This window comes from Triticum aestivum, chromosome 1B, assembly GCF_018294505.1.
Source record: "Triticum aestivum cultivar Chinese Spring chromosome 1B, IWGSC CS RefSeq v2.1, whole genome shotgun sequence".
Taxonomy (NCBI): domain Eukaryota; kingdom Viridiplantae; phylum Streptophyta; class Magnoliopsida; order Poales; family Poaceae; genus Triticum; species Triticum aestivum.
The window spans coordinates 64,829,078-64,901,166 of record NC_057795.1 but is presented as its reverse complement, the minus strand read 5'-3'; the positions used below and the strand labels follow the sequence as shown (position 1 = coordinate 64,901,166).

The 72,089-nt window shown below is 44.4% G+C and overlaps 1 long non-coding RNA gene and 1 pseudogene across 1 annotated transcript; one reads left to right on the top strand and one right to left on the bottom strand.

Moving 5' to 3' along the window:
• The first annotated feature begins 44,380 nt into the window (after window positions 1-44,380).
• Window positions 44,381-60,507, top strand: LOC123077211 (putative wall-associated receptor kinase-like 16; annotated as a pseudogene).
• A 4,426-nt stretch (window positions 60,508-64,933) lies between these two features.
• Window positions 64,934-67,162, bottom strand: LOC123086822 (uncharacterized). Its single transcript, XR_006441142.1, has 3 exons — window positions 66,945-67,162; window positions 66,604-66,670; window positions 64,934-66,514 (listed from the first exon to the last, which is right to left on the bottom strand). It is a non-coding gene; the product is annotated as an uncharacterized lncRNA (long non-coding RNA).
• Between the last annotated feature and the right edge of the window lie 4,927 nt (window positions 67,163-72,089).

Genomic DNA, 72,089 nt, shown 5'->3' with positions numbered 1-72,089 from the left:
CTATTTTACTAGCCATAGATTCATCAAAATAAGCAAACAACACACGCAAAACAGAATCTGTCAAAAACAGAACAGTATGTAGCAATCTGTAACTAACGCAAACTTCTGGAACTCTAAAACTTCTACCAAAATAGGAAGTCCTGGAAATTTTTTCTATTGAATAGCATCAAAAAGAATCAATGCAAAAGAACGTTCCCGTGATTTAACAAAATTATATTTGTGCATGCAAAGTTTCTGTTTTTCAGCAGAATCAAATCAACTATCATCGTAGGTTATCCTATAGGTTCTACTTGGCACAAACACTAATTAAAACATAAAACCACATCCAAACAGATGCTAGATGGATTATTTATTCCTAAACATAAACAAAAACAAAAAACAAAAATAAAATTGGGTTGCCTCCCAACAAGCGCTATCGTTTAACGCCCCTAGCTAGGCGTAGATATGTCAATGATGCTCACAAGAAAGACAAGAATTGAAGCACAAAGAGAGCATCATAAAACACGTGATAAACACATCTAAGTCTAACATACTTCCTATGCATAGGCATCTTATAGGCAAACAAATTATCAAGGCAAGCAAAAACTAGCATATGCAAGGAGGCGGAAAGAAACAATAGCAATCTCAACATAACGAGAGGTAATTTATTATCATGAAAATTTCTACGACCATATTTTCCTCTCTCATAATAATTACATGTGGGATCATAAGCAAATTCAACAAAATAGCTATCACATAAAATATTTTCAACACGATCCACATGCATGCAAAGTTGACACTCTTCCGAAATAGTGGGATTAACATTAACTAAAGTCATGACCTCTCCAAACCCACTTTTATCAAAAATTTCATAAGATTGAATATTCTCCAAATATGTGGGATCTAGAGTTGACACTCTTCCAAACCCACTTTCAATATTATTGCAAACAATATTATCAATCTCATATTCATCATGGGGATTAAATAAATTTTCAAGATCATAAGAAGAATCACCCCAATCATGATCATTGCAACAAGTAGTAGACATAGCAAAACTAGCATCCCCAAGCTTAGGGTTTTGCATATTATTAGCACAATTGACATCAAGAGAATTTATAGTAAAATCATTTAAATCATGCTTTTCGTTGAGGGAGCTATCAAGCATGGGTGCAATAGCAACGATCTCATTTTTAACATAAGGAACTATAGCAAATTCGTCTTCATAAATATTGGCTTCATGGCCACAAGAATAGCAAGCATCATGTTCATCAAGGGATATTTCAATCAAATCATCGGAATCATCATTTTGTATAGATTCATGCATATCACAGTTTCTTCCAAAGCAATGGTCATTCTTTCAATAAATTCTTGGACATAGACATTATGAGCAAGGTTTTCATTGCAATATTTAAGTATGACGGAATTTTCAGATTTGTTGAGAGTAAAATCATACTTTTCAATCAAAGAAGCAACTTCATGAGCACCCTTAAAAGTGACAAATTCTTTAATTTGTTCGATATCATAGTAACTATAAACACCCTTTGCACAAGAAGATAAGATTTCATTATCATTGAACTCACATAGGTAGGGAAGGTGTTTTTTAGGGTTCTTAGAGCAACAAGTAAAATCACACATTTCACAAAGATTCCAAGCATATCATAGCAAACTATTTATATGATACCGTAAGAGTCTCCCTTTTTCAGACAAACGATGACACACAAAATGAGCATGCTCAACTAAAGATTTCCCATCAACTAGGCTAGTTGGGGTTTCAGCACGAGCGCGTAAGGATAGAAGATGATCCAAGTAGAACACTTTAAGTGGATCCATATCAATAGATTTTTAGCAAGCAAAGATGCAAGCATATAGAAGGCACAAGGAAACACAAACAAAGATACATATGGGAAGAAGGCGAACGAAAAAGAGAGGGCGAATAAAACGGCAAGGGTGAAGTGCGGGAGAGGAAAACGAGAGGCAAATAATGTAATGAGAGAGATAGGGATTGTGATGGGTACTTGGTATGGTTGACTTGCTTGCGTGAGCCTCCCCGGAACGGCGCCAGAAATTCTTCTTGCTACCTCTTGAGCACTGCGTTAGTTTTCCCCAAAGAGGAGAGGATGATGCAGTAAAGTAGCGTAAGTATTTCCCTTAGTTTTTGAGAACCAAGGTATCAATCCAGTAGGAGACCACGCACAAGTCCCTCGTACCTACACAAAACGATAGCTACTCGCAACCAACGCTATTAGGGGTTGTCAATCCCTTAATGGTCACTTACGAGAGTGAGATCTGATAGAGATGATAAATAATATTTTTGGTATTTTTGATAGATAGATGCTAAGTGAAAAGTAAAAGGCAAAGTAAAAACAAAGCAAGTAAATAAAGCGATAGAGATTGATATGATGAGAATAGACCCGGGGGCCATAGGTTTCACTAGTGGCTTCTCTCAAGAGCATAAGTATTCTACGGTGGGTGAACAAATTACTGTTGAGCAATTGACAGAACTGAGCATAGTTATGAGCATATCTAGGTAATGATCATGTATATAGGCATCACGTCCGAGACAAGTAGATCGAAACGATTCTGCATCTACTACTATTACTCCACTCATCGACCGCCATCCAGCATGCATCTAGAGTATTAAGTTATAAACAGAGTAACGCCTTAAGCAAGATGACATGATGTAGAGGGATAAATTCATGCAATATGATAAAAACCCCATCTTGTTATCCTCGATGGAAACAATACAATACGTGCCTTGCAACCCTTTCTATCACTGGGTAAGGACACCGCAAGATTGAACCCAAAGCTAAGCACTTCTCCCATTGCAAGAACTACCAATCTAGTTGGCCAAACCAAACGGATAATTCGAAGAGACTTGCAAAGATAACTCAATCATACATAAAAGAATTCAGAGAAGATTCAACTATTTTCCATAGATAATACTGGATCATAAACCCACAATTCATCGGTCTCAACAAACACACCGCAAAAAGAAGATTACATCGAATAGATCTCCACAAGAGAGGGGGAGAACATTGTATTGAGATCCAAAAAGAGAGAAGAAGCCATCTAGCTACTAGCTAGACCCGAAGGTCTGAAGTAAACTACTCACACTTCATCGGAGAGGCTATGGTGTTGATGTAGAAGCCCTCCGTGGTAGATGCCCCCTCCGGCGGAGCTCCGGAACAGGCCCCAAGATGGGATCTCGTGGATACAAAAAGTTGTGGTGATGGAATTAGGTTTTTGGCTACGTTTATGATCTGTCGGGGGTACATAGGTATATATAAGAAGAAGGAGTACGTCGGTGGAGCAACAAGATGGGGTCCAAGTCTCCTGGATCACGTTCGGTGATAAAATCACATTCCCGAAGGTTTCATTCCGTTTGGACTCCGTTTGATATTCCGTTTCTTCGAAACACTAAAATAGGCAAAAAACAGCAATTCTAGGCTGGGCCTCCGGTTAATAGGTTAGTCCCAAAAATAATATAAAAGTGTAAAATAAAGTCCAATATAGTCCAAAACAGTAGATAAAGTAGCATGGAGCAATCAGAAATTATAGATACGTTGGAGACGTATCATAGCCCCTGAGACTCTGTCCGGTTCTGGCAAAGCCGGACAGAGGATCACATAGTGTTCAGATGAGGTGACATTTTACTCTATTGTGCAACAGGCTTCCCTGCTGGTGGCGAGCGCCCAGGCGGCCGAAGTTTCTAATCTCACTCGGAATCTGTGGCTGGCTGATGAAGAAGTAATCTGCATCAACAAGCAGTTTGAGGAGACGCAAGGTATGCGTGCATTGAGTATATATCTCCAATTGTATATGTGTTAGTTGTTTGAAACAGACTAAAACATGTTTTAACTATGCTCGCAGTTGGCACCGATGAGGTCGAGTCCCTCAAAAGCGCCCTCGCCGAAGCCAAGAGGGAGGTAGAGGCGAGCAAGGTGGCCGCAGACAAGGCGGCCAAAAGCTTAGAGGAGGAGCAGACAACCCGCCAACAACATGAGGCGCGGGTGAGTGAGGTTAAGAAAGAGCTCAAGGACGCCATTGCTAGATGCGAGTCCTTGGAACATACGAGTTTGGAGCAAGCCTTCGAGCTCAACAAAGCCTATGAGAGCCTGAAGGAAGCTTGGGCTAATGCCCAAGACGCTCAACAAGATATCCAAGAGGCGAGGCGGATTGCGGCTGGTAAGGCCTTTATTATGCAGAGTAGGTATGCCAGTAGAAGATATATTTTACTAACCCTAGTTCGGAGTTCTTTAGGCGCCTTGGCCGACCTGCCAAGGATCATTGCGGAGTCCACCGCATTGTTCCAAGCCGAAGAGGGCAGCTCAACAGAGAAGCTGTTCTGGTCACAGTACCTTACACGAGAGCTTCTAGTGCCCCTGACCGACCAGATGAAGCAGCTTTTCGAACTACATAGGGTAGCCGGCCTGGCCATGAAGGACGTAATAGTCCGTCTGTGGCCAGCGGAAGCCGTACCCAGCAGCCATTTTGGGCTCGTGAAGAGGTTGGTGGAGGCACTTCCTCGGATTGATGCCCTTACGCGGTCATCCTGTATTGAGGGTGCTCGGATGGCCTTTGCCCGTGTGAAGGTTCAGTGGGCGAAGATGAAAGCCACCGAGATTGCCACCGCAGGACCACCTGAGGGCAAGGAGCACCGACGGCTAGAGAGGTACTTCGACGAGGTCCTCGAGGGAGCTTGTATTGTAGAAGGCCAGTGCTCCAAGGACATAATCTTTGAGTAGTTGTGTCTGGTTGTAAGAGTTATGTAATAAACTCGCAATGTATGGTAGTTATGATTATGCTTTATTATCAGTTTATCCTCCTATTTTGTTGTTTATATATAAATATATATATATATACATATATATATATATGAAAGTTTACCAGTCGTCGGCTTCAGCCTCCACGTAGATACTACAGGGGTGTTCGGGACCGCGTGACCACACTTTATCCAATGTCTTGGTCCGATGTAGGAGGCGTATTGCAAAGGGAACCAGGCAATCAGACTATGTGGTTTTAGTACTTTCACTTTAGCCATAAGAGTCCATTGGTGGCACTAGGTACTAGCCCCTTGTTGCATGATCGGCAATCCGGAGTGCGGCACCTTTGCAACCTGGCTGGTCAAAAGAACCCATCCCCTCGTATAACACGGCATAAATTGCGAACGATTCATAGTATAACACTGAGTCACCGGATCGCTGCCCGCTCTCGCTTATCATGACAGTCAGTTTTCAACTTTCTCTACTGAGGTACTTGACCGGACGAACCGGAAATACAATCGCAGTAGTTCTCCCTTTACTACCTTAGCCAAACTTGCAGAACGTAAGGTGGCTAACACAGGAGCCAGGCAACCCAACTATAGACCAAAGACATGATTCAGAGCGGATGCATATAATGCAATATCCGAGACGCCGAAGAGTTCCCTATAAGTGTTTGGACTTAAGAATTTAGCGGGGCCGAATACAGCCCCTAGTATGAAGACCGTGTCGAACCACATGTGTTAGTAGAACGTAAGGAATAGCGCAGATGACAAGGAAAAAATCTATCACCCAACCAAGAAGGTGGTAATCATCTATGCCCTTTATATCTTTATTGATATTTCGATGACAGACATTGTTGTTCAATACTAAGGTCATATTACATGCCCGAAAGAGAAAATTTTACATAAGGGAAAATCTAGCACATGGTCTAAAAACCCAAAGTTCGGAAAAGAAACTCCAATGATGCCCTGCCGCACGTCTGTGCCTTTCCTTCTTAGTAGTGAGTCCTTTGAGAGGAGCATTTGATGATTGGGATGTGCTAGCCTTAAAAGGATCTCCTGCGACAATCATCTTGTAAGTAGGGCTCTCGATGAACCTGCGTTAAAAGGAAAAGGGTGTATGTGGTCCATTTATGGTCAAGCCATGTAATGGACCTATTCTGCAGCGTGCCCCCGGCGTCGCCCAGGGTATTTTTAGTGCATAATTATGTATGCGTGGTACATGAGCCGCAACCTGGTGGGGTGATCGGCGGAGGCCGAACTGCTAACCAGTGTCTGGACCCGCTGATTTATGCGCGGACCGGTCTCGTTTGGATACGTCATTGGCTTTAGCGGCCTATGAACTGCTCGGCTTGATAAGGCCGTTATACACTTCGGCTGCAAGGGCCACTGTGTGTTCTTCAGTACAGAGTGAGCGCGCCATATTACCATTGACTATAATAACGCCCCGAGGTCCGGGCATTTTGAGCTTCAAGTAAGCATAATGCGAGACTGCGTTAAAGCGGGCGGAGGTAGTTTGTCCGAGCAGCGCATGCTAACCACTGCGGAAAGGGACAATGTCGAAGATTAACTCTTCGCTGCGAAAGTTATCTAGGGAGGCAAATACTACCTCCAGTGTAATTGCGCACGTACAACGGTCCTCCACTCCTAGTATCACACCTTTAAAGGTAGTGTTACTAGGCTTGATTCGTGATGGGTCAATTACCATCTTACGGATAGTATCTTGATAGATCAAGTTGAGACTGCTTCCTCCATCCATAAGGATTCTAGTGAGGTGGTATCTTTCGATGATTGGATCAAGAACCAAGGTGGCGGAACCCCCATGATGGATACTAGTTGGGTGGTCCCTGCGATCAAAAGTGATCGGACATGCTGACCATGGGTTAAACTTGGGGGCGATAGGCTCTACGGCATAGATGTCCCGTAATGCGCCTTTGTGCTCCCTTTTGGGGATGTGAGTGACATATATCATGTTCACTGTCTTCACGTCAGGGGGGGGGGATTGTTTCTAACCCCCGGTGTTTGACTGACGGATGATGCGGAGCATCCCATGCTCATCCCCATGTACACTCTGACTACTCTCCGAGCCCCAAGAGGACATATGACGAGACCTCTAACATACGCCATTGGACACAAGGTGAACCCGTTCCTAAATGCTTCCCCTTTACAGTTGTACGAGACATGGTTGCTACCTAATGCAAATACACTATGTATGCTCAGGAACCGAGGAGTCAACCATGGAGATGCTCGAAGCATAGGACAAGTCCACATGGAAGCGGATCAAGAAGTGCCTCAAGTGGAGTCGTCACGGAGCTATAGCGGCCGGACATCCGCAGGAGCCCAAACATCCGGCGCCACCAACCAGAAGAAGACCAGAGAGAGATGGACGCCACGCAACTCTACATCGGCTGGACATCCGGCCGATCCCCGTACATCCGGCGCCCCGCGGGGCCGAACATTAGGCACCTGCCCGGAATTCTGGCGCAGGCTATCCAGAGAGCACTGAAACCGACTCCACCAGCCCGGACATCCGGCGCCTCAAGAAGGCCCGGACATCCGGCACCCCTGCGTGCGTGCAGTGCATCTGGGCCAAGGCCCATGTACCCCTTTGCCCCTTAGACTATATATACCCCCCACCTCATCCTAGTTAGGGTTAGCATTGGTTTAGCTCATTTGAGATAGAGCTTTGCTCATCCATACGGATCTCCTCCTCGTGAGAGACCGCGGCCTCTTCGGAGAAGATCCACCTGGATTGAAGACCTCCGTCCGGAGAAGACCATCATCAAGACCTCCTCACAGAGAAGAACTGGTTACACTTTGTATCGTCCCTTGTTGGATTTGGATCTTGTATCCTTTTGTGTTTCGATGATCTAGCGCATGTGTGACTTTGTTCTTGTTGGTTGAGTGTTCTCATGTGTTTTTCTCTCGTTCCCCTCCTCGTGTTCTTCGTGATCCTCGTAGGGATCCTCTCCAAACGTGAAAGATTGGCCCCTAGGGTTCCGCCCTACAACATCTTGGTATCATGAGCCACGTTGATCATGTTTTTGGAGCCCCTACCTTTTGTTTTCTAGCTTGATTTTGTTGATTTCGTCCTAAATCCGAAAATCCCCACCAAAAATAGCCCCCAATTTTTTTGTGATTTGTTGGTTTGATGATGTTTTGTTGATTTAAGATCGATGGATTTGCTTGGGTTCAAGTGGATCTAGCATCTCCCCAAGTTTCCCCGCTTCCCATCCACGAAATCTCTCCAATTTTGCCCCCGAAATCATCAATTTCCGCCCCAAAATCGAGTTCCTCGAGTTCATCCTCGGATTTGGAGCCCGGAGATCTGGCCCGACCCCCGGACATCCAGCCATTAGCCCGGACATCCGGCTCCTGGAGCACATTTTTGCACGCGGTTCTGGACATCAGGTCCCGGAAATCCGGCCCGAGCCCCGGATGTCCGGACCCTGGCATTTCAGCCTTTCCCGTTTCACCGTTTTTCCCATAACTTTCACATCCAGAGTTCGATTTTCGTGTTATTTAGCTCATTGAGTAGCTATTGACACCCCCTTCCATCTACATAGGTTGCAACACCATTTGACTCCATAAATTGTTTGAAAATTTGGCAAGTTTGCCTAGGCCCTCCACCATATCATCCACATTACCACCACCGACTTCCGCAACCTAACCCATTTCGTTCCCCATAGCATTAGTGGTTGCTTGAGTAGTGATTCGAGTCTCGTAAGGTGTTTTGGCTACTTAGGGACAGTTGCTTCTTCTTCAACCACCACCATCATAATTTCCACATAGGCTTGCCCAGCATACACTTCCGCCACCCCAACTTAACCCAATTTTGTTTGAGCTTGTTTGAGTTGTGGCTTGTGTCTCCTAAGGTGTTTCGGCTATTTAAGGACGACAACTTCAACTCTGACACGTGTATAGCCCATCATTTCACTTCCGCATTGCCAAGTGCAAACCACCACCGCTTTCCGCTACCACCATTTTGACATTTGACGTTTGAGGTTTTGAGCTCGCGGTTTTTCCGTTTCCTAAGGTGTTTCAGCTACTTAGGGACGAGTCTCCATTATCTTGGTTTCTACATCAAGAACACCGCCACTCATCATCGCCACGAACGGTAACCTCCACATCATCTCGGTATTGTGGTATCCCTCCATTGTATATTCCCCTTGCCATTGCATTGTTAACCCCTAGCCCATTTTGCGTTACTTGCCTATCGAGACTAGCCATTTGTGTATTGCCGGCAACATTACTTGTGCACATTAGTGATCATATTTCCCATAGCATACATACCATATCATCGTGGTGCATATAGTGGTATCATATCTTGTGTCACAAGTTTGTTCCCGCATATACACTATTGCTATCTTGGTTTGTGCATTGTGCAAAAGTGGCCATAAAAAAGAAAGAAATAAAGCTTTTAAGCAAAAAGAAAGAGAGCAAAGAAACTTGTAAGCAAGTGCCATAGCATCATACCACATTGCATATAAGATTGTCATATCCGATCATCTTGGATCATCTTGTTAAACACCAGGAACAATACATACATAGCATACTTGGGATAACAGTCCATATATTTTGCATCTTATAGGTTGTGCACAACTGTCGTATCCGCCTATAGAGCAATCGTGCTAGCGTCTCTCTTGAGTTGTGCAACACGAGCGATTTCCGTGGATTCCACATTTTGTGCTCATTCCTTGGTTGCACGACCCCATTTATCTATCTGTGTGTGTGTTTCCCTGTACCTTTCGTTGCTATTGGTCTACTTGTTTCGCTTGCAAATTTGTGAATCTTTTTCAACATTATTGACTCTTGCTAACATTTTGCATCAAATGTTTGTGCCACTATCCTCACCGAGCTCCACCATAAGCTTTACTTGTGTAGGTGTGAGAATCGACAAGAATTGGTACCAATTGTGCAATTTCCTTGTTACACATTTGAGTGATCATTGATCCATCTTCAACATCGGTCAAGGTACATTTGGTCTAGTTCTTCTCTTTCTCCCACTCATACTTGCTCGAGTCTTGTGATGGATAGGCAAGGCATTTCATCTCCGGTCTACGACAACAACGACGGCGTGAACAACTACATCACCAAAGCGTCCATCTTCAATCTACAACGACAAATGCAAGGCGCACAATCAAGATTGCGAGAGCGCATCGAGAACATCTCCATCGACATTCGTCACTCCGAAGCAAGGAAAAGGGACTACATCGAGAAGAAGCTTTCCACACATAAAGAGGAGAAAGATGCAAGGATGGAGGAGATTCGGGCCTTGATCAAGTCTACTTCCCCTTCATCATCCTCAAAGCGGCGACGTTCAAGCCACAAGTCTTCGGAGCGCGAAAACGATACAAGCTCAATTCGTCCACGTCCACATCTCCATGGCGACCACCATCACGTTCGTGATCAACATTGTCATGAAGGGCAAGTCACCTCCAAGCATCATGTGCACGACGACGATGAACGCCTACGAGCTCAAGCACGACAACGACATCATCATCATGAAGATGCTCCACAAGCACAAATGCACAAGTCACAACAAGGCCTACTTCACGCCAAGTCCAAGCTTCATGAGCACAAGAGAAGACCGCGAGACGAGCACCACCAAGACGGAGCGATGGCTACACCAACCACTTCGGGCATCTTCTCCAAGTGTTCTCAAGGCATCTTCGCCTTTGGACGTACGACATCTTCGCCTACTTCCCACGAGTACGCCTATAACGACTTCCTCAATTCCAAGGCGACCACCTATGAGCGAGGGCGTCACTTCCATCTTCGGAAGCCCCTCAAGGAAGATGGCCGAGCATGGGAAATTCCCTTTGGTCATGGAGACAAGCTACGAGGTGCCACATCATATGGACCTCCAACAACAAGACGGTGACAAGAATGTCGAGCAAGGGACATCCCCTTTGACCACGGCGACAAGCGCGAACCTCTTCAACAACATGAAGATGACGCCCATATTGGACTCATACTCCGAGTCAAGCTACACGACCGTGCATCGAGACATTTGTTGGGGAACGTAGCAGAAATTCAAAATTTTCCTACATGTCACCAAGATCTATCTATGGAGAAACCAACAACGAAGGGAAGGAGAGTGCATCTACATACCCTTGTAGATCGCTAAGCGGAAGCGTTCAAGAGAACATGGTTGAAGGAGTCGTACTCGTCGTGATCCAAATCACCGGAGATCCTAGTGCCGAACGGACGGCACCTCCGCGTTCAACACACGTACAGCCCGGTGACGTCTCCCATGCCTTGATCCAGCAAGGACAGAGGGAGAGGTTGAGGAAGACTCCATCCAGCAGCAGCACAACGGCGTGGTGGTGGTGGAGGAGTGTGGCAATCCTGCTGGGCTTCGCCAAGCACCGCGGGAGAGGAGGAGTAAGAGAGGTAGGGATGCGCCAAGAGGGAGAGGTTCTCGTGTCTCTGGCAGCCCCAAAACCCCCACTATTTATAGGAGGAGGGGAGGTGGCTGCGCCCCCATCTAGGGTTCCCACCCTAGGGGTGCGGCAGCCCTAGATGGGACTTGGAGGGGGCGGCCAAGAGGGGGAGAGAGGGGGCGCGCCCTAGGGTGGGCCTATAGGCCCATCTGCGCCTAGGGTTTCCCCTCTCCCCTCCTAGATGCGCCTTGGGCAAGGGTGGGAGGCGCACCAGCCCACTCTAGGGATGGTCCCTTTCCACACTAGGCCCATGCAAGCCTCCGGGGCTGGTGGCCCCTCCCGGTGGACCCCGGAACCCTTCCGGTGGTCCCGATACATTATCGGTGACCCCCGAAACACTTCCGGTGGCCAAAACCTCACTTCCTATATATTATTCTTTACCTTCGGACCATTTGGAACTCCTCGTGACGTCCGGGATCTCATCCGGGACTCCGAACAACATTCGGTAACCACATACAAAACTTCCTTTATAACCCTAGCGTCATCGAACCTTAAGTGTGTAGACCCTACGGGTTCGGGAATCATGCAGACATGACCGAGACATTCTCTGGTCAATAACCAACAGCGGGATCTGGATACCCATGTTGGCTCCCACATGTTCCACGATGATCTCATCGGATGAACCACGATGTCAAGGACTCAATCGATCTCGTATACAATTCCATTTGTCTGGCGGTATTATACTTGCCCGAGATTCGATCGTCGGTATGTCGATACCTTGTTCAATCTCGTTACCGGCAAGTCTCTTTACTCGTTCCGTAACAAATCATCCCATGATCAACCCATTGGTCACATTGTGCAAATTATGATGATGTCCTACCGAGTGGGCCCAGAGATACCTCTCCGTCACACGGAGTGACAAATCCCAGTCTCGATTCGTGCCAACCCAACAGACACTTTCGGAGATACCTGTAGTGCACCTTTATAGTCACCCAGTTACGTTGTGACGTTTGGTACACCCAAAGCATTCCTACGGTATCCGGGAGTTGCACAATCTCATGGTCTAAGGAAAAGATACTTGACATTAGAAAAGCTTTAGCATACGAACTACACGATCTTTGTGCTAGGCTTGGGATTGGGTCTTGTCCATCACATCATTCTCCTAATGATGTGATCCCGTTATCAATGACATCCAATGTCCATGGTCAGGAAACCGTAACCATCTATTGATCAACGAGCTAGTCAACTAGAGGCTTACTTGGGACATGGTGTTGTCTATGTACCCACACATGTATCTGAGTTTCCTATCAATACAATTATAGCATGGATAATAAACGATTATCATGAACAAGGAAATATAATAATAACTTATTTATTATTGCCTCTAGGGCATATTTCCAACAGTCTCCCACTTGCACTAGAGTCAATAATCTAGTTCACATCGCTATGTGATTAACACTGATAAGTCACATCGCCATGTGACCAACATCCAAAGAGTTTACTAGTGTCACTAAACTAGTTCACATCACCATGTGATTAAGACTCAATGAGTTCTGGGGTTTGATCATGTTTTCCTTGTGAGAGAAGTTTTAGTCAACGGGTGTGCCGTATTCAGATCCGTATGTACTTCACAATTCTCTATGTCATATTGTAAATGCTACTTCTACGCTCCACTTGAAGGTATTCCAAATGGTTGCTCCACTATACGTATCCGGTTTGCTACTCAGAGTCATTCGGATAGGTGTTAAAGCTTGCATCGACGTAACCCTTTACGCCGAACTCTTTATCACCTCCATAATCGAGAAACGTGTCCTTATTTACTCCAAGGACAATTTTGACCGCTGTCCAATGATCCATTCCTGGATCATTCTTGTACCCCTTGACTAACTCATGGCAAGGCACACTTCCGGTGCGGTACACAGCATACCATACTATAGAGCCTACGTCTGAAGCATAGGGGACAACATTCGTCTTTTCTCTCTCTTCTGCCGTGGTCGAGCTTTAACTCTTAACTTCATACCTTACAACTCAGGCAAGAACTCCTTCTTTGACTGATCCATCTTGAACACCTTCAAGATCATGTCAAGGTATGTGCTCATTTTGAAAGTACCATTAAGCGTTTTGATCCATCTTCATAGATCTTGATGCTCAATGTTCAAGTAGCTTAATCCAGGTTTTCTATTGAAAAACCCCTTTCAAATAACCCTATATGCTTTCCAGAAATTCTACATCATTTCTGATCAACAATATGTCGACAACATATACTCATCAGAAATTCTATAGTGCTCCCACTCACTTCTTTGGAAATACAAGTTTCTCATAAACTTTGTATAAACCCAAAATCTTTGATCATCTTATCAAAGTGCATATTCCAACTCCGAGATGCTTACTCCAGTCCATGGAAGGATCGCTAGAGCTAGCATACCTTTTAGCATCCTTAGGATCGACAAAAACCTTCTGATTGTATCACATACAACCTTTCCTTACGAAAACTGGTAAGGAAACTCGTTTTGACATCCATCTGCCAGATTTCATAAATGCAGCTAATGCTAACATGATTCCGACGGACTTAAGCATCGCTACAGATGAGAAAATCTCATCGTAGTCAACTCCTTGAACTTGTGAAAAACTCTTCGCCACAAGTCGAGCTTCATAGACGGTGACATTACCGTCCACGTCCGTCTTCTTCTTAAAGATCCATTTGTCTCAATGGTTTGCCGATCATCGGGCAAGTCCACCAAAGTCCATGCTTTGTTCTGATACATGAATCCTATCTCGGATTTCATGGCTCCTAACCATTTGTCGGAATTTGGGCCCACCATCGCTTCTCCATAGCTCGTAGGTTCATTGTTGTCTAGCAACATGACTTTCAAGACAGGATCACCGTACCATTCCGAAGCAGTACGCGTCCTTGTCGTCCTCCGAGGTTTGGTAGTGACTTGATCCTAAACTTCATGATCACTATCATAAGCTTCTACTTCAATTGGTGTAGGCGTCATGGGAACAACTTCTTGTGCCCTGCTACACACTAGTTGAAGTGATGGTTCAATAACCTCATCAAGTCTCCACCATCCTCCCACTCAATTCTCGAGACAAACCTTTCCTCGAGAAAGGACCCGATTCAAGAAACAATCCCTATTGCTTTCGGATATGAATTAGGAGGTATACCCAACTGTTTTGGGTGTCCTATGAAGATGCATTTTATCCGCTTTGGGTTCGAGCTTATCAACCTGAAACTTTTTCACATAAGCGTCGCAGCCCCAACCTTTTAAGAAACAACAACCTAGGTTTCTCCAAACCATAGTTCGGTGTTGTCTCAATGGAATTACGTGGTGCCCTATTAAAGTGAGTGCGCTTGTCTCTAATGCCTAACCCATGAACGATAGTGGTAATTCGATAAGAGATATCATGGTACGCACCATATCCAATAGGGTGCAACTATGATGTTCGGACACACCATCACACTATGGTGTTCCAGGCGGTATTAATTGTGAAACAATTTCCACAATGTCTTAATTGTGTGCCAAAGTTCGTAACTCAGATACTCATCTCTATGATCATATCATAGACATTTTATCCTCTTGTCACAATGACCTTCAACTTCTCTCTGAAATTACTTGAACCATTCAATAATTCAGACTTGTGTTCCATCAAGTAAATATGCTCAACATCTACTCGAATCATCTGTGAAGTAAGAACATAACGACATTCATTGCATGCCTCAGCACTCATGGGACTGCACACATCAAAGTGTGTTACTTCCAACAAGTTGCTATCTTGTTCCATCTTACTGAAATCGAGGCTTTTCAGTCATCTTGCCTATGTGGTATGATTTGCATATCTCAAGTGATTCAAAATCAAGTGAGTCCAAACGATCCATCTGCATGGAGTTTCTTCATGCGTATACACCAATAGACATGGTTTGCATGTCTGAAACTTTTCAAAAACGAGTGAGTCCAAAGATCCATCAACATGGAGCTTCATCATGCATTTTACACCAATATGACTTACATGGCAGTGCCACAAGTAAGTGGTACTATCATTACTATCTTATATCCTTTTTGGCATGAAAATGTGTATCACTACGATCGAGATTCAATAAACCATTCCTTTTAGGTGCTAGACCATTGAAGGTATTATTCAAAGAAACATAGTAACCATTATTCTCCTTAAATGAATAACCGTATTGCGACAGACATAATCCAATCATGTCTATGCTCAATGCAAACACCAATAACAATTATTTAGGTTTAACACCAATCTCGATGGTAGAGGGAGCGTGCGATGCTTGATCACATCAACCTTGGAAACACTTCCAACATGTATCGTCAGCTCTCCTTTAGCTAGTCTTCGTTTATTCCATAGCTTTTATTTCGAGTTACTAACACTTAGCAACCGAACCGGTATCTAATACCCTGGTGCTACTAGGAGTACTAGTAAAGTACACATTAACATAATGTATATCCAATATACTTCTATCGACCTTGCCAGCCTTCTTATCTACCAAGTATCTAGGGTAATTCTGCTCCAGTGGTTGTTCCCCTTATTACAAAAGCACTTAGTCTTGGGTTTGGGTTCAACCTTCGGTTTCTTCACTAGAGAAGCAACTAATTTGCCGTTTCATGAAGTGTCCCTTCTTGCCCTTGCCCTTCTTGAAACTAGTGGTTTCACCAACCATCAACAATTGATTCTCCTTCTTGATTTCTACTTTCGCGGTGTCAAACATCGTGAATACCTCAAGGATCATCTATCCCTGATATGTTATAGTTCATCACGAAGCTCTAGCAGCTTGGTGGCAATGACTTTGGAGAAACATCACTATCTCATCTGGAAGATCAACTCCAACTCGATTCAAGTGATTGTTGCACTCACACAATCTGAGCACAAGCTCAACAATTGAGATTTTCTCCCTTAGTTTGCAGGCTAAGAAAATCGTCGGAGGTCTTATACCTCTTGATGTGGGCACGAGCCTAAAATCCCAATTTCAGCCCTCAAAACATCTCATATGTTCCGCGACATTTCGAAATCGTCTTTGGTGCCTCAATTCTAAACTGTTTAACTGAACTATCACGTAGTTATCAAAACATGTATGTCCGATGTTTGCAACATCCACAGACGACGTTTGGGGTTTAGCACATTGGGCGGTGCATTAAGGACATAAGCTTTCTACTGTCCACATAATCGCTACTGTCAACTTTCAACTATATTTTGTCTAGGAACATATCTAAACAGTGGAACTAAAACGCGAGCTTACGACATAATTTGCAAAGATCTTTTGACTATGTTCAGGATATGTAAGTTCATCTCATGAACTCCCACTCAGATAGACATCCCTCTAGTCATCTAAGTGATTACATGATCCGAGTCAACTAGGCCGTGTCCGATCATCACGTGAGACGGACTAGTCATCATTGGTGAACATCTTCATGTTGATCGTATCTACTATACGACTCACGCTCGACCTTTCGGTCTCTTGCGTTCCGAGGCCATGTTTGTACATGCTAGGCTCGTCAAGTTAACCTAAGTGTTTCGCGTGTGTAAATCTGGCTTACACCCGTTGTATGTGAACGTAAGAATCTATCACACCCGATCATCACGTGGTGCTTCGAAACGACGAACTTTCGCAACGGTGCACAGTTAGGGGGAACACTTTCTTGAAATTTTAATGAGGGATCATCTTATTTACTACCGTCGTTCTAAGCAAACAAGATGCATAAACATGATAAACATCACATGCAATCAAATAGTGACATGATATGGCCAATATCATTTTGCTCCTTTTGATCTCCATCTTCGGGGCTCCATGATCATCATCGTCGCCGGCATGACACCATGATCTCCATCATCGTGTCTTCATGAAGTTGTCTCGCCAACTATTACTTCTACTACTATGGCTACCGGTTAGCAATAAAGTAAAGTAATTACATGGCGTTGTTCAATGACACGCAGGTCATACAATAAATTAAGACAACTCCTAAGGCTCCTGCCGGTTGTCATACTCATCGACATGCAAGTTGTGATTCCTATTACAAGAACATGATCAATCTCATACATCACATATCATTCATCACATTCTTCTTGGCCATATCACATCACATAGAATACCCTGCAAAAACAAGTTAGACGTCCTCTAATTATTGTTTGCATGTTTTACGTGGCTGCTATGGGTTTCTAGCAAGAACGTTTCTTACCTACGCAAAACCACAACGTGATATGCCAATTGCTATTTACCCTTCATAAGGACCCTTTTCATCGAATCCGTTTCGACTAAAGTGGGAGAGACTGGCACCCGCTAGCCACCTTATGCACCAAGTGCATGTCAGTCGGTGGAACCTGTCTCACGTAAGTGTACGTGTAAGGTCGGTCCGGGCCGCTTCATCCCACAATACCGTCGAAACAAGATTGGACTAGTAACGGTAAGCATATTGAACAAAATCAACGCCCACAACTACTTTGTGTTCTACTCGTGCAAAGAATCTACGCAATATACCTAGCTCATGATGCCACTATTGGGGAATGTAGCGGAAATTCAAAATTTTCCTACGTATCACCAAGATCTATCTATGGAGAAACCAGCAACGAAGGGAAGGAGAGTGCATCTACATACCCTTGTAGATCGCTAAGCGGAAGCGTTCAAGAGAATGGGGTTGAAGGAGTCGTACTCGTCGTGATCCAAATCACCGGAGATCCTAGTGCCGAACGGACGGCACCTCCGCGTTCAACACACGTACAGACCGGTGACGTCTCCCATGCCTTGATCCAGCAAGGACAAAGGGAGAGGTTGAGGAAGACTCCATCCAGCAGCAGCACAACGGCGTGGTGGTGGTGGAGGAGCGTGGCAATCCTGCAGGGCTTCGCCAAGCACCGCGGGAGAGGAGGAGTAAGAGAGTTAGGGCTGCTCCAAGAGGGAGAGGTTCTCGTGTCTCTGGCAGTCCCAAAACCCCCACTATTTATAGGAGGAGGGGAGGTGGCTGCGCCCCCATCTAGGGTTCCCACCCTAGGGGTGCGGCAGCCCTAGATGGTACTTGGAGGGGGCGGCCAAGATGGGGAGAGAGGGGGCGCGCCCTAGGGTGGGCCTATAGGCCCATCTGCGCCTAGGGTTTCCCCTCTCCCCTCCTAGCTGCGCCTTGGGCAAGGGTGGGAGGCGCACCAGCCCACTCTGGGGATGGTCCCTTTCCACACTAGGCCCATGCAAGCCTCCGGGGCTGGTGGCCCCTCCCGGTGGACCCCGGAACCCTTCCGGTGGTCAAGATACATTACCGGTGACCCCCGAAACACTTCCGATGGCCAAAACCTCACTTCCTATATATTATTCTTTACCTCCGGACCATTCCGGAACTCCTCGTGACGTCTGGGATCTCATCCGGGACTCCGAACAACATTCGGTAACCACATACAAAACTTCCTTTATAACCCTCGCGTCATCGAACCTTAAGTGTGTAGACCCTACGGGTTCGGGAATCATGCAGACATGACCGAGACGTTCTCTGGTCAATAACCAACAGCGTGATCTGGATACCCATGTTGGCTCCCACATGTTCCACGATGATCTCATCGGATGAACCACGATGTCAAGGACTCAATCGATCTCGTATACAATTCCCTTTGTCTGGCGGTATTGTACTTGCCCGAGATTCGATCGTCGGTATGTCGATACCTTGTTCAATCTCGTTAGCGGCAAGCATCTTTACTCGTTCCGTAACACATCATCCCGTGATCAACCCCTTGGTCGCATTGTGCACATTATGATGATGTCCTACCTAGTGGGCCTAGAGATACCTCTCCGTCACATGGAGTGATAAATCCCAGTCTTGATGCGTGCCAACCCAATAGACACTTTCGGAGATACCTGTAGTGCACCTTTATAGTCACCTAGTTACGTTGTGACGTTTGGTACACCCAAAGCATTCCTACAGTATCCGGGAGTTGCACAATCTCATGGTCTAAGGAAATGATACTTGACATTAGAAAAGCTTTAGCATACGAACTACACGATCTTTGTGCTAGGCTTAGGATTGGGTCTTGTCCATCACATCATTCTCCTAATGATGTGATCCCGTTATCAATGACATCCAATGTCCATGGTCAGGAAACCGTAACCATCTATTGATCAACGAGCTAGTCAACTAGTGGCTTACTAGGGACATGGTGTTGTCTATGTACCCACACATGTATCTGAGTTTCCTATCAATACAATTATAGCATGGATAATAAACGATTATCATGAACAAGGAAATATAATAATAACTTGTTTATTATTGCCTCTAGGGCTTATTTCCAACAACATTTGCACCTACATCTCTCCGACACCCACATATGTCGAGATGCCCGATTTGTCATGTGAGGAGAGCCACCACCCCATGAGTGTGATGAGTGACTCCACTATACGTGACATTGAGAGCATTTCCTATGAGAGGATGAGTGTGACCACCACTAGCCTCACACATGAGAGTATGCCACACATCCTATGTGAGGTTGAGCGCCGTTTGATTGACTCCACCAACTGTATGAGTGAGTGCATCTTGGAGCGAGTGAGTGAGCCACAACACTTAGAGAGTGAGGTAGTTGAGAGGGCACGTGAGGCCACTATGATTTCTAACGACTTAACCTCTACTCCGATTGTGTTTTCTTTGGTGCTAGGTCTCTTACATGACGACATGCCTACCCTCGACGAGTCCATCCCTCCAATGGAGACAACGATGGCCATGGTGGATGATGATGCACCCCCCACATGGTTCCATCAAGATGACGATGACCATGACTTGGTCTTCAACACCTCACCTACAGCACATGAGCGATGCTCCAAAGGTAACATAGGTGACGGTGCTTCTCTTGTCACACTAGTGGACTCTCTTACCAATGATTGCTTGCATGATGTTGATCCACCTATTCCCATGCTTCATGCTAGTGAGACTTCTTCATGCCTTGACTTACCCATTTATGATGAATATGATGCTGAGCATGTTGAGTTGCCTAGTTGTGATGCTATGCTCCATAGGATATCATGTGAAAATACTTTTGGTCACATCATGTTTGACAAACCATTGAACTTGTCATATGCTATGAGTGAGATCTCCCATATTGCATCATTTCAATCTCAACATAGTAACTATGCATGTCCCATTAAAATAAATCCTATTTGCACTTATGGCATAGATGAAGAGATGATGGTCTTTGGCTTTTGCTTCCCTTGTGATGATATTGCCATGCTTCCTTTACATGATTTGTGCAATTCATCTACTATGTCATGCCATGATCACATTGTTTTGAATATACTTTGTTTTGGATGTTGTCAATAGGAGATAAATTTTGGAAAATATAAAAATATTGGCGAAAGAATGAAGGTCAGGAGGCCCACACCCTGTCCACGAGGGTGGGGGGCGCACCCCCTCCCCCTGGGTGCGCCCCTATCTCCTGGGCCCCCTGATGCTCCACCGACCTCAACTCCAACTCCATATATTCCGTTTCATGGAGAGAAAAATCAAAGAGGAAGTTTCATCGCATTTTACGATACAAAGCCACCGCCAAGCCCTAAAACCTCTTGAGGGCTGATCTGGAGTCCGCTCGGGGCTCCGGAGAGGGGGATTCATCGCCGTCATCATCATCAACCATCCTCCATCACCAATTTCATGATGCTCACCGCCGTGCGTGAGTAATTCCATCGTAGGCTTGCTGGACGGTGATGGGTTGGATGAGATTTACCATGTAATCAAGTTAGTTTTGTTAGGGTTTGATCCCTAGTATCCACTATGTTCTGAGATTGAAGTTGCTATGACTTTGCTATGCTTAATGCTTGCCACTAGGGCCCGAGTGCCATGATTTCAGATCTGAACCTATTATGTTTTCATGAATATATGTTAGTTCTTGATCCTATCTTGCAAGTCTATAGTCACCTGTTATGTGTTATGATCCGACAACCCCGAAGTGACAATAATCGGGATACTTCTCGGTGATGACCGTAGTTTGAGGAGTTCATGTATTCACTATGTGTTAATGCTTTGGTCTGGTACTCTATTAAAAGGAGGCCTTAATATTCCTTAGTTTCCATTAGGACCCCACTGCCACGGGAGGGTAGGACAAAAGATGTCATGCAAGTTCTTTTCCATAAGCATGTATGACTATATTCGGAATACATGCCTACATTACATTGATGAACTGGAGCTAGTTCTGTATCACCCTATGTTATAACTATTACATGATGAATTGCATCCGACATAATTATCCATGACTGATCCAATGCCTACGAGCTTTTCACATATTGTGCTTTGCTTATTTACTTTTCCGTTGCTACTGTTACAATTACTACAAAACTGCTATCGTTACTTTTGCCACGGTTACCATTACTATCATACTACTTTTCTGCTAAATACTTTGCTGCAGATACTAAGTTATCTAGGTGTGGTTGAATTGACAACTCAACTGCTAATACTTGAGAATATTCTTTGGCTCACCTAGTGTCGAATCAATAAATTTGGGTTGAATACTCTACCCTCGAAAACTATTGCGATCCCCCATACTTGTGGGTTATCAAGACTTTTTTCTGGTGCCGTTGCTGGGGAGCATAGCTCTATTCTTTGAGTCACTTGGGATTTATATCTGCTGATCACTATGAAGAACTTGAAAGATCAAAGAACTAAAATTTATCCTTCAACTACGAGGGGAGGTAAGGAACTGCCATCTAGCTCTGCACTTGATTCTCCTTCCGTTATGAGTAAGCTTGCGACACCTAAACCTGCTACTGCTATGAATTCTGATGTGTCGCATGTTATTGATGATTCCACTTCTGCTATGCATGATACTTATGATGAAACTACTTCTATGCTTGATACTACTGTGCCATTAGGTGAATTTCTTGATGAACAACTTGCTAGGGCTAGGGAGAATGAAATTATTGAAACTGATAATATTGATGATAGTGATGATGAAGGTTCTCCCCCTAAGTATGAATTGCCTGTTGTTCTTGAGGGTTATGTTATGGATGAAGAAACTGCTAGAGATTTTCTTGCTTGCAATGATAGATCAGATCTTAAGAAATTACTAGCTAAGCTGAAATAGAAAACTCTGAATGCCAGAATGAAATATGACCCTGCTTTTGCCACTTCACCTATCTTTGTTACTTATAAGGATTGTGAATTCTCTATTGATCCTGAGATTATTACTTTAGTTGAATCTGATCCTTTCTATGGCAATGAATCTGAAACTCTAGTGGCACATCTCACTAAGTTACATGATATAGCCACCCTTTTTTACTAATGATGAGAAATCTCGCTATTATTATATCCTTAAAATATTTCCTTTCTCATTAAAGGGTGATGCTAAAACTTGGTTTAATTCTCTTGATCCCGGCTGTGTGAGTAGTCCCCAGGATATGATCTATTACTTCTCCGCTAAATATTTCCCTGCTCATAAGAAACAAGCTTCCTTGCGGGAAATATATAATTTTTTGAAAATAAAAGAAGAGAGTCTCCGACAAGCTTGGGGGGAGGCTTCTCCGATTACTTAATGCTTTGCCTGATCATCCTCTTAAGAAAAATAAAATACTTGATATCTTTTATAACAGACTAACTAATGCTTGTAAGGACCACTTGGATAGTTGTGCTTGTTGTGTTTTCAGGGAAAGAACAGTTGACCAAGCTGAATTGCTATTAAATCATATGTTGACTAATGAAAATAATTGGAGTCTTCCTGAGCCAATTCCTGAGCCAATTGAGCCAACTCTTGAGCCTATTCCTAAACCAACTCCGAAGAAGAGGGGTGTTCTATTTCTCAGTCCCGAAGATATGCAAGAGGCAAAGAAATCAATGAAAGAAAAACGTATTAAAGGTGAAGATGTTAAGAATTTACCTCCTATTGAAGAAATACATGGTCTTAATATACTGCCTGTTGAATTGTCTTGATAACCCGACACAGGTAGTGAAGGTAAATTCTCTCTACAGATATGATAAAGTTGAAATCCCGTCTACTAAATTTGCTAGCCAGTGCTTAGATGAATTTGATGATTTTATGGATAAACAAGCAAATTTCAATGATCATATTAGTAGACAATTGAAAAATAATGCTTATATGATTGGGCGCTTGAGTGATTATACGTCTAGAGTTAAGGGTGAACTTAAACTCACTAGTAAACATGTTTCTATGGTCACCACTCAAGCTGAGCAAGTACTTAAGGCTCAGAATGAATTGCTAGATGAATTAAATAATAAACATGATTTTGCTGTTAGAGTGGCTACTATAACTGGTAAAATGACTCACGAACCTTTGTATCCTGAAGGACACCCTAAGAGAATTGAGCAAGATTCTCAGAAAAATAATTTAGATGCTCCTAGTTCTTCTAAAAAGAAGAAAAAGAAAGATGATAGGACTTTGCATGCTTCTAGTGAACCTAATGTAGAAACACCTATGAATCCTAATGATATTTCTATCTCTGATGCTGAAACACAATCCGGAGATGAACATGAACCCAATGATAATGCTAATAATGATGTTCATATAGATGCTCAACCTAGTAATGACAATGATATAGAAATTGAACCTGCTGTTGATCTTGATAACCCACAATCAAGAAATCAACGTTATGATAAGAGAGACTTTGTTGCTAGGAAGCATGGTAGGGAAAGAGAACTATGGGTTCAGAAACCCATGCATTTTCCTCCTAAACCATCCAAGAAAAAGGATGATGAGGACTTTGAGCGCTTTGCTGAAATGATTAGACCTATTTTCTTACGTATGCGCTTAACTGATATGCTTAAAACAAACCCTTATGCTAAATACATGAAAGATATAATTACTAATAAAATGAAAATACCTAAAGCTGAAATCTCCACCATGCTTGCCAACTATACCTTTAAGGGTCGAATACCTAAGAAACTTGGTGACCCCGGAGTACCCACTATACCATGCTCCATCAAAAGAAATTATATTAAAACTGCCTTATGTGATTTAGGAGCCGGTGTTAGTGTTATGCCTCTTTCCTTATACGGTTATACCGTAGACTTGAATTAAGTAAGTTGACACCTACTGAGATATCTTTGAAAATGGATGATAAATCAACTGCTATACCTGTCGGCATTTGTGAGGACATGCCTGTTGTTGTTGCTGCGAATGTTACTATTTTAACAGACTTTGTCATTCTTGATATTCCTGAGGACGACAGTATGTCGATTATCCTTGGCAGACCCTTTTTAAATAATGCAGGTGCTGTCATTGATTGCAACAAAGGCAATGTCACCTTTCATGTTAATGGAAATGAGCACACGGTACACTTTCCGAGGAAACAACCTCAAGTTCACAACATAAATTCTTTTGTAAACTCCATCAATAATTATTGGAGGTTTTGAATTTCCTCTTCCTACTGCAAAGAAAAAGTATGGTATTCTTGTTATTGGGGATGTTCATATCCCCGTTGAGGTAACATAGTGCCACTTCGAAATTTCTCCGGTTTCATGTGATTCGGAATGAGTTTGTTAACAAGACTTGATCAACCTTGTTAGTGGATTCCTTTTGATGATCATGAGATGGATGAAACTAGAAGGCACAACCTTCTGTAACCTCTCTTTACTTACTATTATTTAGAATAAATAAAGTAAAAACAGTATTATCTGTCTGTTTTCTGAATTATATGCAATAAAAAAATATCCCGAAAATAATAGTTCTCCAAATGCCATGCCAATTTAATATGATTTTTTCTGGAATATTTGAGAATATTTGGCACTCAGAACACAACAGGGGTAGCAAGCACCTGGCCACGAGGGTCCAGGGCGCGCCCCCTGCCTCGTGGGCCCACGGTGCCCCCCCTCCACTTATTCCTGCACCCATACACTCCATCTTCCTCCCAAAAAATCCCCATCCAGCTCAAGCACGAGTTCCAGCTCGTTTTGCTGCGATTTTTGATCTCCTTGCTCAAAGATCCATTCAGAAAACTGCTTTGGGAGATTGTTGCTTGGTATGTGACTCCTCCAATGATCCAATTAGTTTTTTTTCTAGTGCTTTATTCATTGCAAATTCTTGCTGCCTTGGTGACCCTGTTCTTGAGCTTGCATGTTAAATTTATGAGGGCCCAAGTAATTCTAATGCATGATATAGGCTCTAGGCACTTGTGGGAGTAGTTGCTATCAATCTTATTTATTTTGATTCACTTTTATTTTGAGTCACTAAAAATTTCAGAAATATTGCAGAAAAATAAATATGTTTAGGAAAAATGTATCAAGGTGGTTCTTCAAGAAAGAAAGGACCTAGGCTCGCGATACGTGAGCTGGATGACAAACCACCTAGGGAATCTGACGTACGGCCTTGTGAATGGCCGTCAGAGTCGTTTATGGTAGCAACGGGTATCAAGGATGAATTCAATGCGTATGTGTGTAATGCTGACCTTGAGGAATTCATGCAAGATAAGTGCCCGCAATACCGATATTTAACTGATTCATTTGTGAGATGGTTTAAATTTACATCCTCGCGCAATTCTCAAAGTGTCCTATTTGGTATTTATGATAAATCATATACCATGGACCTAGAAGATTTTACTACCGCTTGCAAACTCCCCCAGTGGGGAAGTGTTAATGAACCTAGTAAATCTGAATATAAAGACTTTCTTGCTAATACCGCAGTGGGAGAATCTAGGGAAATAGCACAAGCTACCATAGGGAGCATTCATTTTCCTGCTATACATTATGTTGCTCTCTTCATTGGTAGATGCATTAATGGTAAAGATGAAGCATGTCACATGTGTGTTCCTGATCTTTGTGTTCTCAAGAGTGCTATATTAGGTGATAAACAATACAACTTGGGGGCAATTGTTGCACGTAGGTTGCATCATAATGGTTTAGTTGGAGACTTTTTTGGAGGAATTTATGCAACCCGTGTGGCTAATTATCTTGATATACCTATACATGAAAATGATATCGAGTTGCTTCCTGCTTATTTAGATCATAATGCCATGGTTAGTCATCATTTTCTTGAGAGGAATGAACAATTCCTCCAATATCGACTAATCTTTGACAGACGTTGTGCTGTCCATATTACTCTCCCTGCTCCTACCCTTTTTGATTATCAGGCAAAACAAAGATATGTTGTCACCAGGGAGGAGGCAAACGAGTACGATAGAAGAGCGGAGGTAGCCCGCCCCCAGGCTGCAGCTCAGGAGGCAATGGCTGCTGCATCTCAGTACGACCCCAGTTACAACTACGGATATAAGTTAGGCTACCCCTGGCCATAGACCAACTTAGGCCAAAAGCCTAAGCTTGGGGGAGTATGTATTCCTCACCGACTTTACATTCATGTTCACACACTCATTCTAGTGTCGGTGCTCATACTCTTTCATTGTACTATCCATATGCTAGTTTAATTCCTTTTTCAAGTTTTCTTCTTGTGTGTTTGATAAACCTTAAAGAAAGAAAACCCAAAAAAATAGTTAGTTTAATTTCCATGCCTGTAGTAGAAATAATTAAAAGAAAACTCAAAAACATTTCTCGTTCTTCTTTTGCTTGTTGGGAGCTTTCCCGTGTAAATAGTTTTATTTCTTTTCTTTCCTTTGGGGTCAAGAGTAGTAGACGATAATGAAAATGTTTAGTGGATCTTATATGCATGATTGTTGATTTAACCAAGAGCCCATATTACCTTGTCTTCTCTCTTGAGTTGAATGCTTGCAGATTCCAGCTTAGTCCAATGCACATGCACTCTTATTATTATACACATCGTTCGGTCGTGCAAGTGAAAGGCAATAATGATGATATATGATGAAATGATTGGGATGAGAGAAGCTGGTATGAACTCGACCTCTCTTGTTTTTGTAAATATGATGAGTTCATCGTTCCTGATTCAGCCTATTATGAATAAACATGTTTGCAATGACAGTTAGAGATTATAGTTGCTTATGCCATGCTTAATTAGCTGGGAGCTTATAATGGTTTACCTTGCGTGCCAACATGCTATTAAAATGGTTGTGATGTGGTATGATAGAGTGGTATCCTCCTTTGAATGAATTAAGTGACTCGACTTGGCACCTGTTCACGCATGTAGTTGAAACAAAAATCAACATAGCCTTCACGATATTTATGTTCATGGTTGATTATATCCTACTCATGCTTGCACTCGGTGTTGATTAATTTTAATGCATGTTCATGACTGTTGTCGCTCTCTCAGTTGGTCGCTTCCCAGTCTTTTGCTATCCTTCATTTGTACTAAGCGGGAATACTGCTTGTGCATCCAAACTCCATGAACCCCAAAGTTATTCCATATGAGTCCACCATACCTTCCTATATGCGGTATTTACCGGCCGTTCCAAGTAAATCTGTATGTGCCAAACTCCAAACCTTCAAATGAAATTCTATTTTGTATACTCGAGAAGCTCATGTATCAACTAGGGTTGTCTGTATCTTCCATGCTAGGTGGGTTATTCTCAAGGGGAGTGGACTCCGCTCCTCATTCACGAGAAAATGACTGGTAACCGGGACGCCCAGTCCCATGATCAAAAAGATCAAAGCAAATCAAAATAATTAAACAAAACTCCCCCAGGATTGTTGTTAGTTGGAGGCACTCATTGTTTCGAGCAAGCCATAGATTGATGCTTGTTGGTGGTGGGGGAGTATAAACTTTACCATTCTGTTTGGGAACCGCCTATAATGTATGTAGCATGGAAGATATCGAGATCTCATAGTTGTTATGTTGACAGTGAAAGTATATCGCTCAAAATGTTATTCCTCTCTATTTTAAAATCGAGCTTTGGCACCTCTACAAATCCCTGCTTCCCTCTGTGAAGGGCCTATCTATTTACTTTTATGTTGAGTCATCACCCTCTTATTAAAAAGCACCCGCTGGAGAGCACACTGTCATTTGCATGCATTACTATTAGTTTATATCGGGTATGACTTGACTGGATCTCTTTTACCATGAATTACAATGTTTAGTCAGTCCTTGATCTTTAAAGGTGCTCTGCATTTATGTTTTGCGGTTTCAGAAAGGGCTAGCGAGATACCATCTTGTTATATCATATTATGATTGTTTTGAGAAAGTGTTGTCATCCGAGTTTTATTATTATTGCTCACTAGCTGATTATGCCATTGATATGAGTAAGCATGAGACCTAAGTGTTATTGTGAATATGGTTAGTTCATAATCTTTGCTGAAAACTTGAATGCTGGCTTTACATATTTACAACAACAAGAGCAAATAGAGTTTGTAAAAGTTTTTCTTTATCACTTTCAGTTTATCAACTGAACTGCTTGAGGACAAACAAAGGTTTAAGATTGGGGGAGTTGATACGTCTCCAACGTATCTACTTTTCCAAACACTTTTGCCCTTGTTTTGGACTCTAATTTGCATGATTTGAATGGAACTAACCCGGACTGACGTTGTTTTCAGCAGAACTGCCATGGTGTTATTTTTGTGCAGAAACAAAATTTCTCGGAATGACCTGCAAATCCACGGAGATAACTTTTGGAAAATATAAAAATTATTGGCGAAAGAATCAAGGTCAGGGGGCTCACACCCTGTCCACGAGGGTGGGGGCGCCCCCCTCCCCTGGGTGCGCCCCCCTCCTCCTGGGTGTGGCCCCTTGTCTCGTGGGACCCCTGATGATCCACCGACCTCAACTCCAACTCCATATATTCCGTTTCACGGAGAAAAAAATCAGAGAGAAAGTTTCATCGTGTTTTACAATACGGAGCCGCCGCCAAGCCCTAAAACCTCTCGGGAGGGCCTATCTGGAGTCTGTTCGGGGCTCCGGAGAGGGGGATTCATCACCGTCGTCATCATCAACCATCCTCCATCACCAATTTCATGATGCTCACCGCCGTGCGTGAGTAATTCCATCGTAGGCTTGCTGGACGATGATGGGTTGGATGAGATTTACCATGTAATCAAGTTAGTTTTGTTAGGGTTTGATCCCTAGTATCCACTATGTTCTGAGATTGATGTTGCTATGACTTTGCTATGCTTAATGCTTGTCACTAGGGCCCGAGTGCCATGATTTCAGATCTGAACCTATTATGTTTTCATGAATATATGTGAGTTCTTGATCCTATCTTGCAAGTATATAGTCACCTATTATGCGTTATGATCCGACAACCCCGAAGTGACAATAATCGGGATACTTCTTGATGATGACCATAGTTTGAGGAATTCATGTATTCACTATGTGTTAATGCTTCGGTCTGGTACTCTATTAAAAGGAGGCCTTAATATCCCTTAGTTTCCATTAGGACCCCGCTGCCACGGGAGGTTAGGACAAACATGTCATGCAAGTTCTTTTCCATAAGCACGTATGACTATATTCAGAATACATGCCTACATTACATTGATGAACTGGAGCTAGTTCTGTGTCACCCTATGTTATAACTATTACATGATGAATTGCATCCGACATAATTATCCATCACTGATCCAATGTCTACGAGCTTTTCACATACTGTGCTTTTCTTATTTACTTTTCCGTTGCTACTGTTACAATTACTACAAAACTGCTATCGTTACTTTTGCCACTGTTACCATTACTATCATACTACTTTGCTACTAAATACTTTGCTGCGGATACTAAGTTATCCAGGTGTGGTTGAATTGACAACTCAACTGCTAATACTTGAGAATATTCTTGGGCTCCCCTTGTGTCGAATCAATAAATTTGGGTTGAATACTCTACCCTCGAAAACTGTTGCGATCCCCTATACTTGTGGGTTATCATTTCCTCATACATATTAGGAGATTTTGATGCATTCCATACTTTGCATGATTCCCATGATAGTGTACACCATATGCATTCCATGAATAACAATGCTCTAGATATTTCTCATGATGCATTACATCCTTGGAGTCTCCATTATGTCATACATAATAACAAACCTCTCATGATGGATGACATGTTTCTATATCATGCATCTCATTTATTTGAGCATTTGATATTTTGTGCTAACCTACACATGCACATGCGCATCATTATGGATGATGTGTACATATACCACGCACACACAATTTTCCATTTGCCTTTGTTTTGTGTAGGTACTCATGTATACTCGTCAACCTCTCAATCCTAAGAGTTGACGAAACGAGCTCTTGAGAGCAACGATGGTTTGAGATCACGTGGACTATCCTTACCACTGTTCCCTTTGCACAAGGACTACGCGCATCTCTTCTACTTGGCTCTCACACGGCTATGGGCTATATATCACTTGTCACCTTATGCTCATTTTACCATGTTCACTTTGCATGTTATTTTTGCTCCTATGCCTTTGCCATGCAATTGTGACCCTTGTTGCATCTACCCATGATTCACCATTATGCTACTTCTATGTGTATTTGCATGCTTGGTGGAGATACTTATAGCTATTGCCATGATTTCTTTGTGCCCCATGCTATTGATGATTGTTGTGTTGGGAGAGTCATGATGTCCCATTGCTATTTACACATGGCTTCTCACCAATACATTCATGCTATTCTATTCATATCTTGCTTTCATGCTTGTGCTATGACATGTGAATTATTCATGCCCACTATTTGCACACATGACATGCTTGCCATTATTCCTTCTAGTATGTTGCATCTTTGCACTACTAGCTTGCTTGCCTTAACCACTATGATTGCTTGCTATGTTGCATCACCCATGTTCCACTCTTACTCGCTTTCTTGGGTTGATGACATATATGCTCATGCCTCTCACATGATATATCTTGATCATTGTCTCTTGTGTCCATTAGTTGCATCTCTCATATCCACTTATATTGAGTGCAACCATACTATGCTTAGTGCTCTTGGAGACTTGGACACTTTACTTGTGATGCATGCTTGTTTGATTGAGCCTATTGTATTTGGCTGTTCTCGCATCATATGCCTCCATACTATGGAATGCTCCCTTGTCCTTTCTTATGATGAGAATGATGCATACACTTGTTGGGTATCTTACCTCACGAATGATAGGGGTTGCATTTGCACTAACCTCATTTGTTTTTCCGAGTGTTTGCCATGTTCTTTCGTTTTGAAGGATTCACAAGGCGGTACCATGATGAGACAACTTGGTCATGTGAAGGCATACACAATGTGCGACACCAACATTTTCGACATTCTCATAAAGGTGAACTCCTTCCCTTTGAGCCATCCTCAATTACACATACTGGATGAGTCATTATTTCATTGTTGTCTCCTTCTTCTTGTCTACATGATACATCTATTGGAGGGAGGACTAACATTGACGATTGGCTCTATGGACCTTCACATTGAGGAACGCTCACACTTATTGGATGCACCTTCGGATCTCCACTCATGCCACGACATCGAGAATTGGTACACCACTACCTCCATATTTGTTGATTGTGCTTCCTCATGTCATGCTCGATGGACATATCATACTCACCACAAGTTTGCACCCTATGCATGGATTGACTCACATTATGATTGCGTTGTTGCATCTTGTATTCCCATGTCACCCATGATATATGAGCTTGTTCACTTCCTTAGCAAATTTGTTGTGATCTTCCTTGATGGCATATTCATACATCATGGTCATATTGCCCATCATCAATTGCATGACAACATAATCACATTGAGCACCAATTACCATGTTCATGCTCTTGATAAACCATCCCATTATGACATCATTTTGCACAATGGTAGCATTTATAGCTTTGTGCACCATGCACCCATGAATACTTTGCATATCATTTTATATCATTTTTCTAAGCATCATGTGTCTTGCCACGCACAATCTTGCCACACGGACTCATTCTTACATGATGGACACTTTGTGTGCGCTAACCATTATATTTTCGAGTGTCGTTTGTGTTTTCTCTTCTTGCATGTATACCACTCCGGCGACACCTTGGAGTACTTGGATTGTGCCATGTCTTCAACTCCATCGAACCACAAGTTCATCCACGACAACCATTTCCATGGTGATGAGGTTTTCAATCCGAGGTCGGATCTTTCCCAAGGGGGGGGGGTATGATGCGGAGCATCCCACGCTCATCCCCATGTACACTCCAACTACTCTCCGAGCCCCAAGAGGACATATGACGAGACCTCTAACATACGCCATTAGACACAAGGTGAACCCGTTCCTAAATGCTTCCCCTTTACACTTGTACGAGACATGGTTGCTACCTAATGCAAAGACACTATGTATGCTCAGGAACCGAGGAGACAACCATGGCGATGCTCAAAGCATAGGACAAGTCCACACGAAAGTGGATCAAGAAGTGCCTCAAGTGGAGTCGCCGCGGAGCTACAGCGGTCGGACATCCGGTAGGAGCCCGGACATCCGGCGCCACCAACCAGAAGAAGACCAGAGAGAGACAGACGCCAGGCGACTCTACAGTGGCCGGACATCCAGCCGATCCCTGGACATCCAGCGCCCCGCGGGGCAGGACATCCGGCACCTGCCCCGAATTCCGGCGTAGGCTATCCAAAGAGCACTAAGACCGACTCCACCAGCCCGGACATCCGGCCCACTAGCCCGGACATCCAGCATCTCGGGAAGGCCCGGACATCCGGCACCCCTGTGTGCGTGCAGCGCATCTGGGACGAGGCCCATGTACCCCTTCGCCCCTTAGACTATATATACTCCCCCACCTCATTCTAGTTAGGGTTAGCATTGGTTTAGCTCATTTGAGATAGAGCTTTGCTCATCCATACGGATCTCCTCCTTGTGAGAGACCGCGGCCTCTTCGGAGAAGATCCACCTAGATTCAAGACCTCCATCCGGAGAAGACCATCATCAAGACCTCCTCACGGAGAAGAACCGGTTACCCTTTGTATCGTCCCTTGTTGGATTTGGATCTTGTATCCTTTTGTGTTTCGATGATCTAGCGCATGTGTGACTTTGTTCTTGTTGGTTGAGTGCTCTTGTGTGTTTTTCTCTCGTTCCCCTCCTCGTGTTCTTCGTGCTCCTCGTAGGGATCCTCTCCAAACATGAAAGATCGGCCCCTAGGGTTCCGCCCTACATCAAGGGGGCTCATCATCATCTTCGCTTGGGGGCCCTTTTCCCTTATGTTCGGTATTTAACTTACTGATCTATTTGAAAACCCAACAGTCATGTTGGTATGATTTGCAGGCTTATCGAGTGTGCCGTGAATCTGGCAGGGCCTCTTGAGGATTTTGTCTAAGCTAGATGGCCCATCCTTGTTGCCTTTAAAAGGTTTCTTCCGCTCACCAGACTTAGGACCGCTAAATCCGGCATTGACTTCCATATCGTCTGCGTCGTTGTTGTTGTTATTCCGACTTTGTTTTTTATAGCAGCGAGGTTTACCATTGCCGTCCCGCACCTCGGAGGTGCCGGGGTCGCCTAAGCTGTTGCTTCTACGAGCTAACTAGCTGTCTTCGCCCGCACAAAAGTGGGTTATGAGTGCCGCTAAGGCTGCCATGGTCTTCGGCTTTTCCTACCCAAGGTGTCGGGCGAGCCATTCGTCGCGGATGCTGTGCTTAAAGGCCACTAAGGCTTCGATGTACGGACAGTCTACGATATGGTTCCTTTTAGTTAAGAACCGATTCCAAAGCTTGCGGGCTGATTCACCTGGCTGATGGATTATATGACTCAAGTCGTCAGCATCCGATGGCCAGACATAGGTGTGTTGGGGAACGTAGTAATTTCAAAAAATTCCTACGCACACGCAAGATCATGGTGATGCATAGCAACGAGCAGGGAGAGTGTGTCCACGTACCCTCGTAGACCGAAAGCGAAACGTTAGAACAACGCGGTTGATGTAGTCGTACATCTTCATGATCGGACCGATCCAAGTACCGAACACACGGCACTTCCGAGTTCTACACGCGTTCAGCTCGATGATGTCCCTCGAACTCCGATCCAGTCGAGCTTTGAGGGAGAGTTCCGATGACGGTGTGGTGACGATGATGATGTTCTGCCGACACAGGGCTTCGCCTAAGCACCACTACGATATTATCGAGGTGGAATATGGTGGAGGGGGGCACCGCACACGGCTAATAGATCTCAAGGATCAATTGTTGTTCTGTCTAGAGGTGCCCCCCTGCCCCCGTATATAAAGGAGTGGAGGAGGGGGAGAGGGACGGCCCCTATGGCGCGCCCTGGAGGAGTCCTACTCCCACCGGCAGTAGGATTCCTCCCCTTCCATGTAGTAGGAGTAGGAGACAAGGAAGGGGAAGAGGGAAGAGAAGGAAGGAGGGGGCACCGCCCCTCCCCCTAGTCCAATTCGGACTAGTCATTGGGGGGGCGCGCGGCCTGCCTCTCTCTCTCTCCCCTAAAGCCCAATAAGGCCCATATACTTCTTCCCCCGTATTCCCGTAACTCCCCGGTACTCCAAAAAATACCCGAACCGCTCGGAACCTTTCTGATGTCCGAATATAGTCGTCCAATACATCGATCTTTACGTCTCAACCATTTCGAGACTCCTCGTCATGTCCCCGATCTCATACGAAACTCCAAACTCCTTCGGTACATCAAAACTCATAAACTCGTAATAAAACTGTCATCGAAACCTTAAGCGTGCGGATCCTACGGGTTCGAGAACTATGTAGACATGACCGAAACACGTTTCCGGTCAATAACTATTGGCTCCCACATATTCTACGAAGATCTTTATCGGTCAAACTGCATAACAACATGCGTTGTTCCCTTTGTCATCGGTATGTTACTTGCCCGAGATTCGATCGTCGGTATCCCAATACCTAGTTCAATCTCGTTACCGGCAAGTCTCTTTACTCGTTATGTAATGCATCATTCCATAACTAACTCATTAGCTACATTGCTTGCAAGGCTTATAGTGATGTGCATTACCGAGAGGGCCCAGAGATACCTCTCCGACAATCGGAGCGACAAATCCTAATCTCGAAATACGCCAACTCAACAAGTACCTTCGGAGACACCTGTAGAGCTCATTTTATAATCACCCAGTTACGTTGTGACGTTTGGTAGCACACAAAGTGTTCCTCCGGTAAATGGGAGTTGCATAATCTCATAGTCATAGGAACATGTATAAGTCATGAAGAAAGCAATAGCAACATACTAAACGATCAAGTGCTAAGCTAACGGAATGAGTCAAGTCAATCACATCATTCTCCTAATGATGTGATCCCGTTAATCAAATGACAACTCATGTTTATGGTTAGGAAATTTAACCTTCTTTGATTAACGAGCTTGTCAAGTAGAGGCATACTAGTGACACTATATGTGTCTATGTATTCACACATGTATTATGTTTCCTGTTAATACAATTCTAGCATGAATAATAAACATTTATCATGAAATAAGGAAATAAATAATAACTTTATTATTGCCTCTAGGGCATATTTCCTTCAGTCTCCCACTTGCACTAGAGTCAATAATCTAGTTCACATCACCATGTGATTTAACACTAATATTCACATCTGCATGTGATTAACACCCATAGTTCACATCGTCATGTGACCAGCGCCCAAAGGGTTTACTAGAGTCAATAATCTAGTTCACATTGATATGTGATTAACACACAAAGAGTACTAAGGTATGATCATGTTTTGCTCGTGAGAGAAGTTTAGTCAACGGGTCTATCACATACAGAGCCATATGTATTTTGCAAATATTCTATGTCTACAATGCTCTGCACGGAGCTACTCTAGCTAATTGCTCCCACTTTCAATATGTATCCAGATAGAGACTTAGAGTCATCTGGATCGGTGTAAAAGCTCGCACCGATGTAACTCTTTACGACGGGCTCTTTTATCATCTCCATAATCGAGAAATATTTCCTTAGTGCTCACTAAGGATATTCTTGACCGCTATCCAGTGATCTACTCTTAGATCACTATTGTACTCCCTTGCCAAACCAGGGCAGAGTATACAATAGGTCTGGTCCATAGCATGGCATACTTTTATAGAAACTATGGCTGATGCATAGGGAATGACTTTCATTCTCTTTCTATTTTCTGCCGTGGTCGGGATTTGAGTCTTACTCAATTTCATACCTTTGCAACACAGGCAAGAACTCTTTCTTTGACTGTTCCATTTTGAACTACTTCAAAATCTTGTCAAGGTATGTACTCATTAAAAATCTTATCAAGCGTCTTGATCTATCTCAATAGATCTTGATGCTCAATATGTAAGTAGCTTTACTGAGGTCTTTCTTTTAAAGAACTCCTTTCAAACACTTCTTTATGCTTTCTAGAAAAATTCTACATCATTTCTGATCAACAATATGTCACTCACATATACTTATCAGAAAGGTTGTAGTGCTCCCACTCACTTTATTGTAAATACAGGCCTTTCCAAAAGTCTGTATAAAACCATATGCTTTGATCAACTCATCAAAGCGTATATTCCAACTCCGAGATGCTTGCACCATTCCATTGATGGATCATTGGAGCTTGCACATTTTGTTTAGCATCTTTACGATTGACTAAACATTCTTGTTCCATCATATACAACTCTTCTTTAAGAAATCCATTAAGGAATGTAGTTTTGTCATCCATTTGCAAAATTTCATAAAATGTGGCAATTGCTAACATGATTCCGACAGACTTAAGCATCGATACGAGTGAGAAAATCTCATCATATTCAACACTTTGAACTTGTCGAAAAACCTTTCGCAACAAGTCGAGCTTTGTAGATAGTAACACTACTATCAGTGTCTGTCTTCCTCTTGAAGATCCATTTATTTTATATGGCTTGCCGATCATCGGGCAAGTCCACCAAAGTCCACACTTTGTTCTCATACATGGATCCTATCTCAGATTTCATGGCCTCCAGCCATTTCGTGGAATCTGAGCTCATCATCGCTTCCTCATAGTTCATAGGTTTATCATGGTCTAGTAACATGACTTCCAGAATAGGATTACCGTACCACACTGGTGCAGACCGTACTCTGGAAAACCTACAAGGTTCTGTAGTAACTTGATTTGAAGTTTCATGATCATCATCATTAGCTTCCTCACTAATTGGTGTAGGAATCACAGGAACTGATTTCTATGATGAACTACTTTCCAATAAGGGAGCAGGTACAGTTACCTCATCAAGTTCTACTTTCCTCCCACTCACTTCTTTCAAGAGAAACTCCTTCTCTAGAAAGGATCCATCTTAGCAACGAATATCTTGCCTTCGGATCTGTGATAGAAGGTGTACCCAACAATTTCCTTTGGGTATTGTATGAAGACGCACTTCTCCGATTTGGGTTTGAGCTTATCAGGTTGTAAGCTTTTCACATAAGCATCGCAGCCCCAAACTTTAAGAAACGACAACTTTGGTTTCTTGCCAAACCACAGTTCATAAGGCGTCGTCTTAATGGATTTTGATGGCGCCCTTTTTAAAGTGAATGCAACTGTCTCTAATGCATAACCCCAAAATGATAGTGGTAAATAGATCGCACAGTATCCAATAAAGTGCGATTACGATGTTCGGACACACCATAACGCTATAGTGTTCCAGGTGGTGTGAACTGTGAAACTATTCCACATTGTTTTTATATGAAGGCCAAACTCGTAACTAAAATATTCTTCTCTACGATCAGATCGTAGAAACTTTATTTTCTTGTTACGATGATTCTCCACTTCACTCTGAAATTCTTTGAACTTTTCAAATGTTTCAGACTTGTGTTTCATTAAGTAGATATACTCATATCTGCTCAAATCATCTTGTGAAGGTCAGAAAATAATGATACTCGCCACGAGCATCAACACTCATTGGACCGTATACATCGGTATGTATTATTTCCAATAAGTCACTAGCTTGTTCCATTGTTTCGGAGAACGTAGTTTTAGTCATCTTGCCCATAAGGCACGGTTCGCAAGCATCAAATGATTCATAATCAAGTGATTCCAAAAATCCATTTTATGGAGTTTCTTCATGCGCTTTACACCGATATGACCCAAACGACAGTGCCACAAATATGTTGCACTATCATTATCAACTTTGCATCTTTTGGCGTCGATATTATGAATATGTGTATCACTACGATCGAGATCCAACAAACTATTTTCATTGGGTGTATGACCATTGAAGGTTTTATTCATGTAAACAGAACAACAATTATTCTCTAACTTTAAATGAATAACCGTATTGCAATAAAAATGATCAAATCATATTCATGCTCAACGCAAACGCCAAATAACATTTATTTAGGTTTAACACTAATCCCGAAAGTATAGGGAGTGTGCAGTGATGATCATATCAATCTTGGAACCACTTCCAACACACATCGTCACTTCACCCTCAACTAGTCTCTGTTTATTCTGTAACTCCTGTTTCGAGTTACTAATTTTTAGCAACCAAACAAGTATCAAATACTCATGGGCTACTATAAACACTAGTAAGGTACACATCAATAACATGTATATCAAATATACCCTTGTTCACTTTGCCATCCTTCTTATCCACCAAATATTCAGGGCATTTCCGCTTCCAGTGACCATTTCCTTTGCAGTGTAAGCACTCAGTTTCAGGCTTTGGTCCAGCTTTGGGCTTCTTCACGGGAGTGAAAACTTACTTGTCATTCTACTTGAAGTTCCCTTTCTTTCCCTTTGCCCTTTTCTTGAAACTAGTGATCTTGTCAATCATCAACACTTGATGCTCTTTCTTGATTTCTACCTTCGTCGATTTCAGCATCACGAAGAGCTCGGGAATCGTTTTCGTCATCCCTTGCATTATAGTTCATCACGAAGTTACAGTAACTTGGTGATGGTGACTAGAGAACTCTGCCAATCACTATATTGTCTGGAAGATTAACTCCCACTTGATTCAAGCGATTGTAGTACCCAGACAATCTATGTACTTGCTCACTAGTTGAGCAATTCTCCTCCATCTTTTAGGCGAAGTATTTGTCAAAGGTCTCATACCTCTTGACACAGGCATGAGTCTGAAATACCAATTTCATCTCTTGAAACATCTTATATGTTCCATGACGTTTCAAAAACGTTTTTGTAGTCCCGGTTATAAGCCATAAAGCATTGTGCACAAAACTAACAAGTAGTCATCATATTGAGCTAGCCAAACGTTCATAACGTTTGCATCTGCTCCTGCAATAGGTCTGTCACCTAGCGGTGCATAAAGGACATAATTCTTCTGTGCAGCAATGAGGATAAACCTCAGATCATGGACCAAGTCCGCATCATTGCTAATAACATCTTTCAACTCAGTTTTCTCAAGGAACACATATAAAACATAGGGAAGCAACAACGCGAGCTATTGATCTACAACATAATTTGCAAAAATACTACCAGGACTAAGTTCATGATAAATTAAAGTTCAATTAATCATATTACTTAAGAACTCCCACTTAGATAGACATCCCTCTAATCATCTAAGTGATCACGTGATCCAAATCAACTAAACCATGTCCGATCATCACGTGAGATGGAGTAGTTTTCAATGGTGAACATCACTATGTTGATCATATCTACTATATGATTCATGCTCGACCTTTCGCTCTCTGTGTTCCGAGGCCATATCTGTATATGCTAGGCTCATCAAGTTTAACCTGAGTATTCCGCGTGTGCAACTATTTTGCACCCGTTGCATTTGAACGTAGAGCCTATCACACCCGATCATCACGTGGTGTCTCAGCACGAAGAACTTTTGCAACGGTGCATACTCAGGGAGAACACTTATACCTTGAAATTTAGTGAGATATCATCTTATAAAGCTACCGTAGAACTAAGCAAAATAAGATGTATAAAAGATAAACATCATATGCAATCAAAATATCTGACATGATATGGCCATGATCATCTTGCGCCTTTGATCTCCATCTCCAAAGTACTGTCATGATCTCTATCGCCGCCGGCACGACACCATGATCTTCATCATCTTGATCTATATCAATGTGTCATCACATGGTCGTCTCGCCAACTATTGATATCGCATAGCGATAAAGTAAAGCAATTATTTGGCACTTGCATCTTATGCAACAAAAGAGACAACCATAGGGCTTCTGCCAGTTGCCGATAACTTCAACAAAACATGATCATCTCATACAACAACTTATATCTCATCACGTGTTGACCATACCACATCACAACATGCCCTGCAAAAACAAGTTAGACATCCTCTACTTTGTTGTTGCAAGTTTTACATGGCTGCTACGGGCTGAGCAAGAACCGTTCTTACCTACACATCAAAACCACAAGGATAGTTCGTCAAGTTAGTGCTATTTTAACCTTCTCAAGGACCGGGCGTAGCCACACTCGGTTCAACTAAAGTTGGAGAAACTGACACCCGCCAGCCACCTATGTGCAAAGCACGTCGGTAGAACCAGTCTCGCGTAAACGTACGCGGAATGTCGGTCCGGGTCGCTTCATCCAACAATATCGCCGAACCAAAGTATGACATGCTGGTAAGCAGTATGACTTGTATCACCCACAACTCACTTGTGTTCTACTCGTGCATATAACATCTACGCATAAAACCTAGGCTCGGATGCCACTGTTGGGGAACGTAGTAATTTCAAAAAAATTCCTACGCACACGCAAGATCATGGTGATGCATAGCAACGAGCGGGGAGAGTGTGTCCACGCACCCTCGTAGACCGAAAGCGGAAGCGTTAGAACAACGCGGTTGATGTAGTCGTACGTTTTCACGATCGGACCGATCCAAGTACCGAATACACGGCACCTCCGAGTTCTGCACACGTTCAACTTGATGACGTCCCTCGAACTCCGATCCAGCCGAGCTTTGAGGGAGAGTTCCGTCAGCACGACGGCATGGTGACGATGATGATGTTCTACGGACGCAGGGCTTCGCCTAAGCACCGCTACAATATTATCGAGGTGGAATATGGTGGAGGGGGGCACCGCACACGGCGAATAGATCTCAAGGATCAATTGTTGTTCTATCTAGAGGTGCCCCCCTGCCCCCGTATATAAAGGAGTGGAGGAGGGGGAGAGGGCCGGCCCCTATGGTGCGCCCTAGAGGAGTCCTACTCCCACCGGGAGTAGGATTCCTCCCCTTCCATGTAGTAGGAGTAGGAGACAAGGAAGGGGAAGAGGGAAGAGAAGGAAGGAGGGGCGCCGCCCCTCCCCCTAGTCCAATTCGGACTAGTCATTGGGTGGGCGCGTGGCCTGCCTCTCTCTTCTCCCCTAAAGCCCAATGTCGGTGTCAAAACTGGCGGATCTCGGGTAGGGGGTCCCGGTCTGTGCGTCTTAGGCTGATGGTAACATGAAGCAAGGGACACAATGTTTACCCAGGTTCGGGCCCTCTCGATGGAGGTAAAACCCTACTTCCTGCTTGATTAATATTGAAGATATGTGGAATACAAGAGTAGATCTACCACAAGATCGTAGAGGCTAAACCCTAAGAGCTAGCCTATGATGGCATGATTGTAAATGTGATCGGCCTTCTAAGGACCATCCTCTCTGGTTTATATAGGCACCGGAGAGCTAGGGTTTACATGGAGTCGGTTACAAGGAAGGAAACATAATATCTAGATCGCCAAGCTTGTCTTCCACGCAAAGGAGAGTCCCATCCGGATACGAGCCGAAGTCTTGAGTCCTGTATCTTGACGCTTTTATAGTCCGGACGATGTATATAGTTCGGCTGTCCGGATACCCCCTTATCCAGGACTCCTTCAGTAACCCCTAAACCAGGCTTCAATGACGATGAGTCCGGCGCGCAGTCTTGTCTTCGACATTGCAAGGCGGGTTCCTCATCTGAATACTCCAAGATGATTATTGAACACATAGACCGTGTCCGCCTCTACAAGATGTTCTTCACATACCCTAGTATAAATCCATCCTTCTGGCAATTTTTGCATGTCGTGCCCTTGCATCGTGGCCCGGTCCAACATGAATCGGCGTCTCCTCGCGTCACGAGGCGGTTTTATTGGCACGTCCTGCCAAAGCAGAGATCGTGTCCCCCTTAATACGGGCTCCTTTATCAATATGGGCATATGTGACCCCACGGCAACCGTTGGTATGATTCCGTGTATTTTCAGATAAGTCTCAAGTGGTCACGCTGAGGACTCTTGGTATTCATCCCGTTTATAAAGGGGTCAAGGCCTATGCCTTTTATCACCTCTCCTACTCCTCCTTGCCCCTTGAGCTCTAGCACTCAAAACCCAAGCTCCAGCACCCCAGATCCTCCAACATGTTCGGATTCGACGCAACAGGCCGGTGGGTGGCCTCCTCAATTCAATAGGAGGACATTGCGAAGCTTAGGGAGGTCGGATACCTGACCGCCGATATCCAGCACGGGCTTTCTACTCCGGGGCAAGTTATCCCCATGCGGGAGCACAACAAGAGCGTCGTGTTTATCCCTCACTTCCTCCGACGCCTAGGCCTCACCCTCGACCCCTTCGTGAGGGGGCTCATGTTCTACTACGGGTTGGATTTCCATGATCTAGCTCCAGACGCCATCCTCCACATCTCGTCCTTCATTATCGTGTGCGAGGCCTTTCTCCATGTTAACCCACACTTCGGCTTATGGCTGAAGACCTTTAATGTGAAGCCGAAGATGATCGAGGGGCGACATGCGGAGTGCGGAGGCGCTATAATAAGCAAAAACGATGATGCCCCATGGCCAGAGGGTTCTTTTCAGGAAGTATCCGACGTATGGCAACGGAGATGGGTCTATGTCATTGCTCCCAGAGGCACAAAGTCGGTAGCCGCCCCCGAGTTCTGCTCAGGCCCTCCGTCACAGTTGGCGTCTTGGAACGATGTGGGACGGAACTATGGGCCTGCTGGCGATGTACCAGAACTGCAGAATCGCATCCGGGAGCTTATTAAGAGGGACATAAATCTTGTTAACATGACGCAAGTGATGCTAATCCGGGGGATGTTGTCGTGCAAACGTTGGCCTCTCCGGATGTGGGAATTTAATCCGAGGGTCCGCGGACTATTAAGCACTTCTTCGGCCTGAAGCTCGAAGGAATGTGCAAATTATTCTTCGGACCTCAACTAAAGTGTCTGCATACCACCGAGGATGCGGGCCTAAGCTGCAATCGCCTGGATGCCCATGTAAGTAACCTCAAAGCTGGACACTTTGTTTATATTTATCATAACCATTATTCTGAAAACTCTGCCGTGGCCAGGAATGGCTTAACAAGGCGGAGAGAATCAGGTGTCCGACGCCACTTCCTGAAGGCTCGCCTGGTCCCACTGTTGCGAAGATGCTGGGCCGGGCGCTCAGCAAAATCCCTTCAGGGAAAGGTGAACGAAAGGGCAGTGAAGCCGAACTTCACGCGCTACGCATCTAGACTGGGGAAATCGCTACCTCTCCTATGGAGGATAGCCGGAAAGGGGAGATCAAAGCCTCCTCAACACGCGACAAGAAGAGGGCCGCCTCCGAAGATTTGGAGGCGGGGACGCCCAAGCAAGGGAAGAAAACATCGCCTGAGGGCTTTGCCGTGACGGGCATCCTCACCGCGTCATGCCCACCAGGGGACCAGCCCTCCAACGAGCTATAAGTTATTCATTAATTCAAAAGTGTGGTGTTACTCCAAGATCCATAACCAGGACTTTGTCTTTTGTAGTCCGGCGAGCAGCTCTTCTCGACATAGTTCGTCTTCGGGGGACCTTCGTTCGGAGATGATGGAGAGTGAGACTCCACCCATCTCTCCGCCTCATGAAGCGGGCAACACGGAGGTGTCGTCACGGAGGAGTCCGGATCTGCCGAAGCCAGAGGCTAATACGTCAGCCGCCCTGAGTCCAGAGCGTTTGGCTCCCACAGGGGGCGATGAGAAGGGTCCGGCGCAGTTTAGTGTCCGGACGGACGTACTGACGGGTCGTTTGGAGCGAGCCGCGCTCTCGGAGGAGCACCACTCCTTAATGAGCACGGTGCTCATGAAGATTTCATCCGCTACCAACGGCTTGAATGAGGCATTTACAAGCCTGCTCAAAGGCTTTGAGGTATGTAGTAAAAAATGCACAACTTTTTGGTTATGAAGCACGCGCTAGGTGTGCTCCCTATAGATAGTAGCCCCTGAGACTCTGGTTACCCGCCGTAGGCGGCAAACGGGGGATCATATACTAATAGCTACGCCGTGCATGTGCGCAGGTATACAAGGATTCGGTAGCCGACCAGTCTTTTGAAACTGTCGAACTAAGAAGGCAGATCGGATCAATTGATGCCGATATCACGCTGGTGAATAAGCGGCTGGAGGAGTCACGGTGTATGTGCTCGGCTTCCCTTATTATGATGTATAGGGAAATGTAAGAGGGGCAGAATATTAATGCCATGTGGTTGTACTGCAGAAGGTGCTGCTGTCATGGAGGCCCTGAGGGCGGAGCTTGCTCAAGCCAAGGAACAAGCTCGGGCTAGCAATACGGCTGCCCTAAAGGCGACCGAAGAATTGAGAGCCGAACAGGCTGCTCATCGCCGAAGCGAAGAAAAGATAGCCAAAATGGCTGGGGAGTTAAAGAATGTCACCGACCGGTACACACTCCTCGAAAAGGAGAGTAAGGCTAGTTCAGCCGAGATGGACAAGGCACTTAATGTCGCCAAGGAGATGCGGACCGAGATCCACAGTATGCGGGAAGAGCTCCAACAGGCCGACAAAATCGTGGCTGGGGGCCCATACTTGCTGCGGACGAAGTTCTTGGATCCCAAGTATGCTCCCCTGGCGGGGCGCTTGAGTTCGGCAGATGCATATGCGGACTTGGCGAATAGTACAGCTGACGTTGTCAAGTTCTTCGAGGGTCAAGGCGATGAAGAAGTGGAGAAGCTTTTTTGGTCGCAGTTCAATGCTTCCACTCGCCCGCTGCCGCTGAATGAGAAGATGGCTGCTATGGCAGAGCTCCACAGGCTGTCCGGGCTGGCAATGTAGTCTGTAATAGACCATCTTTGGCCGAAGGGGCCTAAGCTGGACAGTTATTTTGGTTTGGTGCAGCAGTTCCTTGGAGCCGTGTCTTGGATTGACGCTGTGAGGAGGTCGGCGTGCATAGAGGGTGCGCGGATGGCACTGGCCCGTGTTAAAGCCTATTGGACGGAGATGGAGGCCACTGTAATAGCGACCCAGGATCCGGCGGGGGGCCAGTATCCGGTCGAGCACTACTTGGCGCAAGTCACGGGAGGTGCCCGCCTAATAGAGGCGCAGTGCTCGAAGAATGTTTCATTCGAGTGATAAGTCGAATCGTTGTAGAGAACAATGTTTAGTTTAATTACGAGGCTATGTTTATACTTTTGCCCGTAAGTATGATTGTCCCCCCTATGTGGCCATTCTTATATGTATAAGTAGTCCGAAAGATAGCAGTCATTGGCTTCAGCCCCCACGCATGTAATGCGGGGGTGTTCGCGAAAAAATATGCTTTAATCACACTTGATCCAACGTCTTGGTCCATGAAGGAGGTGATCGCACGTCGAACTAGGCAACCGGACTATATAGTTGTAACACTTTCGCTCAGTGATGGTAGTATAATGGTGGGGCTACTATGTAGCCCCTGGTACCTTAGCGTGCATCCGAATACGGGCGCGCGTGTACATGGCCAGGAAACAGCCCTTCGTTAATGCGGAGGAATCTTTAGGGATTCCAGTGAGTCTTCGAGTGGTTGAACAGTCTCTCGTTGTATCATGATGGTCAGTTTTCCGCTTTCTCTACTGAGGTGCTCATCTAGAATAACCAGGGCACAATCGCAGTAGTTCTCCTTTAGCCCGCCTTAGCCGGATGATAGCGGAACGTAAGGCGGCAAACCCAGGAGCCGGGCAAACCCAACATTTGACCAAAGACATGATTCGGAGCTGATGCATATACGACCAAACTCCTGACGCCGAATACTCCCGAGGGTATTCGGTCTTTTGTAAAAGAAGATAGGCTAACAAGAGCCTATTGTAAGCCCTTTATTCCTAGGTACGTGCAATTTAGTCTACCGTGGCCAAATGCCAAAAACGGCAGTATCCTCTGTGGGTATAGAACCCATGGGATGGTTTAAACAACAAGAGGCAGTAGAAAAGGTTTACACAGGGGCTTAATCTAAAAAGAAACCTGTTGCACGGGGCACTGCTGCTCGTCTGCGCCTTTGTCTCCGCTGTGCCGTATCCTGGAAGGGTATCGCGCGAACGCTGTCTGTAAAAAGAAAAACTTGTAGGAGGGTGCAACGTAAGTATGCGATTAGTAAAAAAAGTGTAAGCTATTGGCCTGCCAATAAGGTCGAGCCGAGCGTGGGGTTGTATTAAATATGTACAACCCTTGGTTTCCATTATGGGATTACATATACGGTTCCATGTTTGAATTTTATCCAGGCTGCCGGACTCGTCTAACCGTGTCTATGGTCGTAAAGACCAATCATGTTTTCTAATACTGGAGGCCGCTTATAGTCCGGCCGCCAGGGCCGTGGCGTATTCATCTACGCGTGAAGGGCGCTCTATGATTCCGCTAACGGTTATGATGCCACGGGGACCGGGCATCTTGATTGTAAGGTGGCCATAGTGTGGCAATGCGTTGAAGCGGGCGAAGGCCGTTCTTCCTAGCAATGCGCGGTAGCTGCTTCGGAAGGGTGTGACAGTGAAGAGCAGCTCTTCGCTTCTGGAGTTGCCTGGGGAGCCGAAAGTTACTTCCAGCACGACGGAGCCCCTGGCGCAGGCTGCAACGCGTGGTATCACCCCTTCAAAAGTGGTGTTGCTTATTTTAATTCTGGATGGGTCTATCCCCATTCCGCGGACAGTGTCTTCGTATATTAAATAGAGACCACTACCGCCGTCCATAAGGACACGGGTGAGACGGTATCCGTCGATTATTGGGTCAAGCACCAAGGCATGTGATCCTCCTTGCCGAACTGTCGTTCGGCCGTCCATGTGATCGAAAGATATCGGACGGGACATCCAGTAGTGAGACGTGGGTATGACGGGCCCTACATCGTGCGCTTCTATGGGCGCGCGTTCATGCCTTCTCGTGGATGTGTGAGTCGCGTGGATCATGTTTACTATTTTAACCTCTGGCGGGAATTTTTTCTGTCCCTTAGTGTTCGGCTGGTGAGGTTCATCCTCGTCTTCGCTTGGTGTGTCCCTTCCCTTGTGTTCGGCATATAACTTGCCGGCCTGCTTGAAGACCCATCACTCTCTATGGGTGTGGTTCGCAGGTTTATCCAGGGTGCCATGAATTTGGCATAGTCTGTCCAGGACTCTGTTCAGACCAGATGGTCCATCTTTATTGCCTTTGAATGGCTTCTTTTGCTGATCAGGTCGAGAGCCCCTGAATCCGGTGTTGACCGTCGTGTTGTCCAGGCTCTCTTCCTTGTTTTGGCATTTGTTTTTATTACGCCGTGGCTTCCCGTTGCCATCCCTTATTTCGGATGTGTTGGGGTCGCTGGTGCCTTTACGGGCCAGCCAGCTGTCCTCACCCGCGCAAAAGCGGGTCATAAGGCTTGTTCAGGCTGCCATTGTCCTTGGCTTTTCTTGGCCGAGGTGTCGGGCAAGCCATTCGTCACGGATGTTGTGTTTGAAGGCCGCTAAGGCGTCGGCATCCGGATAGTCGACAATTTGATTCTTCTTAGTGAGGAATCTGCTCCAAAGCTTGCGGGCGGACTCTCCGAGTTGTTGTATTATGTGACTTAGATCATCTGCATCCGGAGGCCGGACATAAGTCCCTTGGAAGTTGGCCCTGAAAGCGTCTTCTAGCTCCTCCCAACTCCAAATTGAGTTTTCCGGGAGGCTATTCAACCAGTGTCGAGCTGGTCCCTTCAACTTGAGGGGAAGGTATTTGATGGCATGGAGGTCATCCCCACGAGCCATGTGAATATGCAGGATAAAATCCTCTATCTAGACCCCTGAGTCTGTCGTGCCGTCGTATGCCTCTATGTTCACAAGTTTAAAGCCTTGTGGGAATTCGTGGTCCAGTACTTCTTCGGTGAAGCACATGGGGTGAGCAGCCCCTCTGTATCTGGGTGCATTGTGGCATGTAGTCGACTGTTGTTGTGTCCGGGGTTGACTCCGAACTGGTATCTGGCTTGTATGAGCATTTGGGTGACCAAAGTCCCTTGCTGGGGTGGGCCTTCTAGATCCATATATGGACCTGGCTGCCCCGGCCTTCTTATCGGATGCTCGCGTGGGTCGTGCGCGGTGTCTGCAGCCGCTCTGTTATGTTTGTGAAGCGGTACGTCTGGTTTCTTGCTCGAATTTTCTTTTGGTGGAACGGCCGCGTCGTCGAATTCTGGCAGTAGTTTGTGCTTTGGATAGCTTTTCGTATGGCGGTCATCGCCATATCTTTCTTCAGTGTCTAGCACTTTATTCCATCTTCGGCTGAGCTTTTCCTGTGCGGCCTTGAGCCGTTGCTTCTACGTTTTTAGACTTCTTGCGGTGGCCATAAGCTTTCTGTGGAGGTTGTCTCGTTCCACTTGTTCGTCTGGGATGATGAATGCATCATTGTCCGGGCTATCTTTCTGTTCTGTGGCGGCATCATGAGTTCGTCCCTCCGGATCATTTTGATCGGGTATTTGTTCCGAACTTGATTTGGCATGACCTGGCTCGTCCTGCTCCATCGCTGGGTCCGTGTGGTCATTATTACTTTCGGAATTTGCAGGCATATCAACCCTTCTTGGGCTCTTGTCGCTGTTTTTGCCATTGCTGGACTTTGAGCAGCGTCTGCACCGCCTTTTTGGCTTTTGCCCGGGCGTTTTATCGTCCGGATTATCACTGCCGTCCTTATTGGGCGTATCTACCATGCATATATCGTGTGACAAGGTAGTAGTCCCGCGCCCCAGGGATTCTGGAGCTTCTCCTGCATCGTCGTCTATACCGTCGATGTCCTCAGAGTCGAAGTCATGCACGTCGGTTAAATCTTCGATCGTGGCAATGAAGTGGGTGGTGGGTGGGCATCAAATTCATTCGTCGCCTGCTTCCCACTCGGGCCGGGCATAGTTCGGCCCCGAGTCTCCTAACAAAGAGAGAGACCTTACTAAGTTCAGCATGTTGCCAAAGGGCGAGTGCTGAAAGATGTCCGCAGGTGCAAACTCCATTACCGAAGCCCAACCTGGCCCGGCTAGCTCAAGAGCGAGCGGACCGGGACCAATAGCCGGATATGAGTCTGGGGGCCCAGGGTAACAGGCCTCCTCCAAGCTGGGACCTGTGTTCGGCTCCACCACCGATGAGTGTGCGGCCCGCGGGGCAGGGTCCAGCCCTCCGTCCATAGGCAACACAACCTGCCCTGGATGTAGATCCAGGGCTGCTTCGGGGATGATGTCCCAAGTATTGTCTAACTGTAGGTCTAGGCCGTGCTCATCGTGACTGTCCAGCGTTCCTGGCGCAGGCTCGAATCCGCCGAAGATCAAGTCTCCGCGAGTATCTGCCATGTAGTTCAAGTAGGGATGAAAATGGAGTGGAAACTTTCCGTTTTTCCGGAGGAAAAATGAAAACGGAGAGGAAATATGAAAACGGAAACGGAAATTTGCAAAACGGAAGTGGAAATGGAATTTTTTATGCGGAAACAGAAACAAAAACGGAACGGTGTTTTCCGGTGGAACATGCATGGAAATGGAAGTTTCCGTTTCCGTGAATATAGACCTATAGTTTCTTTGTAGCCCAACCATCAAAGAGAACACAATGACACAATTAGTAGAATGGATATGAGGCCCAGCTTCTACTACCACACATATACTCAGCTTGACCCTATACGCAATTGTCCGGTACTACTACAATACTACGCTAAGTTGCTAACATAATGATATTATTTTGTAGCCATGATAACAACTCATTAAATTTTTGTTTTTGTGTGTATTTCTCTATGATTCAAGGGGTTTTTAAGTTCCGATCAATGCCTATTTCTGTTTCCGTATCCGCTTTGTATTCGCTCCAGGTCTGTTTTCGGCAGTATCTGTTTCCGTATTCATTTCCGGGGTTTCTGTATTCGTTTCCGCTTCTGCAAAAAAATGTGAAAACAAATATGGTAGCACTCAGTTCCGTCCGTTTCCGCTCCGTTTTCATCCCTAAGATCAAGTTTCCAAACCTGATCTGGCGGCCAGGGGCGAAGCTATCGATCTGCTCCAACTGGCCAAACAAATTGGCCCGCAGTGCAAAGCCACCGAACACAAAGATCTGTCTGGGAAGAAAAATCTCACCCTAAACTGCATTGTTGACGATTGAAGACGCCATCAAGCCTCGAAGTGACGACACGGAGGAACTCTCAATGAAAGCACCAATGTCGGTGTCAAAACCGGCGGATCTCGGATAGGGGGTCCCGGTCTGTGCGTCTTAGGCTGATGGTAACAGGAAGCAAGGGACACAATGTTTACCCAGGTTCGGGCCCTCTCGATGGAGGTAAAACCCTACTTCCTGCTTGATTAATATTGAGGATATGTGGAATACAAGAGTAGATCTACCACGAGATCGTAGAGGCTAAACCCTAAGAGCTAGCCTATGATGGTATGATTGTAAATGTGATCGGCCTTCTAAGGACCATCCTCTCCGGTTTATATAGGCACCGGAGAGCTAGGGTTTACATGGAGTCGGTTACAAGGAAGGAAACATAATATCCGGATCACCAAGCTTGTCTTCCACGCAAAGGAGAGTCCCATCCGGATACGAGCCGAAGTCTTGAGTCTTGTATCTTGACGCTTCTATAGTCCGGAGGATGTATATAGTCCGGCTGTCCGGATACCCCCTTATCCAGGACTCCCTCACCCAATAAGGCCCATATACTTCTTCCCCCGTATTCCCGTAACTCCTAGGTACTCCGAAAAATACCCGAACCACTCGGAACATTTCCGATGTCTGAATATAGTCGTCCAATATATCAATCTTTACGTCGCGACCATTTCGAGACTCCTCGTCATGTCCCCGATCTCATCCGAGACTCCGAACTACTTCGGTACATCAAAACTCATAAACTCATAATAAAATTGTCATCGAAATCTTAAGCATGTGGACCCTACGGGTTCGAGAACTATGTAGACATGACCAAAACACGTTTCCAGTCAATAACCAATAGTGGAACCTGGATGCTCATATTGGCTCCCACATATTCTACGAAGATATTTATCGGTCAAACCGCATAACAACATACGTTGTTCCCTTTGTCATCGGTATGTTACTTGCCCGAGATTCGATCGTCGGTATCCCAATACCTAGTTCAATCTCGTTACCGACAAGTCTCTTTACTCATTATGTAATGCATCATTCCGTAACTAACTCAATATTTACATTGCTTGCAAAGCTTATAGTGATGTGCATTACCAAGAGGGCCCAGAGATACCTCTCCGACAATCGGAGTGACAAATCCTAATCTCGAAATACGCCAACTCAACAAGTACCTTTGGATACACAAGTAGAGCTCCTTTATAATCACCCAGTTATGTTGTGACGTTTGGTAGCACACAAAGTGTTCTTCCGGTAAACGGGAGTTGCATAATCTCATAGTCATAGGAACATGTATAAGTCATGAAGAAAGCAATAGCAACATACTAAACGATCAAGTGCTAAGCTAACGGAATGGGTCAAGTCAATCACATCATTCTCCTAATGATGTGATCCCATTAATCAAATGACAACTCATGTCTATGGTTAGGAAACTTAACCATCTTTGATTAACGAGCTAGTCAAGTAGAGGCATACTAGTGACACTATGTTTGTCTATGTATTCACACATGTATTATGTTTCCGGTTAATACAATTCTAGCATGAATAATAAACATTTATCATGAAATAAGGAAATAAATAATAACTTTATTATTGCCTCTAGGGCATATTTCCTTCAAGGTGCCCTGGAAGTTAGCCCTAAAAGCATCTTCCAAGTCTTCCCAGGTACAAATAGAGTTTTCTGGGAGGCTGTTTAGCCAATGCCGTGCTGGTCCTTTCAGATTTAGAGGGAGCTATTTAATGTCAAGGAGATCATCTCCTCGAGCCATGTGAATGTGGAGAATAAAATCCTCAATCCAGACGGCCGGATCCGTCGTTCCATCGTACTATTCGATGTTTACGGGTTTAAACCCTTTCGGAAACTAATGTTCCATGACCTCGTTAGTGAAGCATAGGGGGTGTGCGGCCCCTCTATATCGCGCAATGTCGTGGTAGAGATCGGCTGACATCTGAGTTCTGTTCGAATCCCGAGCATAGTAACAGTCATCGCGCCGGGCTTCGTAGCCATTACCTCGCACCAGGGTGTGCTACGTCTTGAGCTTGCATTGGTTTTCCTTGAAGAGGAAAGGGTGATGCAGCACAGTAGCGTAAGTATTTCCCTTAGTTTTTGAGAACCAAGGTATGAATCCAGTAGGAGGCTCCTCACAAGTCCCACGAACCTACACAAACAAACAAAGAACTCGCAACCAACGCGATAAAGGGGTTGTCAATCCCTTCACGGCCACTTGTGAAAGTGACATCTGATAGAGATAATATGATAATATAAATATATTTTTGGTATTTTATAATATAGATGCAGAAAATAAAGATGCAAATAAAAGTAGATTGGAAACTTATATGATAAAAGATAGACCCGGGGGCCATAGGTTTCACTAGTGGCTTCTCTCAAGATAGCATAAGTATTACGGTGGGTGAACAAATTACTGTCGAGCAATTGATAGAAAAGAGAATAATTATGAGACTATCTAGGCATGATCATGTATATAGGCATCACGTCCGTGACAAGTAGACCGACTCATGCGTGCATCTACTACTGTTACTCCACACATCAACCGCTATCCAACATGCATCTAGAGTATTAAGTTCATAAGAACAGAGTAACACATTAATAAAGATGACATGATGTAGAGGGATAAACTCAAGCAATATGATATAAACCCCATCTTTTTATCCTCGATGGCAACAATACAATACGTGTCTTGCAACCCTTTCTATCACTGGGTAAGAACACCGCAAGATTGCACCCAAAGCTAAGCACTTCTCCCATGGCAAGACAGATCAATCTAGTAGGCCAAACCAAACCGATAATTCGAAGAGACTTGCAAAGATAACTCAATCATACATAAAAGAATTCAGAGAAGATTCAAATATTATTCATAGATAAACTTGATCATAAACCTGCAATTCATCGGATCTCGACAAACACACCGCAAAAAGAGATTACATCGAATAGATCTCCACAAGAGAGGGGGAGAACATTGTATTGAGATCCAAAAAGAGAGAAGAAGCCAACTAGATAATAACTATGGATCCGAAGGTATGTGGTAAACTACTCACAACTCATCGGAGGGGCTACGGTGTTGATGTAGAAGCCCTCCATGGTGGATTCCCCCTCCGGCAGAACGCTGGCGACGGCTCCAAGATGGGATCTCATGGATACAGAAGGTTACGGTGGTGGAAATATTTCTTCGGTGGCTCCCTGGATGTTTTTGGGGTATGTAGGCTTATGTAGGAGGAAGAAGTACGTCGGTGGCTGCTCGAGGGGCCCACGAGACAGGGGGCGCGCCTTGTAGGGGTGGGCGTGCCGCCCACCCTCGTGGCTGCCTCGGCTGCTTCTTGACTTGCACTCCAAGTACTCTGGATCATGTTCGTTCCAAAAATCACGCTCCCGAGGGTTTCATTCCGTTTCGACTCTGTTTGATATTCCTTTTCTTCGAAATACTGAAATAGGCAAAAAAAACAGCAATACGGGTTGGGCCTCCGGTTAGTAGGTTCGTCCCAAAAATGATATAATTGTGTAAAATAAAGCCCATAGACATCCAAAACAGGTAATATAATAGCATGGAATAATAAAAAAATTATAGATACGTTGGAGACGTATCAGGGCGTGGCCCCTTGATTGGTAGATCGACCTGGTTTGACAAGCTTTATTGGCTAGGTCACATTGCAAGTCACATGTATATCCCGCGGCTGCAGTCTTCCCGCCTCTTCGGCGAGAGGGTGCGGGTTGGTGTTCGGCTTGATATGACGCTCTATCCCGTCCATGTGGTGGTTGGTCTGGTTGATCTACCTGCTTGTATTTCGACGGTATTGGTTCAAGGACCTCGTCATCAAATTGAGGCAGTAGCTTGCGCCTAGGGTAACTTTTGACAGGTCGCTCTTGGCCGTATTCCTCAGCAGCCAGGACCTTAGTCCACCTTTCATTCAGCGTGTCTTGCTCTTCTTTGACCTGCTGCTGCTTCCTCTTCAGGCTCCGGGCTGTAGCAATTAGTTGTCGCTTAAAGCGTTCTTTGTCGACGGGTTCCTCTGGGACAATGAAGTCCTCGTCACTGAGGCTGGCCTCCTCTTTAGATTCTGGCATATAGTTGTTGTCTTCCTCATCTTCGTTGTCAGCGCGTTCGGGACTATGTTCACCCTCTTCCCGCTCGTCATGTTCGGATGTGGGATTGATAGGGTATTCTGGATCTTCGGCACCATCCAGAGTCTCGTTGTCTCTGGTGCTGGTATTACTATACTTCGCCCGACGCGATCATGAGCGGCGCCGCTCACATTGATGCTTTGGTGGTTTATCAATGGGGTTGTCCTCGTCCGGGCTCGGGTTCTCCTCGTCGTTCTTCGGGGTGTCCACCATGTACACATCGTAGGTTGAGGTGGCCTTCCAACATCCCGTGATGGGTGGGACTTGGCTTGGTTCAGCGTCGGCATCGTCATCCATGCCATTGATGTCTTCAGACGCATAATCTAGCATGTCGGTCAAGTCCTTGCGAGTGCCTATCAAGTGGGTGGTGGGTGATATGTCTCCAATGTATCTATAATTTTTGATTGTTCCATGCTATTATATTACCTGTTTTGGATGTTTATGGGCTTTATTTTACACATTAATATCATTTTTGGGACTAACCTACTAACCGGAGGCCCAACCCGTATTGCTGTTTTTTTGCCTATTTCAGTATTTCGAAGAAAAGGAATATCAAACGGAGTCCAAACGAAATGAAACCTTTGGGAGCATGACTTTTGGAACAAACGTGATCCAAAGGACTTGGAGTGCAAGCCAAGAAGCAGCCGAGGCGGCCACAAGGGTGGAGGGTGCGCCCACCCCTACAGGACACGTCCCCCTATCTCGTGGGCCCCTCGGGCGGCCACCGACATACTTCTTCCTCCTATATATACCCATGTACCTGAAAACATCCAGGGAGCCACCGAAGAAATATTTCCGCCACTGTAACCTTCTGTATCTGCGAGATCCCATCTTGGAGCCTTCGTCGGTGCTCCGCCGGAGGGGGAATCGACCACGGAGGGCTTCTACATCAACACCATAGCCCTTCCGATGAGTTGTGAGTAGTTTACCACTGACCTTCGGGTCAATAGTTATTAGCTAGATGGCTTCTTCTCTCTTTTTGGATCTCAATACCATGTTCTCCCCATCTCTTGTGGAGATCTATTCGATGTAACTCTTTTTGCGGTGTGTTTGTTGAGATCTGATGAATTCTGGGTTTATGATCAAGTTTATCTATGAGAAATATTTGAATCTCCTCTGAATTCTTTTATGTATGATTGAGTTATCTTTGCAAGTCTCTTCAAATTATCGGTTTGGTTTGGCCTACTAGATTGATCTTTCTTGCCATGGAAGAAGAGCTTAGCTTTGGGTTCAATCTTGCGGTGTCCTTTCCCACTGACAGCAGGGGCAGCAAGGCACGTATTGTATTGTTGCCATCGGGGATAAAAAGATGGGGTTTATATCATATTGCATGAGTTTATCCCTCTACATCATGTCATCTTTCTTAAAGCATTACTCTATTCTTATGAACTTAATACTCTAGATGCATGCTGGATAGCGATTGATGTGTGGAGTAATAGTAGTAGATGCAGGCAGGAGTCGGTCTACTTGTCACGGACGTGATGCCTATATACATGATCATGCCTAGATAATCTCATAATTATTCGATTTTCTATCAATTTCTCGACAGTAATTTGTTCACCCACCGTAATACTTATGCTATCTTGAGAGAAGCCTCTAGTGAAACCTATGGCCCCCGGTCTATCCTTTATCATATAAGCTTTCCAATCTATATCATAAAATACCAAAAATATATTTACCTTATCATATTATCTCTATCAGATCTCACTTTCGCAAGTGGCCGTGAAGGGATTGACACCCCTTTATCGAGGTGGTTGCGAGTTGTTTGTTTGTTTGTGTAGGTGCGTGGGACTCTTGAGGAGCTTCCTACTGGATTGATACCTTGGTTCTCAAAAACTGAGGGAAATACTTACGCTACTATTGCTGCATCACCCTTTCCTCTTCAAGTAAAACCAATGCAAGCTCAAGACGTAGCAGTGGGTGGGGCACAAAATTCCCCTCTCTCAGCCCCCAGTCTGAGCTGGGTACAGTTCAGAGGTAAAGCCTCCGTGATGGCGAGAGATTGCATCAAACCCAACACTTCATCTAAGAGCAGGAGTGGGACCGGAAACTGCGGGTCTGCCGGGCTGTGATCGGCATGGAGCACCAGATCAGACCTGCTAAGTGCAGACCTCGGCATTTCGGAATGGTTGCCCAGGGCCAAGTCTAAGCCTGCATCTCGGTCTTCGGTAGGAAGTTTCGTAAGGGCAACAAGTCCGGCGGGGCTTATGTTCCCGTCTTCGGACGATGAGACCTGCCCCGGATCTAAGGCCGAGGTGGGTGTTGGTGTTGACCCCTGGATGGGATCTGACAGGGGATCCGAAGAGTTTTCTTGGTGGGGACACAGAGTGGCGGCTGAGGTCTCTCATGACCCACATGTGTAGGGGATCTATCATAGTCCTTTCGATAAGTAAGAGTGTCGAACCCAACGAGGAGCAGAAGGAAATGACAAGCGATTTTTAGTAAGGTATTCTCTGCAAGCACTGAAATTATCGGTAATAGATAGTTTTGTGTTAAGGTAATTTGTAATGCGTAACAAGTGATAAAAGTAAATAAGGTGCAGCAAGGTGGCACAATCCTTTTTGTAGCAAATGAAAAGCCTGGACGAATTCTTATAAAGAGAAAAGTGCTCATGAGGACACATGGGAATTATCGTCAAGCTAGTTTTTATCACGCTCATATGATTCACGTTCGTTGCTTTGATAATTTGACATGTGGGTGGACCGGTGCTTGGGTACTGCCCTTTCTTGGACAAGCATCCCACTTATGATTAACCCCTATTGCAAGCATCCGCAACTACAAAAGAAGTATTAAGGTAAACCTAACCATAGCATGAAACATATGGATCCAAATCAGCCCCTTACGAAGCAACTCATAAAGTAGGGTTTAAGCTTTTGTCACTCTAGCAACCCATCATCTACTTATTACTTCCCAATGCCTTCCTCTAGGCCCAAACAATGGTGAAGTGTCATGTAGTCGACATTCACATAACACCACTAGAGGAAAGACAACATACATCTCATCAAAATATCGAACAAATACCAAATTCACATGACTACTTATAGCAAGACTTCTCCCATGTCCTCAAGAAAAAACGCAACTACTCACAAATCATATTCATGTTCAGAATCAGAGGGGCATTAATATGCATATAGGATCTGAACATGTGATCTTCCACCGAATAAACTAACTAGCATCAACTACAAGGAGTAATCTACACTACTAGCAACCCACAGGTACCAATCTGAGGTTTTGGGACAAAGATTGGATACAAGAGATGAACTAGGGTTTGAGAGGAGATGGTGCTGGTGAAGATGTTGATGGAGATTGACCCCCTCCCGATGAGAGGATCGATGGTGATGACGATGGTGATGATTTCCCCCTCCTAGAGGGATGTTTCCCCAGCAGAACAGCTATGCCGGAGCCCTAGATTGGTTCCGCCAAGGTTCCTCCTCGTGGCGGCGGTGTCTCGTCCCGAAAGCATGCTTATGATTTTTTCCAGGGTGAAATACTTCATATAGCCAAATATGGGCACCGGAGGCCTGCCAGGTGGCCCACGAGGCAGGGGGCGCACCTAGGGGGTAGGGCGCACCCCCACCCTGGTGGACGGTGGGTGGCCCCCCTCTGGTATTTTCTTCGCTCAATATTTTTTATTAATTCCAAAAATAACTTCCGTGGAGTTTCAAGACTTTTGGAGTTGTGCAGAACAGGTCTCTAATATTTGCTCCTTTTCCAGCCCAAAATTCCAGCTGCCGGCATTCTCCCTCTTCGTGTAAACCTTGTAAAATAAGAGAGAATAGGCATAAGTATTGTGACAAAACGTGTAATAACAACCCATAATGCAATAATATCAATATCAAAGCATGATGCAAAATGGACGTATCAACTCCCCCAAGCTTAGACCTCGCTTATCCTCAAGCGGAAGCCGAAATCGAAAATATGTCCACATGTTTAGAGATAGAGGTGTCGATAAAATAAAATACGAACATGAGGGCATCATGATCATTCTTATAACAACAACAACAACATATATATATATATTGTCATATGATTTCTTATGCTCAAGTAATAATCTATCCACAATGTCAAGTATGAATCAGAAACTTCATTGAAAACTAACAACTATAATCTCGGTCATTGAAGCAATTGCAATTTATCATAACATCACAAAGAGTCAATATAAGAGCTTTTCAGCAAGTCCACATACTCAACTATCATTTAGTCTTTCACAATTGCTAACACTCACGCAATACTTATGGGTATGGAGTTTTAATCGGACACAGAGAAACATAGGGGCTTATAGTGTTGCCTCCCAACCTTTTACCTCAAGGGTAATGTCAACAATAATAGTTTATGCTAACTTACAGCCAATTGGATATATATAGCAGGATCTTTCCGACACAAGGTGCTTGCCAAAAGATAAAATATAAAAAGAAAAGGTGAAGATCACCATGACTCTTGCATAATGTATAAGACAAAAATAAAAGATAGGCCCTTCGCAGAGGGAAGCAGAGGTTGTCATGTGCTTTTATGGTTGGATGCATGAAATCTTAATGCAAAAGAACGTCACTTTATATTGCCACTTGTGATATGGACCTTTATTGCAGTCCGTCGCTTTTATTGCTTCCATATCACAAGATCATATAAAGCTTATTTTCTCCACACTAATAAGTCATACATATTTAGAGAGCAATTTTTATTGCATACAACAATGACAACTTACTTGAAGGATCTTACTCAATCCATAGGTAGGTATGGTGGACTCTCATGGCAAAACCAGGTTTAAGGATATTTCGAAGCACAAGTAGTATCTCTACTTGGTGCAAGGAGTTTTTGGCTAGCATGAGGGGGAAAGGCAGGCTCAACATGTTTGAATGATCCATGACAATATACTTTATTTCGGATATAAGAAAACATAACCCATTACGTTGTCTTCCTTGTCCAACATCAACTCTTTAGCATGTCATATTTTAATGAGTGATCACAATCATAAAAGATGTCCAAGATAGTATATTTATATGTGAATCTCTTTCTTTATTACTTCCTCTTAATTGCAATTATGACCAAAACTATGTTTGTCAACTCTTAAAAACTTTTATTGATCATACTCTTTATATGTGAAGTCATTACTCTCCATAAGATCAATATGATCTCTTTATTTCTTTCTATTCTTTCTTTTTATTTTATTCCCTCAAGATCATAGTAAGATAGCCAAGCCCTTGACTCAACACTAATCTTTATTATATATAGCTCATGGCCTCGATCACATTGAAGAATCAAAAGTAGTAGCAGTAGCGCGGTCTATTTAAACACGCTACTACTAAGTAGCAGTAGCGCCCTATTTTGTCCAGCGCTACTGCTAAGATGTTGTGTATAAGGTTTTCCCTAGTAGTGCATTTGTGGCGTTCGTCATTATTATTCAAAAAGAGAAGCAGAAGACGAGGGAGTTATATGAGAAAAATGGTGGTCTTACCTTGGAGAAGGCTAAAGTCATTAAGATTTTCAAAGTTGAGGAGCTGAAGCCAATTTTAAAGAGCAGGAATTTAATTGGAAAAGGTGGCTTTGGTGAAGTTTATAAGGGGGTTCTTGATAATGTACTTTTCGCAGTAAAGAAACCAATTGGTCGTAATGTGCACGAGAACAAGCAATTTTCAAATGAAGTCATCATCCAGTCTCAAGTCATCCACAAGAACATCGTTAGGCTCATTGGTTGTTTCCTAGAAGTGGACAACCCCCTGCTAGTGTACGAGTTCATTTCCAAAGGAAGCATGCATGACATTCTTCACGAGTTAAGGGAGCCTCTCAACTTGGATGTGCGTCTAACCATTGTCTCAGAATCGGCACATGGTCTAGCTTATATGCATTCACAAGCCCATACCACAATCCTGCACGGTGATGTTAAACCAGCAAACATACTCTTGGATGACAACTTTGTGCCGAAGATCTTAGACTTCGGCATGTCGAGGTTGATTGCAGTAGACAAGGAACACACTGCCAACGTAATTGGTGACATGAGTTATATGGATCCAGTATACCTACAAACATGCCTCTTGACTGAGAAAAGTGGTGTCTATAGTTTTGGAGTTGTCATCTTAGAGGTCATTAGCAAGAAGAAGGCCACTCATTTTGACAATAACAACTTAGTGTCGAGTTTTCTCGAGTCCCACAAAGAAGGGAAGAAAGCAACCAAGTTGTTTGATTAGGAAATTGCAGGAGCAGGAAATTTGGAACTTTTTGACACTATGGCAGGAACCACCATGGAATGTCTTAGCCTTGATGTGGATCAAAGACCATCGATGACAGATGTTGTGGCGCACCTTCTCACATTGAGTAGATTACGTGTGTTGTAACTTTGTTTCGGGGGTTGAGTTTGAAGTTTGGAACATGTATGAACCTTTATTGTGCTCCGTCAAAGTTTGGAATACATCGCATTTCTTCCCACGGCAAAGCCAGAGTGCATGGCAACCATCCACGGGCAAACCTTCCCTTATTGTATGAGAAGCAGGAGAGGCCACCATTAGTTTTAGAGAATGTGTAGTACTGTAGTGAGTAACTGTGTGTGTTTCATGTGACTAAGGGTCTGTAGACATGCATGGCCCTAGCCTAGTTGTTTCTCCTCTGATACATGCTGAGTCCATGCGTTTGTTGTTGTTTGGCAGCGGTGTATGCGTCGAGACATGCTGAGCTGAGACTTTGTTTGGCAACCTACATGTGTTTAGACAAGCTGAAAAATTCCGAATAAATTTTTTGAATGGTGAACAAATTTGAAAAAACGTGAACAAAAATTTAAACATATTTTGAAAATATGAAGTTTTTAAAAATTTAAACAAAATTTTACTTGTTTTTTAAAATTAAAAAAATTGAAATTCTGAACATATTTTAAAAAAATTTAAAAAAACTATTTTTTGAAATTTTAGCAAAATTTCAAATTCTTGACATTTTTAAAAATTTAAATAATTTAAAATTCTAAAGATTTTCAAAAATTTAAACAAATTTGAAATCCTGAAATTTTTGAAAAATTTAATCAAATTTTGACATTCTATTTTTTTAAAAATTTAAAACAATTTGAATTCTGAACATTTTCAAAAAAAATGAAATTCTGGACTTTTTTGAAAATTTAAACAAATTTAAAAATTTTGATTTTTTTGAAAATTTAAACAAAATTTGAAATTATGAACATTTTTTGAAAATTTAGACATATGTGGACGTGGTCTGATGGGTGGGGACGAGTGTCGGGGCCAACATGGCTGCCTCCATGCAGGGTGCATGAGATGGGCATGGCTGAGAGACCTTTTTTGCACCAGTTGGGCATTGCCCAGGTGAGCCCATGCACCCTACCAAACAAGCAAAATTGGGTCGAATTGGAAACTTTTGCCCTCATGCACTCTACCAAACACACCCTAAGGGCCTGTTCGGAGACTTGCTAGCTTCTCAAAAACTTCTCATATCCAGCTTCTAACCTGACTTCTCACTTCATGTGGAGTGCAGCAAACTGTTCTAGAGCGACCGAGCCAGGCAGCTTCTCCCCAGTGCCTGGGTGAGCTGGCAGCCCAGCTGGGACGGTGAAGCCCAACTTCTTGCCACCTTGGGCCAGCTGGAAGCAATCCATTTCGGGCTAAACTATAAACATGCCAAAAAAAGGGGGAGAAACGAGCTAGGCCTGGTTCCAGGAGTGAATGGTTGGGCTTAATTTTTTCATAGTACATAAATTGTGCGAATTTTGGCTATACAGAGATCTGCTCTGCTAGTTGATTGCTCTGTTTCTTGGCCCTGATTTTGCTCCGGTGCTCATTGCTTTTTTTGAGGGGTAAAGCATTTATTCAAAAGATAAAAAAACAGGTCCACAAGTTCACAAAACCTAAAACCAGTCTCGGCTGCAAAACTGGAAGCAAAGAAAATTAAACAAAACCCGGAATCTTAGCTGCAACAATCTGCAGAATAGAATCTAGTGGCTCATTAAGCCACACGTTATTCATCTCAATGCTAATCCCCTCTTTTACAAGTCGACGTGCTGCACCATTAGCAGTTCTTCTCACCCAGCTCACTTTGTGCTCCTGTGTAGACCGAAGGAGTGCCTTCACTTCCTCCACTAGCGGCCCGACGGCAGAGAGGTTCTTGCTTTCTGCATTGATCATTGCCACCACCTCCTTGCTATCCAACTCGAGGTGCATCCTCTAAAAACCTTGCTGGATTGCAAATCGCACCGCCTGCCTACTGACCATCACTTCTAGTAGTTGAGGAGCAGAGATGCCTGGGAGAAATGTCGTCGGCCCTCCTTTGTATGCACCATCGTGATCCCGTAGGACCACGCCTCCACCCCCATTATTACCTGTCTTTGTTGTAGCTCCATCAACATTGGCTTTTATCCATCCTGTGGCAGGTGGCTTCCACACCTTAACCACCTTCGGGACTCCATATGTGGAAGGTATACGATGCACCTCCTTCCACTCCTTCATGTGAGCGACCACCCTCTCCGCCACTAATCTTGCCTCCGTGACTCGCTTCCCATCTCTCGCCTCGTTTCGCGCCAACCATAGTCCATACAGTGCCTGGGTCATCATCTCTCGTTCATCATCACTCGCCACAGCTATCCATTGTTGCGTCCATGCTAAAATAGCGGTGAAGGAATCATCCATCTCCGGCAGTGTGATAATAGGGGTATCCATATCTTCTCGCATCAGCTGCCAAAAATTTTGGTGTGGGGCCAGCCCCAAAAGCAATGGAAAATGGTCTCCTCCCTACCGCACACGGCACAAAACACCCCTCCCTTGATCCTTCTCTGGTGCAGTTCAGCCCCTACAGCAAGCCCATTGTGCATTAACCGCCACGTGTGAATTATCGCTTTGCTCGTAGAATTCGGGCCCCACAGCGCTAGCCATGTACGGTGCTTCTGGATTGATGATGATGATCCCGGCTGTCCGGATTTAGCACCATTGATGCTCATTCACAGGTGGTATGCAGATTTGACCGTAAACTGCCCGTTCTTGGTGAAATTCCAAGCTAGGTAGTCGTTCGTGTCCGGTACTCCAACAACAATCTGTTTGATATCGCATGCGTCGTCAGGTGTGAACATTTCATGTACCTTTTGTTCGCCCCATTGATCTCCTTGTGCAACAGGCAGATCAGCCACCTTTGTGATGCCTTGGATATAGGTCTATCCTAGAGGCTTAAGACTTCCTTGCCTCGGAATCCAGTTGTCGTGGTGCACGTTGATAGAAGTGCCATCACCAATCCTCCAAACAAGCCCTTCTCGCAACAAGTCCCTACCATATAATATGCTTCGGAAGGTGAAGGAGCCCCCACTTGGGAACATGGCTGACAAGATGGACCCCTCTGGGAAGTAACGTGCTTTAAGCACCCGGGCGGATAAGGAGGAAGGGGTCTGCAAAATCGTCTAGGCTTGTTTAGCCAGCAAAGCTTGGTTAAAAGCCTCTAGGTCACGAAAGCCCATACCCCTTCCCTCTTGGCATAGCACACTTTATCCCATGATATCTAGTGTACTTTCCTCTCACCATTCGCTGCACCCCACTAGAATTTCGAAGAGATCAATTTCAGGTTCCCGCACATCTTCTTTGTGAGTTGAAAACAACTCATGGTGTATGTTGGAGTAGACTGAAGCACCGATTTAACCAGGACCTCTCTTGCCACATTAGAGAGTCCTTGACCCTTCCATCCCGAGACTTTGCTAGTCAAGCTTTCCCTAATGTATTTGAACGTGCCCTCTTTTGCCAACCAGTGTTGGAAGCCCAAGGTACCGTTCACTCAACGCCTCAGAGTTGATCCCAATAGCATGCTTGAGTCCCACCTTATCCTCATACTAGATCGTTGATGGCGCGCGTTGATGCGCCCGTCTATTTGGAATGTTGTATGATACAACTTTACAAAGGTTTTTAGAACGAAGAAAGGCTTACAAATTTTGGTAGAACATTAGAATGGAGTGAGCTTGATAACTGTAGCGCATTCAGACTGTGTCTTTATGTTGCCTTAGTTTGTAGTTATTTTTCAGTTTCAGACTATTTTCCCTTTTGTTGCCGAGACAGTGCTTTCAGCTGGTTTCCTCCGCATGCATCATAAAACTTCACTGTGGCTTCCTTCTACTAATAAAATGGAGCTGCGTGGGATCCCTTTTCCACTAAAAAACTTTTTGTGTAACCGAAATGAGTTACAAGATTGTGTGTGCGCACACACACAAGTCTAGGAAGAGTTTAAGTGTTAAAGTCGGTTGCATAGTGAATTACATTCCAGCATTGATCTTAGTGCAAGAAAAGAAACCCAAAAAAAACCTACTATGTACCGAGCACCAAGTGAGCTTCATATTCAGCTTTGCTCTTACAGACAACTACTAAAGTCACTTCAACATGGTTTTCTTTATGAAACAAAATGAGCCTGAGCAGGGAATAATCAACCTGAATGGGATAATACATGTGCAATATAAACCTACAGAGCTATCAACATGACCTTGTGACAGATTCAAGAAAGTATTCCCATTAGTACTATTGGTGGTATTATTTTTGTAGCATGTCAAACATGAAAATACAGAAGGGGAAAACACAGGATGCGCACAATGCAAAAGTATAATACAAGGGACCTTTATGATGAAAAGAGGTAGCAGCTGCTCACCCGTACAAAGAAAAAGGGCCGATAATAGGGCAATTGTCTCAATAACTTAAAAGGAAACACATGTATATACATGGATAAGAAAGCAGTAGAATAATAGGACATCTCTAGAAATAGGGTCCAGATTTACGACAGTAATGGAAATAGAGAAGTAGGATCATAATGTAGCAAAGACCAGAAACATCGCTTTGGAGGATAATAAGGGTGGTTTGTAGAGATCCAAGTCTTGGATAGTTCAGTTCAGATAGGAGCAATGGTTCTCGGGAAACACAGTACAGATAAGCCGAAACTAACAAGCACAAAGTCTATCAAACTGGGTGATAGCTGTCGCACGAAGACAACATAATAAGTAAAACGTCCAGAAAGGTTGGTCACACGCAAAACATCTCCATTTATTTATTAGCTTCCGAAGTTAATGAGCCAATCTTTGTTCAGGGAAGGTACAATTTATTTTTTGAAGCAACAGTCTTACTTGTGTCAGCTGCAACCCTGTAAATTGTGAAGATAGCTATTATTATATATGTACGTTGAAAAATATAACCTTGCAAAGGGAGTCAAAGTACAATGTGGCTACTTAACTTTTTGCGTTTTTCTTGTTTGTGCTACTGGAAGCATTTGTGACAGGTGCATTTGGATCATCCGGTGTCTGTTGGCTGGAAGTCAGTGGTATTTTTTGCCCAGAAAAATCGAGAAAAATAGTCATGCATTGAAGAAACATATAAGGTACTTTTATAACTTGAGAGATGACTATACTTCTGTAATAAGTACGTGATCAATTGCACAACAGATCAACGTATTATCAGTTCTGTTGGTGCTATCAGTGTCGTCAGTCCAAGTGTTCGCCTGTCATTGCAAAAGTACAGAGGTCACAAATATAGTTACTTTTAGGTGTAGTAATTAACTGCCAACAATCATGATAATGACTCGGCAATGTGAGACTGCATCATATCGTTGCACTACGTATAGCGATTCAGCGACTATAATGATAGTTCAACGGATAATAGTTAGTCTGGTAACTCTTATGATAGTTAGAAGCTAATAGATATTCTCTAAAAATTTAGATGAGAAAGGTTACTCAATATCTGTCATCTCGAGGTTCCTCTCGTCAAAATCCTGGGCTCGAGCAGGCAGTCAACCTTCAAGAGATCTGAAATTACTGATAGTAAAGCAGCAAAGTGGAGGAAGGAAAGGAATAATTATGCATGCACAAAAGTAGAATTTCCTTGCCTATAAAGGAGTATGTCTTTCCAACCAGAGGGTAGAGGTATAAAATTTGCGAGTGAATATGCATAGTCAGGATAATTGATAGGTACATCACGCTACGCCTAAACTTTTGACCATAGAGTTATTTTCATAGAACTGCCTTCCACAGACTTATACATGTTCTTTGCTGATTTCACAAAGAAGTTCTTGATGAGGAAAACATTGCCCTTCTTTAGTTTTCCCCAAATATTTCTGCATGCATCACATGCATCTTGACACACATCTCGTTTCCCTATATAGAAGATCAGTATTAAACACAGGGACAATACATTATGTAAGAGAGGATACATGTAATAAGTATTTAGTAGGCATGTTCATCAACAAAGACGATGTCAAGATGCGTAAATTCATTCTCCTTGTAGAAATCCCATACAAGAGCTACGCGTGCAAGCACGGTGACATGCCCGGAGGATTGGTTCAGATCTGATAAAAACAAATTGGCCTGAAAACCAACTCACTGAATTCTTTTACTTCTTTCTGTTGAGAAGGGAGTAAATCAGAATTGGATAGCCTCATGTTAACATGCAACTTTAAGATGCAGATATATTTCCACAAAGGTGGGTTACCTGTCCAAATGCTATAAAAGATCATGAGCTGCTGAAGTAGAAAAATTGTTAGTACAGTCTCCATGATCTGCCCAAATCAGTCGACCACATCAAGCATGAACAACACATTTATGTATTTTTTGGAATGAGACGAAATTAGGACAATGTAATTGCTTGGTGGAAGAATGAGCCATACATTCGTACATGAACTGAAAAGAAATATAGGGAAACCTAGCCAAGCATCATGCTGAAGGATGTTATGCTTCCAGGGTGGAAAGGGTGAGTGAAGAATGGCAGGGGACGAAACTTATATACACCTAACTGTGCCAAGAGGCAGCGGAAAGGATGGGCACATTACTCACCATCATTGTGTGCAGAGAAACTGAAGCTTTATTGTGTCTTCAAATCGCAGCGGAGCAGCGCCCGATCGATGACGAAGAGTCATGGTCCTCCCTCCGAGCGACCGAGCCATCCCCTTCCCCTTCTCGATCTCTCGCGCGGTTCATGCGTACCGCCCTCCTCTCGCATCGAATCCCCTTCAGATCGCAGTGACCAATCTCCTCTGGAAATCACAGCGACCGACCCGGTCCAGCCTCTCTGTCGCTAATTTTTTTCTTCGGCAGGATTTGCTACCGATGGGGCGGGCTTTTTGCGGGGATGAGCTAATTGGGCTGGGCACGGCCCAGTTAACCAGAGTGCACGGAAATTTCTTCTGGAGTAGCAGCCCAATAGGATAGCTGGGCCAGCGCGGAAGAGACGTCTGTACACAGAAATCCGACGGCCAAAAACGTTCACATCAATAAAACGGACGGCCAAAAACCCAAATTGTTGTGAGGGCAGGGATTAGATGCGATTATACAGTCCTTAATTTGCACCCTTTTCCAAAGAAAATAGATGATTTTTGAAGGTTTACTTTCTGACCCGAGGCCATCTCATAGTATGTCAATATATCCCTCAGAGTTCTTAAAGTTGTTTGAGTTCCTTCTAGAAGACTTGTACTGTCATCAGCAAAAAGCAGGGGTGTTACATGGGGGACAATGCTCCCAAATGACACCCCTTTGATCTTATTCTCTAGCTGTGCATCCTTCAGAAGTGCGAAGTAACCTTCAACACAAAACGAAAAGAGATATGGGGAAAGCGGATTGCCCTGCCGTAGACCCCTAGAAGGCAAAAAACTCCGAGAAACTCGCCCATTCAGCTTGACAGCAAACCGTGTAGAAGTCACGCACCTCATAACCATAGCTATCCAGTTCTACGCGAAACCAAGCTTCCTCAACACTTGCTCGAGAAAAATCCACTCCACCCTATCATATGCCTTCACCATATCGAGCTTGACATCGCATAAAGGGTTTTTACACTTCCTTGTCCTGATCGCATGTACACACTCATAAGCCTCAAGGAAATTGTCGGTGATCAATCTCCCCGGCACAAATGCACAATGTTCTTCTGAGATAAGCACTGGCAGGATCACCTTCAATCTATTTGCTAGAACCTCAGCAGCAATCTTGTACAACACATTGCATAAGCTGATTGGATAGAATTGTGTTAATAACTCTAGTGAGTACTTTGGGGATCATGACAATTATCGTAACATTAAAAGCATCTGGCGTCGCCACCCCCTGAAGGAAGTCCCGCACCGTAGTGCAGACGTCCTCCCGAACCAGCGCCCAGTGGCGTTGATAAAATAGCGTCGGAAGTCCATCGGGGCCAGGAGCTTTCGTCGGGCCAATTTGGAATAGAGTTGTCTCTATTTCCCTCTCCGATGTTGCAACCGTGAGCATCTCGTTCATACCGTCGGATATCATGCCCTGAAAAAGTTGGAGGATGTTATCTGCATGGGTGGACCCCTCCGATGTGAATAATTTCTGATAGAAAGTTGTAGCCATCTCACTCATCTCATCATTTCTACTGCACTTGGACCCATCCTCTCTCCTCAGGGCCCGAACTGTGTTTTTCCTCTTGCGGTGATTTGCTCGATTATGAAAATATTGTGTGTTTTGGTCACCCTCTTTGAGCCATCCTACTCTGGATCGATGCTTGTACATAATCTCCTCCCGCTCATAAACAACTCATAACCGATCCTCTATTTCTCTGAGTTCGGCAGTTTGGTCAGTGCCAAGCGCCCTTTCCTTCACATCCTTTAGCTGCTCCTTTAGTTTCTAAATCTGCCTTCTCACTGGTCCAAAAACGCGCTGGACCCATTACTGCAAGTCCCTCGAAACACCCTGGAGTTTCTCACAGACAGCCGCAATATTGGTTCCTCGGCCACCATCTTCTACCCAAGCATTCTGCACCATCTCATCATAGCCATTGTGCTTGATCCACATTTCTTCAAACCTGAAGGGTCGTATCCCCCTACTTGTTGTGGCTGGAGCTGTCTCCATAGCACGAATAACCAACACTACATGGTTAGACTCCTCCGTTAAGACATGTTCCACGATGGTCTTTGGGAATAGAGCCAAGAAACCGTTATTGCATGTAGCCCTATCCAGCCGACACTGAATGTTGTTCTCATCATCATGTTTATTGTCCCAGGTATATGGGTATCCTGAGAAACCCAAGTCAGCTAGCCCGCGGTCGGAGAAACAATCATGAAAAGCTGCCATTTGTGTAAAGCTCCTCGGGTTCCCTCCTAGTTCACTAGTAGAAAAGGGGGCAATGGTCCAGGCTGGGTCAGCCCATTAGTCCTGGTTCAGTCCAGAACCGGTACCGATGGGGGCATTGGACCCGGTTCATGAGCCCCGGAGGCCGGCCGGGCCACGTGGGCCATTGGTCCCGGTTCATCTGGGCCTTTTGGTCCCGGTTGGTGGGACGAACCGGGACCAATGGGCCTCGCTTCTATCCCACCACCATTGGTCTCGGTTGGTGGCTTGAACTGGGACCAAAGGCTGCCCTTTAGTCCCGGTTCGTGCCACGAACCGGGACCAATGAGTTGCCTATATATACCCCTCGCCTGCGAGCAGAGCACTCCCACTGCTCTGTTTTTCCTGGCCGGCGAGGGGAGAGCTTTGTGGTGCTCTAGCTCACCTCCTATGCACACGAGGTGTTCAATGGAATGTTCGAGCCACACTAGTTAAGCTTTCTCCTCTCCAAGCTCGACCTCCAAGCTCCATTTTCCTCAATATTTGTCTAGGTTTAGCGGTCTGTCACGTCTCGTCCCCGTCTTCACCGCTGTCGATCGCCCGCGCCGATCTCATCGCCGACACCACCTTGGTGAGCCTAATTGTTACTTGTATGTTTAAATAGATACTTGTATAATTTTCTTACTTTTATTATTGCATTTTATATAGTGCGATGTTTTTGGTATCCGCCCCCGTCGGCCCTTATCCTGTCTATGATTCGGATGTGGTATATATTATCTTTTCATAACTATTAGTTCATTTATTGTTTATGACAATTATGCCAACCAACGTGACATAGATTTTATTTATCTAGGAGGTTGTTGAACTGGAAATTCCAACCGACCCTATTGTCGAGAGATTAAATTTAGTTGAAGAAGAAAACAATTTCTTGAAGGAAAAATAAGAAAAATTGAGGAGGAGAAGATGATATTGGAGTTGCATGTTGTGGATGTCGTCGATGATCACAAGATCAAGATGGATGCAGTACGCTTGAAGATTAGAAAGATTAGAAAACATGCCATTCATACCGAGGCTTGGTATCATTATGCTGTTGGATCAGTTGTTACCTTGGTTGCGATTATGATCGCATTTGTTTTCGCATTGAAATGTTTTACATAGTTTCAATGTATGGTTTAATTAATTTAGATACTCTGCAGAGCTTTATGTTGTTAGATGAGAACTATGTATGTACTTTGGTTTTAATGTGATGATGAACTTCTATTAATTTGGTCACTTAATTATCTATTCATGATATTCTGTAATGATTTTTGACACACTTAATTATATATAATGCACGCAGATGAACCGGCAATGGATGTACCGTGAAAGAACACACCTCCGAGTACATTAAGGGTGTGCATGATTTTCTCGAAGTGGCTGATGCAAACAAGCAGAATGATTTTATGTGTTGTCCATGCCCTATATGTGGGAATACGAAGTCTTACTCTGACCAGAAAATCCTTCACACCCACCTGCTTTACAAGGGTTTCATGCCACACTATAATGTTTGGACGAGGCACGGAGAAATAGGGGTTATGATGGAAGATGGCGAAGAAGAAGAGTACGATGACAACTATGTACCCCCTAAATACGGTGATGCTACTGAACATCAAGAGGAACCATACGATGTGCACAATGATGCTGCAACGGGCGAAGCTGCTGAAGATCAAGAGGAACCATATGATGTGCCCGATGATGATGATCTCTGTCGGGTCATTGTCGATGCAAGGACGCAATGCGAAAGTCAAAAGGAGAAGCTGAAGTTCGATCACATGTTAGAGGATCACAAAAAAGGGTTGTACCCCAATTGCGAAGATGGTAACACAAAGCTCGGTACCGTACTGGAATTGCTGTAGTGGAAGGCAGAGAATGCTGTGCCTGACAAAGGATTTGAGAAACTACTGAAAATATTGAAGAATAAGCTTCCAAAGGATAACGAATTACCCGACAGTACATACGCAGCAAAGAAGGTCGTATGCCCTCTAGGATTGGAGGTGTAGAAGATACATGCATGCCCTAATGACTGCATCCTCTACCGCGGTGCTTACAAGGATCTGAACGCATGCCCGGTATGTGGTGCATTACGGTATAAGATCAGACGAGATGACCCTGGTGATGTTGATGGCGAGCCCCCCAGGAAGAGGGTTCCTGCGAAGGTGATGTGGTATGCTCCTATAATACCATGGTTGAAACGTCTGTTCAGAAACGGAGAGCATGCCAAGTCGATGCGATGGCACAATGAGGACCGTAAGAAAGACGGGAAGTTGAGAGGACCCGATGACGGGTCGCAGTGGAGAAAAATCGAGAGAAAGTACTGGGATGAGTTTGCAAGTGACCCAAGGAACATATGGTTTGCTTTAAGCGCGGATGGCATTAATCCTTTCGGGGAGCAGAACAGCAATCACAGCACCTGGCCCGTGACTCTATGTATGTATAACCTTCCTCCTTGGATGTGCATGAAGCGGAAGTTCATTATGATGCCAGTTCTCATCCAAGGCCCTAAGCAACCCGGCAACGACATTGATGTGTACCTAAGGCCGTTAGTTGAAGAACTTTTACAGCTGTGGAATGGAAACAGTGTACGTACGTGGGATGAGCACAAACATGAAGAATTTGACCTAAAGGCGTTGCTGTTCGTGACCATCAACGATTGGCCCGCTCTCAGTAACCTTTCAGGACAGACAAACAAGGGATACCACGGATGCACGCACTGTTTACTTGACACCGATAGTATATACCTGGGAAGCTGCAGGAAGAATGTGTACCTGGGCCATCGTTGATTTCTTCCGACCAACCATCAATGTCGAAAGAAAGGCAAGCATTTCAAAGGCGAGGCAGATCACCGGAAGAAGCCCGCCATGTGTACCGGTGATCACGTACTTTCTA